Source organism: Akebia trifoliata, chromosome 3 (assembly GCF_017979445.1).
Source record: "Akebia trifoliata isolate Shusen 1 chromosome 3, ASM1797944v1, whole genome shotgun sequence".
Classification (NCBI taxonomy): Eukaryota; Viridiplantae; Streptophyta; class Magnoliopsida; order Ranunculales; family Lardizabalaceae; genus Akebia; species Akebia trifoliata.
In genome coordinates, this window is record NC_141377.1 from 10373423 (window position 1) to 10442887 (window position 69465).

Below are 69465 nucleotides of genomic sequence, written 5' to 3' on the forward strand. Positions count from 1 at the left end.
TAAATGAGAATCAAATTCTAAGAGAAAAACTCGATGAATCTAATATAAATTTGATCTTACTCTTGTTCATATGCATACAAGTTTCATATCTAAACAAATTTATTCTTTTATTGCTTTTTTGAGCTTAGACTCTAATTTTACTATAATCTACAACAGTTTGGGAAAACTCTTCCAAGATTTCAACTCTCTCTTTTTTCTTTAAAATTTTCTAGGATCCTAGAGAGTAAATCCAGGATTCTTCTTAAATCCTTCTTTTTCTCCAGGATCCCCTTTAGAAAACTCTCTAGAGGAAGATGAATCTCTCTCCTTAGCAATTCAAAAAAAAATGATTTACCCCCACTTTAGGATCTACTCCCTCTATTTATATAATTATAGAGGAAGACAATTTACACAACAGATTTTGGACAGAACCAGATTTTGGATCGCTATATTTAGTATAACGATCTAAAATCGTTATTGAAAGAGCCCTCTATCTGCGGGGTGTGCGGATCCGCTTTTGATTTTTGAAGTTTGGGAGTCACCACCTAGTTATTACTGTCTAGGAACCGAGCATTGACTCTAACAGATAAAAACAACTAATCTACGAAAGAAATTAGATCCGGGGATCACGTTACGGGGTTGGAAGGTGTTAGGCACCAATCCCGCCCGACAAACGTCGGTCTTTACTATTTTTCAAAAAGGGGTTACATTGCTAATAGACCTAAAATAAATAGAATAAAAAATATACCTATACGACGATCGCAACGATTTGTTCTCTCAGAATTGGTAGAATGGCTTCTCGTAAAATATTCTTCACTTTGTTTCCGTCACTCAATCTGCTTCGGATCTCCAAGATGAAATACCTCTTTCTTAGATCTGAGTATTTCCTAAATTTTTTAAACAGATTTCTGGATATTTTTTGGAGAATTTTTGGACGTTTTTCTTCATAACCTAGGATTTGGATGATAAGTAGAGAGTTAGGGCTTCAAAATCAAGGTTTGGGGAAAGCTAGGGGGACTTTTTGACCTACTTTTTCTAGGATTTATTTTGACCTGCGAAATTAGGTTGTGGAGGCTCTATATTTATAGAGTTTTTTTTTAAAGAATTAGGGTTTGAGTAGGTTTCCTTTTAGATAAGGTGAATTGGGGTTTTAACTTAAGTCTTATTTGATTGACTAGGTTTCTTTAGATTAGGGTTTTAATTAGGGTTTTGACTTAAGTCAAATGAGATTGACTTGGTCTTTTAAATTAGATTTTTAAATCTTGCATACCATAAAAGAATATACTTTAGAGTTTTGTGGGTTACCCCCTAATTATATATTTAATTATTTGGACCCCAGATGGAAGGGTCTTTTAATAAATATCAGAGGGCTCCACGTAAATAAGTAGACAACCATCAACAATTTTGCCTGAGAGCTTGATTGATTAAATTTCTTGGCTTAGATTTTTAAATTAATTTTATTAAGATTTTACTTTACATTAATTAATGATTTATTTATTAATTTTGAAATTTTAAATTGTTAAAATTAAAAAATTACTATTTTGCCCCCAAAGAGAACTTTTGCGTTTCAAGTCATTTTTTGATGTTCCAAAATATTTTGAAATCGGTTTTTTGTAAAGAATTCAATGGTATTATGGGTTTGTGTCATTTATGGATTTTGGATGTGAAATGATCGTGGACCCTATGAAGGACATTTTTATAATTTTGTCGAATTTGGTAAAAATTGGCGGAATGATTTATTTAGTTTCACTTTGTTATTTTATGTGTTCGAAAGAGTTTTCCTAAGCATAAGGGGGGCTTTAAGGATGTTTTGATGTTAAGAGTATTTTGGTAATTTGGTCATTTTTAGTGATTTTTATCGTAAAGCTTCTTTTTATCTAAAAAACGATGATTTCTATGTTTTTTGGGTCATGTTTTTCTAGCGTATCGTGGTTTCTATAGTTTTATTGATTTGAGATACCTTATCCAAATTTCTAAAATATATCTAGTAACAAAATAAAGCATTGGAATAATCATCCATCATTAGGAACCGTTGCAATCGGGTTGACGAGTTGATTAATCAGGTGAATAAAAAAATGGGATGTTTACAATTATCTACTCAAGTCGTTATGTGGATAGCAACTTGAGATCATTATAAATATGAAAATTGTTATTTTGTTATTTTGCTTCCTCTGACTTTTGAGTGTTCATCCCTTCTGACAATCACTTATTCTTCCAATTCTCTTGATTCTTGGCCCTACCACCTTTAAATCTGTCAAATTTGCACACTTTTGGACTCATAAAGCTCTAATCAACTACATTGATGTCTGATTTTCAATCAGAATACTTGTATCAAGGCTTGAATTATAAGTAGGCCCATTATGAGGTATAACAATAAAGTCCCTGTGATGCTTGCCTACCAAAAGAACTCAAAGGCAAGCATCACCCGAAATCAATCCAAGCCAAAAGAAACTAAAGTAATGAAAACTCTGATGGATAATGGCTAGGGAGAATGAAACCTAACAATAAAGCCCAACGGGCAAAACAACCATAATAAGGAGGACCGCACATATCAATTAACCACCATGTGAGATGTATCTCGACGAAATTATAAGATATAATATATAAGTGAGTCATGGTCAAATCGTTAAAAGCACATTATGTTCTCATTCGTGCATCCTTTCCTATTCAAATGGGAGCATCTCAGTTCAAAACAAAGAATTGTCGCATTTGGAGAAGAAAGTCTAATAATTCTTAGAAAAACTTGCTCAATCATTGTCACGAAGATCAAGATAATAGGTATGAGCCATTCCTTCAAATCAAAATATCATTTTTTTTTTTCGCTTCCCCTCTACTATTAATGTCGTTTGATTTCGCCTTCGATTTACATAATGAACATTTCTTTCAAGTATTCTTCTCTCAAATTTGTAACACTTTGAACAATCATTTTAGAGTGGAAAAGAAGAAACATATAAAATGGGAAAAATTAATAGTGAAAACCCAAAACCCATATATTGAGAAAAGCTAAAGAACATAGAGATATAAATAGGGTTTCAGAGGCATTCAAAGAATCGAAACTAATATAGAGGGATTAGAAATAGCAAACAACACCAAAGGGCAAAAATTTAGATTAGAGAACGAGGATGGGATGGAAGAAAACATCCCAAGAAAATAACAATTTGAAATTGCTATCAATGAAACAATAACACCTCGAAAACAATTTAGTATTTGCTAAAAAACGATCGTGAAATCACTATAGCTCTAAGTGAAATTTTTGCAAAAATAGCGATTTTGAACAACCCAGTAGCAATATGAACTCAAAGCGATATGAGGTGTGACATCGACATAAATAAAGTAATTTAGAGGACAATATCGATATTGGAAAGGATTTTTCAGTGAAGAATTCATGAAAAATAACAATTTAGAAAGAACAAATTTAGGGGACTTGGGAGAGAACCAAATTTGCGCAATACCCATTCAATAAGATCAGCAATCATGTCTAAAATATCGTGAAGTCAGTTAACAAATAGTGATTATCATGGCCAAGTACTGAAAAGTACCCTAACGGTAATAGTGATATAGGAGGCAAATCATCATAGCGATATGTGCAGAATAACGATTTGCTACAATCATGACTAAAGTCTTTTTGTTGACAACAAATACACAAAGATCCACACTACCCATAACATAATTATGCTTCTCATGAAGACATTTGCAAAACCCCTCACAATATGGTGTTAACTCTATAAAGCATAACCACTAAACTCATGCCATTAACATGTAAAAAATTCAAGAAACACAGGGATTATACAACAATGTAATGTAGTACTTGCAGAAGAACCAAAGGGACCAAGTCCAGATGAACAACACTCTATGGTACCACATATAGAGAATGAGGCCGAATCTCCAAAATGCGTAGAGGACCATGAGATATACTATGAGAATTGGCCCAAGGATACAACAACCAGATCTATTATCCATTCCAATCCAAGAGTCGATATAACCACGATTCAGTTTACATTATTGTCCAAAGATAGCACAACTGATCAAGCATGGAGAAAACCTCTCTATTTCTCAAGTCATGAAGAAGGCAATGGCTTCATCCTAGATATATACTTTATTGGTCATTGGGAACCTGTGGCCTGGGTAAAGTGGATAAAAAGGGTACCCAAACATGATAGTATGAGAAAGAGATTTGAAAGACTTGGCCTCCTAACCGCAGTGAAAATTTTGATGTTAGAGCTTCTTCCCAATAGACCTTTATTCCTAGCATTGACAAAATTGTGGAACCCAAGGACCCACACTTTCATTACCCCCACTCATGCATGCACATTCACTATTGAAGATGCAGTAAAATCGGCTCGGCTTTCAGTTGGTTGTGAAATCACCTACATCCCAAAGGCAAATCTACAAGAGCCTGTAGTAAACAAGATGTTACAGATCAAGGCCATAAGAAGCGTAATTGGTAATCCAATAAAGATAAGAGGAATGATCTATTTGTGTAATTTGTGTGAAAAGTTTAACAACTTCTATTGCGAAGAAACACATTTGGCCGCATTTTTAATATATTTCTTTTCTGCGTTCAACACACCCGCAACATTTCCACGGTGTGTCAGAACCACTATTTTTTCTATTATTGCAAGAATTTTAATTAGTTGAAATGTATGTTTAGCTAGTTTGTTAGTAGCGTAGCTATATCAAGAGTTGGATAACTTTCATCAAGAAATTACTACTTGAAAAAAAGTAAAGTTACAAGGAAATGCAGAGCTTACAAAGCCAACAGTCAGACTGTTTTGGGTTCTATAATCATGGGCCTACCAACACTATCAAACCATTGTTCCGGAAAGAACAATATCGAACCACATTTATCGAGCATGTTGCTACGATGTAAATAGGCAAGTAGTAATTGATATGCAACATGTCTCGAAACACTTTGCACTGAGAACAACTTTCTATTGAGACCCTATCAAACGAATGAATAGAAGTTAGAGCATGTTATGAAAGATGAATGGGACAATTGATGGGACTATTGTTGTCCTTCCCATAGAAATCAATATATGTAACTTTCCTTGACTTGTAGGGTAGGTAAGGGATTGAACCCAAGAGAAAAGGGGTAGAATTAAGGTAAGAAAATGAAATCGAATCTAACCAATTCTATTAAAACTGTTTTTGTATTTTTTTGAAATTACTAAAAAAATAAAAGTTGCTTGAAAGTTAAACTAATGGAAATGAAATTAAGGCAAAAACCATGAAAGGAAATACCGTTGGAAAGGGGTCCACCTAGAGCAAATTATTAAGCCAAATTCTAGTTTTTAACCTCTTTGATAACTCAATCATAAGGGCTTGGTGTTAGCTCCTTAGATCGGAAAATTTAATAAGATAAAATTAAATTAAAGAACACTAGAGTAGAGTTTTTTCACTATCTAATATATGAATCTCTTACTACCAAATATCTAAATTAAACTGCTAAATCTTGATCTAATCTAATAATGAACCATCTAAATTAATCATAAAAGACATAAAAGTTCATCTGTATCCTTAATCCATTGGAGTGGACAAGCCTTGGAGAGAACTCATAAACATTAAAGGAATTAAGAGGTAAACAAACTAAAAACAACAAAATAATCTTACTCTAGGCTTCTCCACTTTCAAATGGAGGAAAAATTAGCCTAAGATTATTGCAAGTGATAGAGAAAAATAAATGAAGATGAATAAACCTTACTTCATTAGACAAATGTAATTACAATCTTACTTCACTCTTTCACTTATAAGAAATTATAACCATTAATAAAAAGCCTAAGCTAAAAATATAAAATACAAGAGAAAAGGCTAAGGGCTTTAGGTTAAAGGAAGAGAGGCAATAAGCCAAAAAGGGGGGATTTTCTCCATTAGAAAAGAGGCTATTTATAGAAATCCTCGATTTTGGAAGGATCCATTCTTAGTTGCCTTCACTATGGCGTATGAGATCACGTGTGGAGCACACTCGAGAAATTTTAGGGTGTTCCAATGTGTAGACACCCCATTTTCACACTCGTCTGATTAATTAACTCGTCAATCCGATTGTGACGGTTTCAAATGATGGATGAATATTCCAATGTTTTTTTACTTGTTACTAGATATATTTCAGAAATTTAGATGAGATATCTCAAGCAAACAAAACTTTAGAAACCACGCTACTCTAAGAAAATATGACCCAAAAATATAGAAATCATCACTTTCAGACAAAAAGAAGTTTTACATGAAAATTACTAAAAAATGACTAAATTACCAAAATACCTTTAACATCAAAACATCCCTAGAGCCTACGTTATGCTTAGAAAAACATTTGCGGACACATAAAATAACGAATTAAAACCCAATAAACCATTTCACCAATTTTCACCAAATTTGACAAAATGACGAAAATACCCCTCATATAGTCCACGATCATTTCACGTCGAAAAATCCATAAATGACGCAAATCAATACTCCCATTGAATTTATTACGAAAAATCAATTTCAAAACATTCAAAAATGATTTCAAAATGCAAAAGCCCTCTTTTAAGGTAAAATGGTAATTTTCCAACCCTAAAAATATAAAATTTTGAAATTAATAATTAAAATATTAATGAACATAAAGTGAAACCTTAAAAAATTAAATTTAAAATTTTAAACAAATAAAATCAATTAATCACTTATTCAAGTGAGAGCTCACCTGATATTTATTAGAAGGCCCTTCCATTTGGGGTCCCAAAGAATTAAAAAATAATCACGGGGGTTCTAAAAAAACTAAAAAATATTTTTGCATTGTACGTAATAATGGAAATCGTAATTCAAAACCCTAATTAACCTTATCTTAAAGAGATTTAGTCAAACTAAAAAGCTTCCAAAAAATTCTATAAAAGGAGCCTCCACAACCCAATCTCGTAGGTCAAGAGAAACTAGGGGTGCAACTTAATTTGGTTCAAACCGAGAACCGAACCAAAACGTGAAATTTGGATTGGTTTAGTTCGATTTAGATTGCTTTCGGTTCAGTTTCGGATTTAAAAAATAAAACAATGATGAATTCGATTCTATTATCGGTTCAGATAATATAAAAAATCGAACCAAATAGAAAACTGAACCATTATATTTAATGCTCACATCTCTCTCTACGACCTGCTGCGAATGACTGCCAGAAAGTGTTAGGATGTCGATAGATCGATTGTCGATTTTTGGGAAAATCATTTCTCGTCTCTCGTCTCTCTCTGATCTCTCTTTGCGACCTCCTACGAACGACTGCCGAAAATATTCAGGATGTTGATCGATCTATTGTCAATTTTCAGGAAAATCGTCTATCTTTTTCTCTTTCTCTTCTCTTTTTGCAACCTGCTGCCAGTAGCTGCCGGAAAATTTCAAATGCCGATCGATAAATAGTTAGTTGCTGGGAAAATTACGTACGTAACAGGTGTCGGAGGCTGATCTCTCTCTGGTTGCAACCTGTGGTTGCGACTTACAACCAAACCCTAATCGGTTGGCAGAAATGAGGGATTTCTTGGCAACCCATGGAACCGAACCGAACCAAACCGAATTATGGTCGGTTTGGGTTGGTTCGATTTTAAAACAATTCGGTTCGGTTCTGGTTCTCATATAATGAAATCGGTCTTGATTGGTTCGGTTCTGATTTTGCCGTAACCCGAACCAAGTTGTAGCCCTAAGAGAAACCCTAGGAAAGATAGGTCAAAAACTCTTCCCAACCTTCCGAAAATCCTAAATTTGGAGTCTTAAGTCCCTATCTAACACCCAAAACCCCTTTTCTACTCAAAAACACCAAACACTCCTTAAAAAACACCTATAAACCTTCAAAACACTAGAACATCCAACAAATACTAAGATCTAAAAGGAGAATACCTCATCTCAAAGATCAAAAACTGATTCAATGATGGAGACAAAAGTAGGAAGACTCATACGAGAAACGCACTCCGTCAGTACTGAGTAAATCGACCGTCACAATCACCTAGGTTAATTTTTATTTTATTTTATTATTTATGTCTTTTTTTAGCAATATAATTTTTGGAAAAGTAGAGACCGACATTTGTCGGGTGGGATTGATGCTTAACACTTTTCAATCCCGTAACATGATCCCTGGACCCGTTCTTGTTGTAGATCAATGTTTTTTATCCGTTTAGAGTTATGATCCGGTTCCTAGACTGTAAAACTAAGTGGTGACTCCCCAAAACTTAAAAAAATGAATCCGCAACCTGCGAATTGAGGACGCTTTCAATAGCAACTCCACTGAGGATATTTTCTATCCATCGGCCTCCATTCTCAAAATCATTAGGCGAAGGTGATAAAATATATTTTTCTTTCCTCAAAATGTCTTCGACCGATTGAACCCTCAAAGGAATTGTTTCATGGTGTGAAATCGTAATGCAGCAAACGTTAACTCAATTTGGGGATATTATTTGAATGAGAAAATTTGGGATTTGAAATCTGCTGTTAAGCTATTTGGGTTTTTGGGATAAAAACTAGTAGATCGGATGAGAAATGATAGTTGAATAAGTTTTTTTTTTACTGATAAACACAGTGGTTATTTGGTTGTTTTCTCTTTGAGTTGCTATTGTCACACTGATTTTTACATATAGTACATCATCAGAGTATTGGTATTGTTTTCAAACTTATAAATTGGTGTGGCAATAGATTTTTTTTTGGAAAGTTTTTTTAGTAATAGTTTTTTTTTTTAAAGAAAAAAAATCAATTTGTTCAATTTGCTTAATAATTTGTTTAGCTATAGTTAATAATAGGTTTCTTCAATTTCTTTTCTTTATATATATATATATATATATATATATAATTATAAAAAAAGAATTTCTTTTCTACAAAAAATCAATTTGTTTTTTTTTTAAAGAGAGTCGTCGCTCATTGTCTCAATAATTATCGTGTTATCCCCAATTCCATATTTTTTGAAAATTCTGAATCATTTTGGGTTACCCAAAGTGATCCTTGATTGGACCATAAATAAAATAAAAAAAAGTCTTTTTGTTTTAGTTTTTTTTTAAATTAAAAAAAAAATTTATTCTTGTGATTAAGCCAATGATTGATTATTCTTATGTTATAATTCTTGCCCATCTAATATGCTATGATCTTGATATATATATTTTTGATGTACATGCCTTGATGTCGATCTTGATGTTGTGGATATGTTTTGTTTCTTAATCAATACTTATTTGATATCCATATGTTGATGGTTTGATCTGGCCCATTGGGCCATTTATCTAAAAATGCCCCGGGTACACCCCACCCTGTTTTGCACACACCACTAGTACATTTACTCTATTGCATTGCATGTTCCTTATAGCCAATGTGGCACTAGTGCGTGGTTCAGTCTTCTCGTGAGGCACGACGTCATTCATGAAAGCTACAACTCCAGTCACGTACCTTTATGGTTTATAAAACTGGTGCATCAGTACCGTTTGATCAGATGGCTCTGAAAGGTATATCGATGCACTCATGTTGGGGCGGCCTGAGTCTTTTGTCCTATTGTAAGTCGCACAGTTACATGTTCTGATTGCCAACCTAGTACTAGTACATGGTCGATACCCTCAAGGGATGCTAAACCATTTATGAAAGTTATAACCTTAGACTCGTACTAATACAGTATATCAAAGTTAATCTAAGTTCACCAATTACACTTCTTGGTCAAAATCAATGCCTAAGCGAGATCTTGCCCCACCGTATTTCGTGTACTGGACGGCATCTATTCTAGACGAGAGGTGACTTACGAATGCCCTTTTCTCAGCATCATGCACCACCTCTCAATTGAGGATTAAACTGGTTGCTTTTGACTTCAGATATTTGAGTTAGAATCTTAGATTATCATCTATACGGTATATCAAACAAAGTCACTACATACCATCTGATTAAGTACGTTCGAGAGGTATATAGCGACACTTGGGAAATGGTGGCCAGATAAATTGCATTACACGTAATAAACCTAAAGTCTAGAAACTTTCCTATAGGTCACGACTCCAACTTATCGTGGATGTTACCGGGTTGTTTTTTTTTTTTTTGAAATGGACTTTACAAATGTTGAAATCAGGAAGTTATAATTTTATCCTCAAAATGACCAAATTTTTTGTTTAATATGATTCAAGACTATCATATCACTGGGTGCACCAACCCAATAAAGAATCCATTTTAAATGTGGCAATGATTCATAATCACTCAGTCTATATCAATCTAATAATCACGATGGGTCGGACCATTCAAACAAAATGGTATTCGAACATTTTTCTAATTCGGGTCCCAACCCATTTCAAAAGAAGAAAAATATTTTTCCAAAGGAAAAGAAAATGATTTTTACACAAGATCTATTTTTTGTATGAACCTTGGAAAATTGTTGAAATATGTTTTTCTAAAAAAAATGACTTGCAGAAAATAATTTAAATCAGATTTGTTGAAAGTTGTCATTCAATAAAAATATTATTTGTCAATTATTTTCAATAATTCAATAAAATTATTTTTCATTTTGAATAAGCATGAATGAATTGTTTAATGGATTGATGCACATAATTCAACAAAATCTTAGGATTCATTAAAATGTTATCAAGGGGGTAACATTGAAACTGGTTAAATTCACCTTCAATAGGATTTAAAGTGAATCATTGTACCTAAGCTCAATCGTCCATCGTCTAGTTAGGGTTGTAAATCCGATCAGTTAGAACAAACGTCAGTACTAAGTCAATAGTCAGAAATGGTCTCCGAATTTCTCAACATCGCCTAGTTGTTCCCTGAAAATCACAGTGCCTCAATCCTACTGGTTGTAAGCAATATCTCAAGTGTACAGTCCGTTATCAAGCCCATTATGGGTACTTATCTTAAGTTTTCATGAGTCATTTGGGTTAGCTCGAGTTTAATTTTTTTATTAATTCAACAAAGTCAGATTTTTTCAAGTGTCGAAATTTTTTTGAATACCTCGAGCGCATTAACGAATTAACTAATAATCTGATAGATTTCTCTTTTGAACAAGAAAATAAGAATCAGGCTCAACCTTTAATCGAAAAAGTAATGGTCATTGCCTCGAAACAAAAAAATAATTCCTAAGAAATTCAAATAGAAACCATCCTATTTCTAGAGGAACACGAGGAGATAATGAATTTACTTAGAAATTTCAAAAGAATTGTTCACGTGATCTTATGAGGATACGTTAAGTTTAAGCTTGGGTGTTGTTCAATACGGAGTAGATACTCGTTCGATGAAATGAAAATATCGATAAAGATGTTACAAAATGTATCAGCACTATCCTCACTGCATCTTGAGTTGTAAAGTTCATTTAAGGATATATTATTAGTTGATATGGGGTACCTTTTGAGCTGATATCTGATAATGGGTAATACATCAAAGCTTAGGTCATTACTCTGTATTCAAAGTTCAGGATCCGATATCACAAATCATCTCCCTACGTTCTTAGACTAATGGAAAAGTTGAAGCAGCTAATAAAAAATCTCAAAACAATCATCAAGAAAATGTATCAATCACACCTAGATTAGTTAGAGAAATTACCATTCACACTGAGGGCACGTCGTACTTCAATACAGTCTTCCATTGGAGTCACTTCCTATTCTTAGTGTATGATATGGAAGCAGTCTTACCAATTGAAATGGAAATCCCGTATCTCAAGGTCTTGATGGAAAATCAATTGTTAGAAATAGAGTGGGTTCGTCTTCGGCACGAAGAACTAAACTTGATTGAAGAAAAATAACTTAGAGTTTTGTACCACGTCCAAACTTATCAGAGAATAGTCATTCGCACGTTTGACAAGATAGTCAAAGTTCGCCACTTACAAGTCAAGGATTTAACCATCAGACTTCAAAGAAAATTGACCACCCCTCCTCGACCATAGGAGGAAGTCTGAAGTTAATTGGAAATATTCATTCATCAGCAAGGAAACACTACTTTGGAAAACCATCAGATTTTAAAGAGAATCGAGTATTTATTTTTAACCCTAGAGGAAGTTCAAACCTAATTGGGGAGGTTCGTTCATCATCAAAGAAATATTATTCGAAAAAATTATTAAACTTCAAAACCATGATGGAATCAAACTACTAAAACCAACCAACCTTGACCAGATCAAACGGTACTACATTTAAGGACAATCTTTGGCCCAATCAATTTTCCTACTACCCATTTCAAAATCTCATATCTTAGCCCTTTGCATCATTTAAAAAAAATATTTTTTTCTTTCTTAGCCCGATCACCTAGTCTTGGGAAAGGAAAATTCGAACTACGTTTTGGTCTGATCCCAAAATTCTAAGATATGTATCCAACTTGAGAAGTAACTTCAGGCCCGACCACATCAAAATAAAAAATAGATCCCCCCTCAAAGAAAGAAAATTCAAAAGAAAAAAAATCCAAAGAAAAAAGGGTATCTTCAAAATGGGGAAGAAAATTCCAAGGAAAAGAAAATAATTTAAAAGAAATGCAACACAAAAGGCATTCGGGTTTTTGAGCCTCAAAATTCTTTTATTTTTATACATAGTCCTAAGCTCACCCATAAAAGTCCTCTTAAGTACCGTGTGAAAAATTCAAGGAAGGTAGCAAAACATGATTAGGCCATAACTCCAAAAGTTCAAAAAGGAAGAAAAAGAAAAATGAAGCCTGCTAGGTTGAAAACCCGAAAGGGCGACTATGACAAAAATTAAGGCAAGTTCGCAAAGTTAAAAATTTTAAAGGACGGCCTTGACAACAATCCTAACAAATAAATTTTTTTTTGAGTTCGTTAGATCAAAAATTCTAAAAAGACGATTTAGGCGAAAGCTAGAGCATGCTCGCTAGATTGAAAATCTGAAAAGGCAATCTAGGCAAAAGTTAGAGCAACAAAATAAAAATCAAAAAATCAAAAGAAAATCTCTATTGAGTTGAAAAGTTAAAAAAATAGTCCGAGTTAAAACATCAGAAGTCCGAATGACCAAGTTTCAATACCCAACTTAAATCAGGCAAAGACTCAGAAGCCACTAGTATCTTGTCTACGACTGATTTAAATTTTTTTACTTCCCTAAGTAAACCAAAGAGGAGAAGGGTAATTTCTACGATGAATTTCAAAAGGAAATATTTTATTTTTTGAGCCTAACTCAACATCTTCAATATATAAAAAGTTAAAATTAAAAGTTGAATCTTTATAGCGCTTGTGGTAATCAAATATTTCAAACCTTCATAACAAGAGGCGTGTTTTTAGCATATATTTTTCCCCTTTACACTAAGGGCATTTGTCTTTTCAAATTGTGTTCAATTATTTTCAGTGCAATGTTTCCTGTTAAACTAGGAGCATTTTATTTTCAAGGTTGATCAATGTTAATCTTAAATGATAATGGGAACCCCGAATTTAAGGTTACCCCCTTGATAGCAATTTTTTTTAAAAACCCCTAAGGTTCAAAGGAAGTTTAAAAATTCATAATTTTTTTGAAAAACCTTAAGGTTCAAACAAAAGTGTTTCTGATCTCATATTTGATTTTGCCTAGAGAATAACTTATTACCCTTTCAACTAGAACAATAGGTAGGACATTATTTCTTTCCTAAATTCATTCATTCATTCCCAGATTAATTCATTTCATTCTTCCCCAGATTAATTCACTTCATTCTTTCCCAGATTAATTTATTTTTTCCCAGATTAATTCTTTCTTTCCTAAATTCATTAATTTTTTCCCAGGTTTATTCATTCTTTCCTAGATTTATTTTTTCTTTGCAAGATGCATTCATTCTTTCCCAAATTTATTCTTTCTCAAAGTAATCCATTCTTTATTAAATTCATACCGCCGAGGGTTTTCTCGAATTTTACTCAGCCAGTTACTGTCGAGGATTTTCTCTGATTATACTTAGTCAGATACCGCCGAAGGTTTTCTCGAATTATGCTTAGCTAGATGTCGCTGAGAGTTTTCACGGATTATGCTTAGCCAGTTACCGCCAAGGGTTTTCTCGAATTATGCCCAGCTAGATGTCGTCAAGAGTTTTCTCTGATTATGCTTAGCCAATTATCACCAAGGGTTTTCTCCGATTATGCTCAAATTTCACTCAGTTTTTGTTCAAATTTTACTCAGTTTTCACTTAGGTCATCTGAGATTTATCTCAGATTTCAAGTACACACACTTGCACATTTGTTCTACTAGTCAAGGAGAATTTCCTGAAATTCAAGGATCTGATACCGTCAGTAAGAGCTCTTGCTTGAGGACTTAACAAATTTTTAGATTTGGGAAGAGTCTTACCCTCACGGATCCAAACGTTCTTACGAATTATTAAATCAAGCTGTAAAATGAACTGTCACTAGCTTTGACATTCAGATATCGCACTATTTACCAAAATATATTTTCTATCTAGTTTGCTTCAACCCTCTATCAAAGAGGGGTATCTGTAGACACCTCATTTTCGCACTCGTATGATATATCAACTCGTCAACTCGATTGTGACGGTTTCCAATGATGAATGAATATTCCAATATTTTTTTATTTATTACTAGATATGTTTCAAAAATTCAAATGAGGCAGCTCAAGCAAAGAAAACTTTAGAAACCACGCTATGCTAGGAAAATATGACCCAAAAACATAGAAATCATTACTTTGAGACAAAAAAAAAAGTTTTACATGAAAATTCACTAAAAATGATCAAATTACCAAAATACTCTTAACATCAAAACATTCATAGAGCCTATGTTATGCGTAAGAAAACTTTTGTGAATACATAAAATAACGAATTAAAACTAGATAAATTATTTTGCCAACTTTCACCAAATTTGACAAAATTACAAAAATACCCCTCATAAGATCCACGATCATTTCATGCCAAAAAATCTATAAATGATACAAACCGATACCCCCATTGAATTCCTTACGAAAAATCAATTTCAAAACATCCCAAAACATCGAAAAACGATTTCGAAACACAAAAATCCTCTTTGAGGGCAAAATGATAATTTTCCAACCCTAAAAATATAAAATTTTGAAATTAATAATTAAAATTTTAATGAACGTAACACGAAATCTTAATAAATTAAATTTAAAATTTTAAATAAATAAAATCAATTAATTAAGCCCACGAGCTAAATTTTAAGTGGTGGTCCACTTATTTAAGTGAGGCCCACCTAATATTTATTAGAATGCCACTTTATTTGGGGTCTCAAAGAATTAAAATATAATCAGGGGGGTTTTCCAAAAAAAATTAAAAAATATTCTTTCATTATACGTAAAAATAGAAATCGTAATTCAAAATCCTAATTAACCTTATCTTAAAGAGACTTTGTCAAACTAAAAAACTTTCAAAAAACTCTATGAAAAGGAGCCTCCACAACCCAATCTCGCAGGTCAAGAGAAATCCTAGGAAAGAGAAGCCAAAAACTCTACCCAACTTTCCCAAAATCCTAAATCTGAAGTCTTAAGTATTTATTTAACACCTAAACCTCCTTTTCTACTAAAAAAAATATTAAAAAATCCTCAAAAAAATTCAAAATCCCTCAAAATACCTAGAACATCCAACAAATACCCAAATCTAGGAGGAGAATATCACATCTCAAAGATCGAAAGATGATCTAATGACGGAGACAAAAACAAGAAGACTCATATGAAGAACGCACTCTACTAGTACTGAGGGAATCGATCGTCACACTCACCCAGGTACATTTTTATTTTATTTTATTGTTTAGGTTTTTTTTAGCAATGTAATTTTTTAAAAAGTAGAGACCGACATTTGTCGGACGGGATTGGTGTCTAACACCTTCCAATCCCATAACATGATTCCCGGACCCGTTCTTCTTGTAGATCAATATTTTTTATCCGTTTAAAGTCATGATTCGATTCATAAATCATAAAACTAGGTGGTGACTCTCCAAAACCCAAAAAAGTGGATCCACAACCTAGAGATTGAAGGCCCTTTCACAATGGAAGTTCACCACACCGAGATTGAGTTAAAAGTTTTGGTCTCGAAATTTGGTCAGGATACTTGTTTGGTCTTCCAAGTAAAATGCAATGTCTATTTTCTAATTTCAGGACCCAATTTGATGGTTTAATATTTGATCTATACAATGAACATGCGTAATTAGGATTTTTCGACAAATATAATTATTTATGTACAATTAAACCTAATTAGCATACAAGAATATACAACGTGATATTTCAAAGCTTAACATGATTATTAACTTAATATGGAAAAAAAGAGACAAAAATTGAGATAAATGTTCGGTAAAAATGTGGATAAAGCAGTGTTTGAGACACTAATCAACAATATTATGATATTCAACTGAATAGGTATATATATTTAGGGTGACCATGCCAGGCTACTTTTTGGGCATGCCAACATGCCCCCTAGTTGGAAGGAAAGATAAAAATGACCCTTCTACTCAACTGGTTGTATACAACCCACATAGGGTGGCTCAAAAATTAGGCTATGATTATGACGTACTTCGAAAGTGGACGTCAGAAGAATTCAATTCTGTCGAAGCAACCATGAACTATTTCTTTAGAAACTTAAGCAAAAAATAGAGAGTGGCATTGAATGGTCACTAAGGTCTGACGACGGAAGGCTAAAGAAGATATTGATTATAATTACTATTTATTTTTTTTAAAAGAAAGATAGACATACAACACCGTAATAAAATAGCAACTATGATTATCATATTTTGTGCGAACGCAATTTTCTTGTATGTTAGAAGTTGAAGATCACTTCAAAGACAACCAATTTTAAATTGAGATTACGAAAGAATCAATATATTGAGAAGATTATATTATGAGAGTGACATAAATTATCATGAAAATCTTTGAACTAATTGGATGACATTTCGTAGATTATGTAAACATTTGAAGGAACTTAGGATTAAATGATGGAAAGTGGATGAAAAATGCCAGAATAGATTGTCATTTTTCTTATTATTATTGGGCATGATATGAAAAATAAGCGTACAAAATTTAGTTTCATTAGATCTGGGAAATAGTAAATCGATACTTTTATAATGTTCTTAGAATAGTTATTAATATATACAAGGATGTTATGAAATTTGTTAATTATGATTATTCACCCTGATATACTAATAGAGATTAGTCGTATTACTTTGAAGTAAATTATAGTCAATTTAATCTTATGAATTTTATTTTAAATTCAAGCTCTCATAAATTCTTATACTAATAAGTTTTCACTTAACATAGGATGTTGTGAGTGCTATTGATGATACTTATATATATCATGGTTTCTTTAGAAGATCAAGCTAGGTACTACAATAGAAAATGAGATATTTGTCAAAATATACTAGTAGCTTGTCATTTGATATGAAGTTTACATATGTACTTACTGGTTGGGAGGGTTCGACACATAATGGTAAACTGTTGAGAGATGCAATAAAGATTAATCGAATGGACAAATTTATTGTACCATTTGGTATGTTAAATGATATATTATATGATATATAACTATCTAATATTATTTTTGGTAAAATTAAAATAGTTTATTTTTTTCATATAGTAACTACTATTTTGTAGATGTAGGATTTACAAATATTCTAGGATTTCTAATATCATATTGTTGTATAAAATATCATTTAAATGATCATTAGGGACGTGTCCTATCTAATGTTAAATAGATTTACAACTATCGTTATTCTTCATTACGTAATGTAGTTGAACTACATTAAGATTAAGATGAATCAAATGAGGAAGAGTAGGACAAGATGTTAATTGAAGAAGAATGAATCATTATTTTAACATTTCCTACATGGATTGCAAAAAGAAATGTCATCAACAGTTATAATATTTTTATTTCTTGTTGATTGGTAGATATTATTATGAAAGTGTGTGAATTACATATTTTTAAATATAAAGTCAATGTGTTTAATTTTATATTTGATGTGAATTTTTTTTGAGTTGATCATTGTATTTATTTGAATATAGTGATTAATTTTTGTTGATTTAACTATTATATATTTAATATATTGGTATTTATATTTATATTCATAAAATTATATAGGATGAATAAGTCATCGCAAAATGCAACTGTTCAAAACAAAATAAATAATGGAATAAAGAACATTGATGATAATGATAAAAAAACTCAAATAAGATGAAATCCTAAGATGAATCACATATTTATTGATATCTCACTTAGAGCAACTTAGTGTTGGAGAAAATAATACGAATAATGGAGGGACTCGTGAAGACTTACGTCATACAAGTAATGTTGTTACAATGGGAGCTGGTAAAATAATGTATTATAAAAATATTCATAATAGACTTAAAACATTTATGAAATTGTACCTTGGTGCAATAAGTGTTATAAATCAAAGTGAATTTGGACAAGATCCTGAAACCAATAAAGTAATAATAAACAAGATAACGTGAAATTTTTTTATCGAGATATGAGAATCCTACATCTACATATTATTTAATTTATATCATTTTTATTTAATATTTATATTTTAAACTTACTTAATCATTTTTTTCTTAATTAGAAACATCCTGGGATAATAGAATACAAGTCAAAACGCATCCCATATTATGATGATCTTGCAAAATTAATTATAAATGATTAAACAGTTGGTGATTATAGTATGACACCGTTAGAATTAGATGATGAGACATATCCGTTATCTATCTCGTAGGGTAGCAAATCTGCGCTAGGTAATTCTCTTTTTAAAAATTCCTTTATGTGTTCGAAAACTAACCTTTTCATGGTATTTTCGCTTTTATCCTCGGTTAATAATTAAGAAGTCGATGAGTGAGAGTTCTTTTTCTCGTCGATTTATTCCTTTTTTGAGTTCCTTTGCTTCAGTTTGTATCTCTATTAGTACCGAGAGTATTGCCACTTTGCTTGAGTTTGACATTGGTCGCCTTATAGAGTAGGGCCGCCCTCTATAAGCTGATTCTGTTCCTTCGTGAACTGAACCATACTTAGCCACTTCCCATCTATCTGACAGATTCTGAATCCACTGGTTCAACGAGACCAACTGAAAGCAGATCTACGCTTCGAGCTGCAACCAGAACAAGGGTACAAGCTGCCCCATACGCTTCAAAGAAGCAACAAGCTACATATTTCTTTGTTCCATGACGCAAGAACACTGGTTGTATGCTAGGTGAACTTGTACGATTTTCTCCCCCTTTTTTGTATATGGACTGTTTTGGATTCTTCCTAACATGCATTCTCATAGTGCAGTAACAATTCGTTCTTATTATACTTATTCACACATATCGATTTATTATATTAGAAAATCATAATACATTTCAAAATGATGAAAGTTTGTATGATACTGTTGAAAATGTCACTTATAATATTATCAAGCATGTTAATCCTTATGTGTCCGAGTGAGTATATCTTCAGATCGAAAAAGTCGTTGTATTAGTAATAAAGATAAAATTTTATAGAACTTGATTAATGCGGTTGAATGGATAACCGTTGCGTTGGACTCTAATAATGTACCAGATACAGTTGTTATATAAGATGAATTGCGAAAGATGTTTGATATTTCTATTGATATTCTTTTAAATGTAATAAATTACCTTGGAGACAACTTAATTGTTGGTATAACATTTTTAAGGTTAGATGGAGCGTTAAAAATATTGTGATTGCTTTGTCGTCTATCTCGTGAAGACCGTTGAGATAATTGTTACAACTTCTTATAGCTAGTTTATAGTTGCATGAACAATGTTATTTTTTTATGGATTGAACGATCGTTATTGATATATAGATTTTTAGTTTCACCAAACAAAACAATTTATGTTAGTCGATTTGTTATTATTCATTGAATTTGTTGGTTGAATTTTTGGTTTGCTATTGTTCATTGAATGTGTTGGTTGACTTATTGATTTTATTAATATTATTATTGCATAAATATTGTGTTTTTAGGCACCCTCAATTTTTGTCTGTTAAAAAGAATTTTTTAATTCAATTTTATAAAATGCGATTTGTTTTTCAAAATTTTCAAAAAAAAAAAAATCATGACTTTTTGAATGATTTATATACAATTATAAAACATATCAAATTAAAATAAATTTTTTTGTTACTTTTTTATGCCACTTAAACAACCAAAAAAAAAATTTCGCAAAAATTTTCATGATGTGCACAAATAGTGGAAAATGATCTGCCTGGCAAATAATTTTTCAAGTAATATTTTCTCTGCAATCAAACACGCCCTTACTGATAATTTTTCCATTAAAGATATAAATTAACTATTTATTTTTTCAAAAACTAAAAGTTATCTTATTTACACATAATTTTTTAGAAGAAATGACCTATTTTAGACTTTTATGCATGGTTTATATAGAAAATTGAAGAGCTTTATATATAAATCCAGATACTCTAATTGGTTACAATAAAAAGGGAATCAAAATTGAGATTTTTTGATTTTGAATAATGAGTACCATTAACTTCCCTAGCATGCACAGATATCTTATTGGGAATGTATATATACAATACTCTCAATTTCAGAGATCATTAATGCTAATGATCCTAGGATCCGGAATGCCATGTGGTATATTTTCGAGAGAAGTCAATGATTTTTTGTCCACGATTTAATGGGCCTATATTTAATTATCATTTATATTTTTGTGTATGGGCTCACGAGTCCAACTTTGAAGAACCTTCCTTGCATCATGATACGTTACTTTTATTTATTTATTTCAAGTCTTTATTTTTTATAAATATTTAAGATACCTCCATGGAAACAATATGTGACTGTTCGTTTGAGCTTCATAAGCTAAGGGGCTATTCGTTTCAGTTTCAGAAGCGAGCTCTTTTTGCGTCTTTAGGCCCTGTTTGATTCAGCTGCCTGAATTTGCTGTCAGCTTCTGCTGTCAGAATCTACTGTCTAATCTGCTGTCAGAATCTGAAACACTGAAAAGCTTGTTTGTTACAGCTTCGTAAAAGTGCTGTGCTATTGACCAGAATCTGGTAATTATTGTTTGATACAGCTTCTAGAAGCTGCTGTTTAGGGTAAAATGACCAGAATACCCTTAAAGTTGATAGAACACTCAAAATGCATAAAAATTTACCAGAATACCCTTATAAATATATAATTACACTAAATATATATAAATATAATAAAATTATATAAAAAATTTTAAAAATAATTGTATTATTTTTAAAATATTTATAATTCAAAAAAAATTATAGAAAATTTTATAATTCTACAGAAATTTCGGCAGCATCTCCTCTTAAAAATGTACATATGAAATTTTCCTGATAAACAAAATACCTGCATAATACGCAATTGAACATTCACATTACATCATATATACATAACATATCCACATCACATCATATATACATAACACATCCACATAACTTCTAATTTACATTCTGACATCATTTAAACATAATAATCATAGTTAATATAATAAGTAAAATTGAAATAAATAAAAACATGAAAAATATACATCCAACAAATGCATACAAAATATATTTTTCATTCTTCTTATTTGACTCCGTTACTTTATCTTAAGGAACATTATCATTGATAATGTCAACTTCATCTGCCCACACAGAAGACCTTGCATGTCTCTATAAAGTAAAATAACACATGAATTAATATCAGTCTCACCAAATATAAATATGCACCCAACATTAATATCAATATCATATTACCTACCAAGATAGACACCTATAAAACATCCTCCCATAATTTTTTTTTGTTTTAGCTGTGATTAATGTCATCACTCGACCACATGAACAACATGGTGGATTACGTATAATTTGCCATCAATGCTATTCATCATACACAAAGAACATAAATAAATAAGCATAGAATCTTCAAAATATAATTAAAAACAGTATAATCTTTATTCCAACATCGAATAACAGTATTTATAATAATAATACAAAGTAAAAAAAATTAATATGAAAATGCATCAATTATTGCCAGTAAAAATGGCATCAGCTATTGAATCCCTATGCATTTTTATTGTTTGTTGACTCTGACGACCTACTGATGGGGGAACTGAATACTCTTGATCAATGATCCCGTCTTCTTCCTCTTTCATTGCCCCTTCTTCCTCGAATCGAATAAATTCTTCATCGGCAATCGTATGTTTTCTGATAAAATTGTGTAATGCCATGCAGGCCACAATAATGTTTCGTTGTTTGTCCAAATTATAGGAACGCATTATCTTCAAGATAGGCCATTTTGCCTTCAAAATCTCAAAGGTTCATTCGATCACATTCCGAAGTGAAGAATGTAAATGATTGAACATTTCTTGTCGACCATTTGCCCGTGACTTCCGATAGTCTTGTAGATGGTATCGAACACCTCGGTAAAGTGCGGGATAACCTTCCATGAGCGGGTACCCAACATCTACCAGATAGTATTTACCTATTATCCAAAATAAATTTATATTGCCTAATCTTGAATATAAATATATATAATTGACAAACTTTTAAATACAGACCTGGTGGAGGATATGGAAAATTTAAATTGGGAGTATTCAATGTCTCAAGGAAGACCCGTGAATCATTAGTCGATCCTTCCCAACCAACCACCATATGAGTGAACAACATGTCAAACGAACATGTTGCCATTATATTTTGCGTGAGTCTCTTATGTCCTCGATATTGCATTTGGTCTGCTATTAGTACAAATGCACTAACATGTGTTCCGTCTATCGCTCCAATACAACCCTACATATTTTTTAATTATATTAATCTATAAACATTAATAAAATAAATATATTTAAAGTGTATGTATATGAAAAATTACCTTAAAATATGACAAAAAACGAGGATTGTTACAGATGTGCGGAGAGACTTTATTGAGGTCGGGAGGTACAATCAAGGACATTGACAAGTTCACAATCTCCAAAAGAATTATGTTGAAGTACTTGCTAACCGTTTCAAGTGAATGAACAAAACGATCTGCAATTACTCTCTGTCCTTGATTATGTCCTATTATCAATAGGAATATCGCTACTTGTTCCTGAATAGTAATATATCGTTGCATCTTTAGCAGACCCCGTTCCTCCAAAATGGAACATAGATTCACAAATACATGACTTTCCATTCTAAACAGTGAGTGGCACGTCGTATTATCATTCAGTGTTTTCCGCATAAAATCAATCCCCTTGAACGGACAATTACTATGTTCCTCCCTATCTAAGACATTCTCACAATAAAATAAAAAACCTAGGATGACTCCTCTCGTGCCTATATTTAAAATACTTGACCCAACAGTATTATTGGTATCATCATTTGAATCCATGGTATCAGTCGTATCAACAGTATTTGTACTATCAACATCTGAATCCATTTGACCTGTTTATTGATCCATATTAGTTGTATATACACCTAACTTACAATACACAATAATATGATATCCAAAACATACAACAAAACTCATTATCCACAATATTAATCACAATAAACATCCAATAGTGCAAATAATATCCATCTATAGGAAAATATAATATATGTCTAACAAAAATTAACATATCCATCTAATAGAGTATATTACATCATATTAGTGCAAAAAGTAACCAATGTATATTGCACCCTATAGGTGCATCATCAAACCAACATAAATATAAAAGTAACCAAGTATATTGCACCCTATAGGTGCATCCCAAAACCAACATAATATAAAAATAACATAAAAAAATGTCTAACAATCTCTCCCAGCCAGATAATCAGTCATCTCGCTCTCCAACCACCTAAGACGAATATCTGTTGATCGTAACCCACAAAAAATCTCTCTAAATTGCTTGTTTTTCATAAACATCTTCAACGCAAAATGATAGAGATCACTGTTGGGGGTTATATCTATTAGCTGGTCTAAGAGGTCGATTGACTCTTGAATAGTGCCTTTCTTAACAGATGTCTGATTGATAGAAGCAGATGTCTGATTGTTAACTGCATCTACGAGCTTCTCCAATGATTGGCCAATTAGCATAGCATGAGTCATCTTTTGCCTATGACCCTGAGGTTGTAGAATATCGCCACTTCTGCGTCGAACATGATCTGTGGGTGGGGGTACAGTAGTGGTAGCATCATCCCCTAACTCATCAGCATCATCAGAAGTAAAGTCTAGAGGCGTCTGAGACTCCGGGGGCAAGGTTTCCATGACATCTTTAGATCATCCCCAAGATTATCTGGTTGGTTCACTGATGTAGATGACATTGTACCAGATGCAGGCGACCACATCCGGCTACCAGTAGCATATGTGCCTCCAAAGATTACATCTAATTGTTTCGCAAACATTAAAGGCTTCGATCGAAATATTACATCTTTTGGATGATGCTTTAAAAAATAAAAATTCTAAATTATATATAAAAGAAATAAAAAAAATTTAAATAAATGAAATAAAGAAGTAAAAAAAAAATATACCTCTAATCACCCATCCCACCAATCCTCACTTGCATCTAATATACCCATCTCAACATTATAATAGACGCCAGTATTTATGCAAATCTTATTCCAACGTCCCCAAAGTCCTTTTGGTCTATCTCACTTATTTTTCATTTGCCTTCTATCATAGTATACGCCAATTATCCTTTTAAACTCCTTCACCAATGTTTCATATCCGATCTTATCAAGTACTTTATGTGGTCTCCTCCCCTTTTTAACTAATTCATAGCATATCTTGACCCAAACTTCATGTTGTTTAGGTGTCCAATCTACTTTCGCACTTTTTGAATTGTTATCTTCCATCTGCCAATGGTAATAATAACAGTAGTGCATGGAACAAAATATGTCATATTCTACAGATATATATTTTGATTTTTGCATAATGTATAATCAAAGAGAGAAACCAGGAGGCAATGTCAGGCTATCTTATAAATAGCCGGAAGAACGCACAGTTCTCAGTCCCACGGTGAGGGATCCTTGTGTTCTCAATCTTTGACTGTACAGAGTACATTAATTGATGTGTGTGTGTGTGCATGTGTAAGATAAAGAAAATCATTCATGATTCAAATATTCAAACTTTAAACTCAATTAACGACAACCACCACCAAACACAAACATCAAACAAACATGATTCAATTCAAACTTTAAAAAAAAAAACCATCACAATTCCACAACATCCAACAAACATGATTCAAATATTCAAACTTTAAAACTTAGTGCGATTGTCAGTAAAGACTCTTTTGTTAAAATCCAGTCCTTACTCGAGCAAACCTTACATTATGAATCATGCTACCATTATGAATCCAGCCTTTACTGGAATTTCAGCAAGAAATACATATTGAGTATCTTATTTTACAAATATATTAAATGAGTTCGGATTCTTTAATTCTGAGAGTTGGTTAGCTAATTTACAAATAGAAAATATTTCCTAAAGATTGATCTAAAAATATTATCTTGTGCATTTGGTGAAAAAAGATATAAAATCATATTATCTTGTCCATTCATTAAGCAGAAATCAATCCGATCCGAATACATGCCTTATTTTCTAATTATTAATGTTAAAAAAATATAAAATCATATAAATTTTTTTTAAAAATCTACTTTCCAACTAAATATAGAGGAAAATCAAAAAGACAAAACGTTTTATTTATATGTACGTACATGAAATTAAGAATAATAAAAAAGTATTAAAATATGTTCGGATTGGATTTGTTTGGGAATGGATTGGGGTAGATCTGAATCTGATCTGAAATTGTTTCCGATTTAAGATTCCAATCCGAAAATCCGATTTTTCATGTTTTTTGGATCAAATCGGTTCGAACATCGAATGTATTTCGGATCTACGTCAAACATGTCGTTTATTATCAACCAACTTGCTATTGTCAACCAATTTACAAACATAAAAATTCCATGTGAGTAACATCCACATCATCCACATCATCCAATTTACAAACCAAAAAACAAAATAAAACCAATTTAAATTGCCACTGTCAGTTCTCTTTGAACCACTCACCATATCAACTCTAAAAATTCATCCAGGCAGACCAAAAATGCACTAAGTCAGACTTACAAAATTAATCCACAGTCATACTTATATAAAAAAAAACATTCATCATTTCAACTTATTTACATAAATAAAGATGAAAATTTTAACCTGATTTGATTGAATCCAGAGATTTTACATTTCAGAAAAAAAAATCATCATTTAAAAGAAAAAATCACAGATCAGAGGAAGGTTGTATTTGATTGTACCTGCTGTTAGATCTTGTAGTAGATTGTGAGAGAGATCGGACAGAAATCGCAGTTGGTGTTTGAAGCTTGTGAGAGATCGGAGATGGAATGAATCAGATCTGTAATTTTGGTGTTGCTACCGTACAGATCAATCGAGAGAGAAGAGAGGTAGGGATCGATTGAGAAATAAATGGGTTTCGTTTGGTTGGGAAGGGGTTGCTTTGTGTGAGATCGAGAGGGAGAATGAAAAGAGGTGTGATGGTATCGTCGATGGCGTCAATCGGAGATGCGTGCTGTCGTCATGGCGATCTACAGGTGGTTTCGGTTGAACGAAGAACAGCTGCGTGCTGTTGAGAAGAAGAAAGAGATGAAGAAGAGAAGAACCGAGCGAGGTTTTTTCGAGAAGAAGAGATGAAGAAGAGAAGAGCCGTGCGGTTCTGTCGCAGGAGCTGCTGTTCGAGTTTGTCGCAGAGAATGGAAGAAGAGAAGTGGAGAAGAGATTGATGGATCGAGGGGGTATTTCGATCTTTCTAAGCAAATCGTTTTTCGGTGTTAAAAACTCCCGCAAACGCGAATGTGAAAAGCGCCTATTCTCAGCTTTTCCTAACAGCGTTTAGAAACGCAGATTTTTAACGCAATATTTATTACCAAACGGTAATTTATGGGTGAAACACAGATTCACACCTCAAAAGCGCAAAAAAACGCGTTTTGAAGCGAAAACAAACAGCCGCTTAGGGCCTGTTTGGATACCAGGAGCAGAACTACTCTTCCAAAGAACAGGAGCTGAAGTACTCTATGGAGGAGCTGGAAAAGTAATTCTGTGTAGAAAGGGCGTTTGGCAATCAACTCTGTGAAGTACTGGCAGAAGTATTTGTGCTGGAAGTCTGTTTGGGAACCATACTGACTTCTCATGACTTCTAGAAAAAAAGACCAGAATACCCTTATATTATACCAGTTACTGTTTTTTATCTTTTAGTGTCATAATATGCTTTCAAACTATACTGTTTTTGACATTTTAACTATAAATATTAATATAATATAATAGATAAATATGAATATAATAATATAATATTTTTTAAATATTAAATATTAATATAATATGTTTAAATCCATTATACTCAAAATTAAAAAAAAAAATTGACAGACTGTTTTTGACATAATATGACATAATATTAAAAAAAAAATTGACAGACTGTCTTTTAGTGTCATAATATGCCTTCAAACTATACTGTTTTTGACATTTTAACTATAAATATAATATAATATAATATAATATTTTAAATATTAAATATTAATATAATGTGTTTAAATCCATTATACTCAAAATTAAAAAAAAAAAAAATGATAGATTGTCTTTTAATGTCATAATATGCCTTCAAACTATATTGTTTTGGACATTTTAACTATAAATATTAATATAAGATATATAATAATATTAATATAATATAATAAAATTTTAAATATTAAATATTAATATAATGTGTTTAACTATAAAGATTAATATAATATAATATAATAAATACTAATATAATATAATATAATATAATATTTTAAATATTAAATATTAATATAATGTGTTTAAATCCATTATACTCAAAATTAAATTTTTTTTTATATATTAATAAATGTTTCTTTCATTTGATTTAAGGGCAAATGATTAGGAATATTTTCATAGAAAATTAATAAGCTAAGGGTATTTTGGTAAAACGAACCGTTAGATTTTGACTCCCCGCAAGATGAGTTTTGAGAAATAGGTTTTCTCGACTTCTTCACAAAGAGTAATTTCTTGCTCTTGCGCGGAGTAACTCTTCAAAGGAGTTGTTCATCAAAACGCATCCAAACGACTTCTAACTCCCCGCAAGAGTCAGAAGTAGCCAAGGAGTCCTATCCAAACGCCTACTTAGCTTTTGAGCCAAAAAAACTAGTTGAACATCGTTCGTTTGAGTTTTTTCGACTCCCACGAAAATCAACAAAAGTCCAAAAGTAGCTTTTATTTAGAGTCGTGTAAAGTGGGCTTCGTTATTTTGCTTATGCTCAAAGCCCGTTACTGAAAGCGGTTTAAGTATAATGACCAATATATCCTCCATCTTTATTTCAAATTGCAACGAAAGTAAAACCTAAACCCTCTTTCGTCATCGACTTTCAACGAATGTAAACCCCTTCTGCGTCTCTCTCGTTGCAGTCCCTACCTCTCTGTGATCTCTTCTTCTTCCCCAAGCCTTCTAGGTTTTATAACCGAGAGATACGAAGCTCTGTGCACTTAACGAAATCGGAAGACCTTTCGTCGTCATCCACCATTGAAGCTCTCACTCCACAAACCCTATAACCAGAGAGGCTGTTCGTTTGTGCTTCAGAAGCCGGTATTTTCACAAAAACTACAGGTATGCCACACGCACAGCTCGACATTTCGATCTTTCTCTCGTTCCTTCTTGTGTTTTGGTTTTGATTTTGGTTTTGTTATTTTTCCTTTATTTGATGTTAATTTATAGAAACCTTCTCCATTTTACTTCTCTTTGATGAATTTTCAATTATGGATTTCTTCTCCTCTGGTTTTTTTTGGGTATTTAACTAGAGTTCTCTTCTCTGTTTTGTTGTTTCTGCGTCCTCAAGTCTATGATTGGTACAAGGATAAAGAAAATCAAACTTAAAAATAAAAAACCTTGTAAGAAAATTGCTGTAGAGATTTGGGAAGAGCTGGACACAACCTTTATAGGAAAGTTATGGAATCATTGTAGTTGGTTTTGATTGTGGGGTTCTAACCCAATTTTATATGAGGGGAATTTGTAGAGGAATTACAATAATTCTTTTGGGTTACATGAAGGGTGTCACTAGCCTATGACATTAATAGGTCATTAATGGCAGTTGTTATTGATCCAACAAGAACAGTATCTGCTGGAAAAAGTAGAAATTGGAGCATTTTGGACTTACCCTGAGGGGTATAAGCCTTCTGATGAGCCTGTTTCGGAGTATCAGACTATCCCTCTCTATAAGATTGAAGACTTTGGTGTACATTGCAAACATGTCATTCTTCTTCATAGATTAGTTATCCTGAAATATAAGCATGGTTTTAAAATTCGGTTTGACGTCTCATCTTGTTTGTGGACGAGACTAAGTTGTCTCGAACGAGATAAACCAATAAACTCGGTTTACAATTATTTATTCATATACATATGTTTGTATGAAAATAATTATAATTTTTTTATAAAATTTGTTGATTAGAAAATGTTTAGACATAAGATCATATTTATTTAGATACTATGTATTTAAATTCTAAAAAAATGATTGTTTTAATTAAAATATAGAAATTCCGGGTTGACTCATCTGAGTTCTATTTGCTTGGACGAGATTTTGAAAATCTCTTGCAAGTCATCTCATTTATCTCGCGAGATTCCACACTGTAGAGACTTGAGATGCCACATCTATCCATCTCATTCGCTCGAGTCATCTCGGTCTCGAACGAGATTGGAAACCATGAATATAAGCCATTGGTTCTTTTGGCCATTGTAGTAATATCCTTGTTTTATTATAGTATTATGCATTGGATATCACATATTTCAATTCTTCACTCGATAGCCACCTATTGGATCTTTTATAGAATAAGTATTGGGTAAATGCACTTTTTTCATCTCCACTGTTGGGAAATAGAGACTATTTTGCTAGACAAATTTCAGATCTTGGTGAGCCAAATACTTTAGTGGTTTATATGAAAAATGGTTTGTAAATGAACCTCGCTTGTTTTGAATCGGAATAAAAGCAATAGGTTCTACTCTTATCTCTTCGACATTAAATAATTTTGCTTAGCCTTGTACAGCGGAAAAGCTGGAGCAAGTGAATAATCAACTTCATTCACGGTTGGGATCTTTTATTTTACCCCTACATAGAAAGAAATAGGTTAGTGTAAATATGTTTAAATTGTACCACATCCATTGGTGATGCACAACTTACAATTATAATAGTTTGATCTTGCACTAAAATGTTGCATCTCACTAGTGTTGTTATTAGTCATCTTTGTATATGCCAAACCATCTCAGTTGATTATCTTATTTTATTTCCTATTGGAGGCATTCCTAAATTTCCTTAAATATATTCATTTTTTATTTGTTTTTCTTAGTACTTTTCCCAACTCATTCATCTGAATATTCTCATTTTTGCTATCCTTATGTAAAATTTTAGTTGATATAATACTATCTCTAGCTTATCAATTGTTCTCAAATATAACTATCTTGGAAAATACGTGGGTTCGCTATCTCCCGGTATTTAATTCCTAAATTAAAGATCAAGATAATGCCTATGGTGGTATGACAATGCTTGTTTATGATAGAACTTGATCTATTTTGGATTTGTTATTAATGAAAATTATTTTTCTCTGTTTGTATAACATTGTAACACTTTTGATTTCTGTATAATATGTATTTGTTTGAATGTTAATGTGTATGGAGATGTTATGTGGATATTAGATTGTGTATGGGATGTTATGTGGATGTTGGATTTGTATATAAGATGTTATGTAGATATCAGATTGTATATTATGCAGGTATTTTCTTTATCAGGAAAATTTCATATGTCCATTTTTAAGAGGAGATACTATCGAAATTTCGATAAAATCATAAAATTTATATATTTATTTACATTGAAAATAATTATTTTAATAATTTTTTAATATATATATATATATATAATCTATATATATATATATATATATATATATATATTAGTTTAATTATATATTTATTATATTCTAGTTATTTTTTGTGCATTCTGGGTGCATTATCAACATGAAGGGTATTCTGATCATTTTACTAGAATCCAGCAATAAAAAACTGTAAAACGAACAGGCTTTTCTGACTTCTGTGCTTCTGTAACGAACAAGCTTCTGCTGAATATGACTTTTCAGACTCCTGGCTTCTACTTCTTCAAGAAGCCAGCTTCTGGAGCTAGAGTTGGCTTCTGTAAAGAACATACCCTAACTCTTTTTACTCCTTTAACTTTTAAGTCAAAAAAGTCGGATGAACGATGTTTGTTTGGGATTTTTTGACTTCCACGAATTTCAACAAAAGCCCCAAAACAACTCTGAACTAAAATCGTTTAAAGGGGGTTCTCAATTTGGCTAAAACGACTTAAGTATAATGACCAAAATACCCTTCTTCTTTATTTGAATTTCCAAGGAAAATGTAAACCTAAACCCTATTTCGTTTTATCGATTTTCAGCAGACGTTCGGCTTTCTCGTTGTAGCTCCCAACCTCAGTCAACTACTCTTAGTAATCTCTTCTTCTTCCCCAAGCCTTCTAGGTTTTATACCTGAGAGATTAACCAAGCCTGCTCCGTGCGCTTAACAAAATCGGAAGAGCTTTCGTAAGAATCCACCATTGAAGCTCTCACTCCACAAACCCTAGAACCAGAACTTCTTCTTCTATTAGTACAAGAAGGTCTAATAGCATCTTCTAGACGGGATTTTCGCAAAAAATATAGGTATGCCACACGCACAGTTCGACATTTTGATCTCTCTCTTGCTTCTTCCTGTGTTTTGATTTTGATTTTATTTTTTCTTCTTGAAATAAAACGCAACTGTTTTTGCTTTTCTTGAAGGAAAGCTAGAATCATCGTCAACTCTTCTTCCTCTACTTCGATCGAAGACTCGGTTGCAAGAGACAATCGAGAAGGATTCGGAGAAATCAAGAATCGATTAATTGTGTAGAGCTCACGTTCAATCGAGTATTCGATCTTGGATTTCTTCTTGATAAGGTAAAAGCCTTTTACTTTTAGGAACTTATGAATTTTAATGGCCTCTACTTCTGTTCTAAGTTCTACAGACAGATATAGAAAGAGTTTTGCCCCAATTAACACTCGATTATCTTATTTTCGATTCTCTGACTACTTTTTAATTCTAGTTTTTTTTAATCTTTCAAATGAATTTGAATCATAGACAGGTGTAGGACATCAAAAGTAGGTCTGAGGAAAATGGGGTTTTCGGGTTGTCCTACCTTTTGTTGGATTTGATTTATGAAAGATCGATTATTTGTGGATTTTGAACTTTTTGGGTGATGGGTTTTGTTGATTTGTTTGATTTATCTATTAATAGATAATGGGATTTTGAACTTTTTGGGTTTCGACCCTTCTTACAAATTTTATTATATTTTTTGAAGTTGGGTTCGACTGCAATTGCGTTTAAACTCACTATTGCTGATTTATTTTTTGAAGTTGGGTTCGATTTTAATTGGGTTTAAACTCACTATTGCTAGTTTTTTTTTTTTTTTTAAGTTGGGTTCGATTGTAATTGGGTTTAAAGAGGGTATAGTTCTTGTAGTCGAGAAGCATATCAATCCATTGCTGGTTTATTTCTCCAACTTTATGTCCAAAATATTAATCTTTAATTGTTTTTCTTTTATCATTATTATTTTTTTTCAATTGGAATTTTTATGTGAAATATGCAAATTAATTTAGATGTGACAGTAAGACCTCTTTCATGAAGAGATGCTGTAATATTAATGATAGAATTGCTTAAATTGTTTTTAAGAATAATAATTGATCAAGAAATGTTAAATGGGGTGTTCATGTAAAGAAGGAAATGCTAAGTGGGTAACTTTTTTTCCCCCAACCATAGCGTTAGTCATAGCTAAATCAAGTAATTTAGGCTATGCTAGAATTTCTTATGAAATTTATATAAATTTAATAATTTAATAGAAATTATTAATTGTGTGTATCACAAAATATTTAATTTGTTGCTAGAAATTGGTGAGAATCACATGTTCCTTTATCTGACATTTGATTTTATATCGATATTCTTTGAACTGCTCTTGTTCGCGGTAAGAAAGTTGACTCACCATTGTTTGAATTGCTAATTTTTATGTTGGTTGTTTTCACGATTGTTACTCCAAGCATATTTATACTTCAATGTTATGTCACTTTAGGTGGAACTGCATATTTCCATGATTGCTACTTTTTAATTATATTTTTTTTAATCTTTCAAATGAATTTGAGTTACTGACAAGGTCGAAGACATCAAAAGTAGGTTTGAGGATAATGGGGTTTTCGGGTTGTCCTACCTTTTGTTGGATTTGATTTCTGAAAGTTCGATCATTTGGGGATTTTGAACTTTTTTGGTGATGGGTTTTGTTGATTTGTTTGATTTATCTATTAATAGATAATGGGATTTTGAACTTTCTAGGTATCGACCCTTCTTACAAATTTTATTATATTTTTTGAAGTGAGCTGACCGCTTCAAAGTTTTTTCTTGGCCTCACATGGATTGTCTATCATGGAAGTTGTATGTATGAAGCTCTCATTATTGGAGATTATTAATGCCAGATGCTCCAATGACTTAAAGTACAATATGACATATTTTCCCTAACTAAACCTGTAATTTATGTGCTAAGATTTTATAGGATTGTATACTAAGAATTAGTTTGATCCATACAAATTTATAGTCATATGATAATTGGTATGTGAATTAAATGTGTTGGCGTTAGTAAAAGTTGGTGTGGCAATAATAACTCTATTTTATTTTATAATTATAATTGTAGTCTTCTTCTAATTCTCTAGGGGTTTTCCATGAAATCTAGAAGACCATGGGTTTTGATTGCTATTTGATAATCCATATAGGCCCAACGACCCATAGTAAGATTTAAAATTTCTGGCATGCCACAAAGTACTTAGTAAGATTTAAGATGCCTCCTAAGCTAGCTACCAACTCATATGCTCCACTCCAAGATAAAAAGGGTGTAAGACATAAAATACTCCCTAGTAAAATTGGTAATATTAGTTATACACGCTTACAAAATACAAGATTATGTTCACCCCTTGAGGCCTTGACTGTAAGTCAAAATTGTATTTTTTTTTTTTGGAATTATTTAAGAGTGAAATTTTGACCTTTTCAAAATTTTGATTTAATAATTTAAGTATTTAAAGAACGTTAGAAAGTCTTGGTCATATGTTTTTATTTTTAAAATCCTATATATGTTTCACAAAAATTCCAGATTGTAATTTGACTTATGATAGTTATCAAATTCTAATAGAATAACAATCTGATTTTGGATAGCAATTAAATTTCAGACAATATTTGAATTCAATTTGCAATCGGATTCAAATTGGATATCCGATAATATCGGACCGGATTCAAATTCATATTTGGATATCACTAATTTTTGTTCGGATTCAAATTCGGATATAGGCATATCCATTTTGAAAACTATCCATTGACAACCCTAACTTAGCATACCTTGGAGTGGATCCTAGCCGCATCAATTTGTGTTATCCAAAAATATGATCTGATGCCAAAATGTTAGAAAGGACGACTCAAAGGATTTTGTTTTGCTTTAAATTTTATTTTTTTGGATCTTAGTTTTTTTCCATGAAATCTAGAAGATTGGTTTTGGATATGCCAATTTGATAATCCATGTAGGCCCAACGACATTTAGTAAGATTTGAAATCTTACTAAGTTAGTCATGCTAGCCTAATTTTATAAAGTATGGTTTGTTTAGGTAACAAAATTGCTAAAGCAAAGGGTGTTTTCAAAAAAAATAAAATTGCAAGAGACTGTCTTGTCTGGTTAATTTCTCTAGGTAAATTTATTGGTGTGTAATAACAAACAATTGGTGTGATAATAAATATTTTCAATATTAGGTCGATTGCCGCACTATCAGTATCTGCACCAACGCTTTACATACTTTTACGCATTCTCTCATCCTGTGCTCACATCTCAAAATTCCATCAATGGAAATCAAGGCAGCAGTACCTCCAAACCCTAACCTTAACCCAAATCAATCTCCTCTTTGTAACGAGTGCGGCTTAAATCCATCAAAATACAGATGCCCAGGTTGCTCTATTCGCTCTTGCAGCCTTCCTTGTGTCAAATCTCACAAACAACGCACTTCTTGTACGGGCAAGAGACTTCGAACTCAATTCGTCCCTCTCTCTCAATTTGACGACAATCTCCTCATCTCTGGTAACTACATATCTCCCTCTCTCTTTCTCTCTCTCTATCACTCGATTTTTCTCACTTTTTTTTTTGGATTTATGGGTAGATTACAATTTACTTGAGGAAGCAAAGAGGGTAACTGAATCTGCTCAAAGATTACGAGATGATGGGTTGTTCGGTAATCCTCATTTTTTGCCTCATAAGCTAAGGAGCCTTAAGGGTGCTGCTGGACGCAGAAAGATACATCTTCTTCTTCTCCCTAAAGGAATGTCAAAGAGAGAGAAAAACCAGTCGAGATACAACCCAAGGTTTGTTCTTTTTTATAATTTCCTTTCATATTGTTACTTGTGGTGATCAATCAAAGAAGATATAGATATGTTTAGGTTTAGTTATGATCAATAGTTTGGTTTAATAATTGATACTATGTGTTTTGATGTTATAATTCTTGAAATTGAGGAGAGAAATGTGGTTAGAGTAGCTCCAATGGGCAACAAAATAAGAGAAAGTCGGTTGAGATGGTTTGGTCATGTGGAATGGAGGACCATGATTATCCGACCCTAAATCTTTTCAAAGATTTATATTGGTGTCTGAACTAGGGTTTCAAAAGATGGAGAGGTGATGGTTAGGGGCCTTCAGTTGATCAAATGGGAGGGAAAATATCTTTTCAAAGTTTTATATCGGGCAATTCAATGATTCAGCAAATTAACTTGCAGACCCCTTGTTTGCCTAAAAATTCTGCAAATTTGACAAAAGGGTCAAATTTTGTGACATAGTTGTGGGGTAGTTGATGATCATCAACATCATCAGCTGCAAGAAGATGGAGGCTGTTGTTAGGCAGTTGATGACGTTGAAATTAATACGGGAAACTCAATTTATGTGTTTAAAGGATAAGAAAAAAGAAGAATAAAAGGGAAAAGTACGACGAATGTTTCTTAGTAAATGTAGTTACAAATAAAAATAAGAAGTGAGTCTTATCTAATTCTTTTGGAAAACTAAGAATGGACATTATGGTTTCTACTAAAGAAGTTTCTTTAATCTAGCAGTCACATTTTATGCATTTGTTATCTCCTAACAATATCTCATTTTCCAGGAAGAATTCCATTTTTTGGACAATTGAGTGGCAGTTTCATTCAACAGACGTAGTTCTAATCGACAATGGGTGAGTTCTGATACCAATCCTCTTCTCAAGAAATATTTCTGTTTAATAGAATATTTACTTTTTAACATTCTATTTGTGTTTCATTTCTAATTGATTTAGTAGTGGCGCTTTAAACATTGCTAAGGCCCCCCTTGAGTGACAAGGCAACGATCAAGTAATACATAGAATTGACTTGGATAGTGTTGTTGCAGAGTCGATGAAAACATGATCCTCTCCCCAGTAATCGAGAAGCATCTGAAGGTTGGACAAAGGAATCATAAACTGAAGCCATTTTTTGAGGAGCAGTTTGATCGTCTGAAGTTCTTCATCTGCAAAAGCCCCAAGGTGTTTTTGGGTTTACAGATCAACCCATTTTTTAAAAATATTTTTGGCTTAAGCATCCCCCCCGCCGCTTTGTAGATATCCTGTATTTTGCTTTTGTTTTGAATGACTAATGTCTTTGCAGGGTCCCAAGTTACTTTTCCGTGAGTTGGACGTAAAGGCCCCGATAAGCCAACAATTAGCGAAAATAACTATCATTGAGTATCCCATAATTCATGTTGTCTTGCCTTCATCCAACTATGACTTTGAAGTTGTTAAGGATGCAAACCCATTCCATCAGGAGCCAACATTGAAAGAGCCTTCTAGTGAGAATCTTCCAAGCCCAAAAGGTGTTCTCTTCAGGGAGGAGGAAATAGCAGAAGAAGAAGAAGAAGATGTTGTCTCCTCAGATTCACATATTTCAGATATTTTGAAGCTTATGAATCCTGAACTTGCAGATAATTTCCGATTACCCAATGTCGTTAGACCCCTGTTGAAAGACAATGATGCTTGTTGTGGTTCCAATATGGATGAAATGAGAGTTTTCAAAGACACTGCTTTTGATTTTGAGCAAGATCTGAGAGATGCTTACTCGGGTCTTATAGGGCAAGTTAATCCTGATGGCTTTCTTGATCTTGAAGAAGGTGGGTTTGTCGGGGAAGGAAGAATGTCAGATGAAGAGTTGGAGGAAGGAGAGATTCGAGGATTCTGAAAAATCGACTGAATCCATGTGGTTACATAGACTCTTGATTCCGCAATTAGATTTTATTTGATTGTCTACGCTATTTTTCCAACAATGATGTCATCCGAAAGCTCAATTATATTGTTTGTTGGTCCTTGTTATTGAATTTTTTACACTGGGAATCTCAACAAAGCAAAGTGTATTTTGTTCCCATTCGAATATAGATTTATAGTATTTATGGTTACTAATGCTTGTTGTTGATGATAGTGAACTTTGTAAAATTGAAGAAATAGAAATTGTTATGTTGAGGTTGGTGAATTTAGTAGAACTAAAGTATTAGAAACTGTTATGGTGAGAATTTTGAAGGAATTGGTTGTCTCTCATTTTATGGTACTTGAGTTTTGAAATTATAGTGCTTTGGAATGATTATCTATTTATTGAATTTCACTCAGACATTGACCCATTGTGTAGTGGATCATCCAAACTAAGTATTTTAGTTCCGAGTTCGATGCCCACCTGAATCCAGAACTATTGATCATGTCAGATTCTTTTAGAATTCAAGTGTGATTATTGTAGTATTTTATGGGGAAGATAGATTCTATGTGGCATTTGACATGTTTTTATTTGCAGGGCAGGATTCACACTTAGATGACATTAGATACATACACCCCATGTATGGTAGATACATTGTGATGATCCACAAAGCCCTATTCATGCAATAATTTGGTTGTAAAAAATGTTTGATTCTGGTGGTTACAAGTCGCCATTTATTGGTGCCTTGGGAGAAAAGTTTGTAACGTACAACATGTATGGGTATTTTCTACCTTATTTTATAGAAAAAGATCAGTTTATTTTTATTTTTCTTTTTTCCTTTTTTTTTTTTTTTTTGGGGTGTTGGTCTTCCTTAGGACTTAATTTGGATTAATATTGTTGTCTTGAAGCATCATCAACTTTTAGGTTTTTTACAACCCCAAAAGGTTGGTGAGATGGCCAAAGATCACGCCTCGGGAAGTGGAGGTCTTGAGTTCAAATCACCCCCTAGGGGCTACCCTCAGGTATTGATCCCAGAAATTACACGATGCATGTGGAGGGATGCCCGCATGTGCCCCATGGATTAGTCTGGTTCTCTAAGTGGCGATACCTCGGTTTTCAAAAAAAAAAAAAAAAAAAACCAACCTTATTAGGTTTTTTATTTTGATTATAAATGTTATGATGTTCTTTATACAAGGATGGCCTTCGGATTTGGATGCTTATGGCTTTATATGCATATATGAGGAATGCTATTGACACACACTGGAAAATTGGAACAACCTGCTCTTTCGGTTTTCTTGAATGGGGCAGTAAAAGGTGTTCTAGATTGCCGAAATATCGTTGCATGTGTTCATGCTCGACGAAGTGGGAGATTGCGCTTGCTTTGTCACTTGCGCCAATGGAGCTAGTCTTCCAAAACTTTTTGCTATTTTGTTACAATAGTTGTATTTCAGTGGACTTCTTAGGGGGGTTGACCCAAGTACCCAACTCCCTTCATAGTTCACACTGTTTCTGGTTGTGGGGTCTACTTCTTTGTTTCTCCTTTTACCCTCTGAAGAAGGGTGTGTTGTAACACTACTTGATGGCAGAAAGTATCAAATACATTTATTTACTTATTATGGAGTCTAGTTTCTTGCTAAAAATAGCCACAGGATTGAATGCTTAAAATTCTTCAAGTGTCCACTCAACCAGTGCTTGAGATAGAGATAGAAGATAACTGCACAATCTGATTGCTTCAGTTTTATGTTAGCTTAAATGGAAATACAAGAATGCCCAATGTCTACAAGGTTATGCTTTTCAGATCATAACTGTGCATGTCATTGAAAACATCTTTGAGTGGATGTGTTCGTAGGATTCATGGCAAGTGATTCACTTCTTCCTGCAATTCACCAGTACATGTAAGATGTAATCATGGATAGTAACAACCATAGAATCCTCGTTGACATTATCATGGTAAATTCCAAGATAACACATTAGGACTTTCTCTGTGGACCATGGCCACGGCATGCACACTGTGTATCAATCTAATGCGGAAAATGATGGGGAAACAACATGTGAATACACATCTTTCAGATGCAAAATAGCATAATTGAATCACGCTAATATTAAAAAATCAATTATAACAGAAGTAAAATGCATTATGAGCCAATGGACTACTCACCATTTTGGAAAGAAAGTTTCATTGTATGGCCACAGATTTTGACACTTAATTAGCTTTTTATTGATTTTTTTTCCCTTTTAATTGGAACTGGGAATTGATATATTTGGTAAATTAATGATGGTGACCTTATCAAAAAAAAAAAATAATAATGATGGTGATTATCACTCTTCGTTGTTCCAACTGATCGACATCTAATTTTGGCACATATTGTTTGCTGATTTTATACAATAGGTTGGACGGTTTGGATTCTAGGTACCAACATCTTCTGGTGTGGGTGGGCTGAACATATGCAGATTCAACATCAAGTGATTGAATAGTGCCGGTCATCAAGGGATTCAACATTGAGACAAATTCCTTCAGTTGTGGAATTAACTTTTTGTCATATCATGTATTCTTGCAGTATGGGTTGATCCTTTGTTTTTTTGCCTTCCTGTCATCAATCATGAATCCGATTTTCTTGGTATAGACTGGAATTTAGCAATCCCAACTACAACATCGCGGACTACTACCGTTGATGTTTTTTCTGTTATTCACATGGCTTTCCAGTTCGGCACGGCATATTTTGTCCCTTCGTCTTGAGTTTTTGGTTGAGGTGAACTTGTGATAGATCCTGCAAAGATAGCCAAATGGTACTTGCGATGGTACTTTATCATAGATGTTTTTGCAGTGCTACCCTTATGGCCTTACCACAGGTATGGAAACTTGTACTATGATATTTTTCTCTTTACATTATGTGCTACCTATTTGTGTTCGTAATGTTGGTGTACGCTTCCCTTTATATGGAACTTGTATAGCCTGAAAAATCGAAAAATCTTTATGATTCTATGGATAGAAATTTGGGGGGTGTTTGGTAAAAATCAGAAATGGTCTTCACATCGTTTATCAACAACAAGTTGCTTGTAGCGTTTTTGCGGTAATCGATGAAACACCGTGTAACATCCATTTGGTCGTGGGTTCAAGTTTGTCTTCCTATAAAAAGAGGTGAAAATATATATATATATATATAATATATATATATATATATATATTATATATATATATAAAGATTTCCTCTCTTTGTATTCCTTCATCGCCAGATTGCCTTCATCCAAACCTTGTCTTTCCTCTTCTTCCATGATCATCTTGGTCAACTACTTCTTTAACATGTTATGGTTTCTCTTTTTTTGTTGCTTAACAACATGTAAAAACCCAATTGATTTTTCTTCCAAAACCAGTCATCTACATGCTGTTCAACCTCCATTTCCAATTCATCACTTTTAATCTCATCTTTAATCATTGTTTTTTTAAACTAAAATACAGTAGAAATCCTTGATTTTTCAAACCTAAATCTCTTGATTTTTCTTCCCAAAATCAGTACTCATATTCGAGGTCTTCAACTCTTTATGCAATCCATCCCTTTGCCAAAACCTTGAAGAATGAAGAGGTCTGCTGTTGATCATTGACTGTTGTGAAACCTAATGGATGGATAAGAACAAGTTTATCCTCCATATGTTCTCTAGTGGGCTGTCAAGTCTTTAATACTTTTGTCCTATCCACTTTCTTGGATGTGTTGGTGGCAATTGGTTCACATTTTTATTCTGAAAAAATTATAGCTTCTGATGATGTTTTAAGCACATCAAATGTAGGATTGAGATGAGAAAATGCTCCCTAGGGATTTCTTCCATATGAAATTGCTACCCAATAATCGAAAAAAAAAAAATTGCTACCCAATGCTTGAAGAGGATGTTAATAACAATTTTCTATGCTTGAAGTTTATTGAATATCTTGATTCTGTTTCAATCTAAGTTAATTTGTTTTGATTGTTTGTGAATGAATAATGATGTTATTTTGGTTATAGTTTGTTAATTCCTAATCTAATTTTAATATAACTTCTTTTTCGTTTTTTATATTATTAATTCATTGTTTTATGCAATATTTTATCCCATTATTTGTAAAAATAAGAGAGATTTTTCTGTATAATCATGTTTTAGAAACAGTGTTAGCGAAACAAGATCTTGATTATGAATTGTAAAATCAGATTTGAAAAGCTGTTCAGCCAAACGACATGAGATTCTGGATTCTTAAAAATAGTTTCTAGAATCTGATTCTAACAATCCAGAATCAGAAATCAAGTTCAACTATCTGAACCAAACGGCCCCGGTTTGTGTTATTTAGATATTGTGTTTGTGCTGGCCGAAAGGGACAGTCTCTTATTGACTTATTATTTCTTTTTATCCCCGTTGGGGTTATGCCTAGTTAACTGATGTGCTCATTTTATATGGCCTAGTATTTTCCAATTTTCTCCTCACCCCACTCTACATTCTCATGCTTGCTACTCTTTCTGTGAAAATGTAGTTTCTTGATTCCTCTCCATATTGCTTCATGGCTCATGTCCGGCATTATTATTGTCTTGTAAAATTTCTTTTAATTTGGGATACGTAATTGTTGAAATGAGCATAGGATGTATTATATTATGGTGCTCTTGGCTGCACCATAGTATACTCTTATTTCTTATTTAATATAAATAATAAAGGGAGTAATGTTCGCGGTGAATAGCTGCGTGAACAGTGATCATTATTCCTTTCTTATTTTCTCTTATTTTTTCTTTCTTCTTTCTTCTTTACTTCTATATGCTGAAAATCCTGCAGTAATGATCAATTTACACTCTATGAAGTACATCTTCACTTTAGCCGCTCAACAAAAATTCCATGGCTGACATGCTCTTCAAAATATGTATAGCCTTGGCACTAATGTAGTTTATGGAGACTTAAACCCATGACCTCCCACAAGGAGTGGGTATCCATTGTACTAGTTAATGGAAATGGTCACGTTGGTTTTCTTCTTCTTTTTTTCCAATATTTTCTCATGTGTTTAACTTGGAGGTGGGATTTTGATCCCAGGTCTGTGGTATTACCGCTCATAGACTTTGTGGGGCATTCTTTTTCCCATCAATCTTAACTAATATCTCCTATTGTGTGTTGTTACGCATGTTGCGCTCCATATACTCTATCTTGTTTTACAATCCTTGTTTTCTGAGCTATGCCTTCAAAATTACAGTTTTTTATTTACTGGTCCCATCAACCAATGTTGCATCATTTGCAAATAAGTACAACATACACAAGGAATCTTCCCTTGATATGAGCGTATAATTCATCCATAAGGTCATAACTACTGCAAAAAGGACACTGGCTCAAGGTCGAACCCTTGTGTAGACACTATAACCAACTCATTTTCTCATTGCCAACTGATCTTAAACTACTTTTGCTCATTCATGTTTTTAATAATGCAAATCAGGTTAATTTTTGTATGTAGGTCCACGAAAGGATGAGCCAAACCATCAATGGGGTCAGCGGGCCCGAAAAAGTGTGCCACATGGCACGTATTCTGTGGCACTGAGTTTAAGGCAACATTGTCTTCTATATGGATGCACTCTATATAGGCCAAGGTTCTTTTAAAGAAACATGTTATGTTGCAGGCTTCTTTTATCTGTCAAGTAGTTAAAAACTGATATAAAAAGATATGTTTTCTATTACTACAAGAACCATGGTGATTTATATCGAAAGATTCCCATAATTTTGGGTTTTTATTTTATTTCATACCACTGTTTCATTTCCATGGGCCTTCTATTGTTGGTTGCTGGAAGTTAGGCTTGGGAAGGAAGTTTTGTTGATTGCCTTTTTATTTATACAGGTTGTAGTTTGGAGATTTTTACAGCGACCAAAGGGTTCAGATGTACTGGCTGCAAAACAAATAGTGTTTTTCATTGTCTTGCTTCAATATATCCCCAGGTTTTTCCCTTAATTGCCGAACTGAAAAGAACTGGTGGAGTCTTTGCTGAATCTGCTTTTGCTGGTACTGCATACTATTTGCTGTGGTACATGCTTGCTAGTCATGTAAGTACCAGTATGATTTGTATTGGTATGTTATTTAATTTGTATTCTATGTTGGTTGGAACTTTGCACTCGTAGTGCAGCATCACTTCATTTTGCTTCTTTTTTAGATTGTTTTATTGATACTATATGTAATTAAGTCTTTTTTGGCTGTCAGTTTAGACTTAAAACTTCCTGTGATGAACGCTATCTTTACTCTGTACCTCTTTTGGGTTTCTTTTAGATTTTTGTTGTATTAATTATGCAGTCTAAATGAATGTTGTAAATCAGATGGTTAATTTCATCTGATTTAGGTTCAGTTTTAACATAGCTGATTTACTGGGCATGCTTCAGTGGAAGTTAGATGTTAGTTCGTAGTAACACTCCATTTATGTTCATTGCCTATGTTGACATGCCATAGTTCTCCATTCTATGACTTTACGCCACACGGGCACATGTCTTCCTTGCTAAGAATAATCCATAAGTGGTAGAGTTGTTCAACGTGAGTATCTAACTATTTTTTGATGGGTAATCTATTGCCAGGTAGGCACCAAGGTGTCAGGCACATGATTAGGTGAGATTTATATCCCGGGTGATATATTTAGTTCAGTATTTACGGTTAATTGTTTTTCAGTTTTCTTATGTATTAATTGTGTTGATTTACAAGTTTGCTTAGTAGTTGATTACTTATTTACATTATTTTTTTGCTATTTTTTTTTATGACTTTTACTACATATAAAAATTGAAACATTAATTTTTTTTGTCTCTTAGACCCTCCTGCCACCAAGACCCTGAGGTGGTGCACGCTTAGGCCCCATGTAACGCTTTTAACAACCTTGAGTAGCCACATGATGGAGCGAAATTGAAGATATGCAAGGATGCACACGCTGATATATTTAGTTCCTATATTAAGCTTGATTACATACATGCTTTGCAAATTATCAACTGTTTTTTTTTAGATAGGTATAAATTTTTAATAAAAGAGAAAGAACGAGAGGTTTAGGTAGCCCCATACAACAACGAAACAGAAAACAGGGAAAAAAAAACCCTTCAACAACGACCCCAAAAGTAGCTATATACTACAAAGGGATTCTTACTTGAAGACAAAGTCCTCAAAAAAGACACCCTCAAAATCTTTACAAAGCTTGCTCCAAAGAAATAAGAAACCCATAATGTCCAAAATCACATCCTCCGGAGGCTTCTCCTCACTCTAGAAGGCCCTTTTGTTTCTCTCTTTCCACAAATCCCAACACTACAAAATGAAGAATAGCTCACAAATATCTTTTCCTATTGGAGAAAACGTTTATGACCACCCGAGGAAAAGAGCAAAAACTGCTTTAGCATTGTAATAATGAATTTTGGTTTAATCTTAGCATTGTAATTAAACTATTAAGCCTGATTTATCTTAAAATAAAATTATATATAAAAACTAAGGCAAATGCTGAAGTCACTGCACAAGGACACTACGTTCAACACCGAGCAGAGATGGAGGTGTGCACGAAACCATAGATGCTTCTCCTCGACATATGAGTGAAAAACATCTATGGTTCTGTGCACACCTCCACATCAGCTCAGTGTTAACGCAATGTCCTGCGCAGTCACTCTAGCATGACTCAAATACTAAATAAAATATTCAAAGTGCCCACAATATAGGTTGGCATGGTCACTAGGTGGCCACCTAGGAATGCTTTGTCTCGCCTAGGTGTTTTGACAACCTTGGTACATAGAAGAAATATTCTAACATCAATTTTTTTCTACTTTTTTTGAGTCCTGTCAACAAAATAGATGCGCATGACACACAAATGACGTATATGGGATGGAATTTTCTCAGATTGTTTGAGCTTTCTGGTCTTATTAGCCGTGGAGTGTAATAATGCATACTGGCAGAAAGATTGTATCACTAGTGAAAAATGTGATACAAGTTATTTGTATTGTGCAAATTGCCATATGGAGGTTATGCTACCTGGCACAGCATCAGTGAGGTTGTTTTTAACAAGGAGTGCTCTGTAGATGATGACAATCCACCTTTTAATTTTGGAATCTACAAACAAGCTCTGTCATCTGGCATTGTTGCATCCAGGAAGTTTTTGTCTAAATGCTGCTATTGTTTGTAGTGGGGCCTGCAAAATTTGAGGTAGAGTTATACCAATTTTGTTATTTTCCTTGTTAATGATGCTTTATACTTCTGTTCCACTTGGATTGATAACTGCAGTTTAGGTATGTTTCTGTGCACTTTAGCATAATCATTGGGGTGCTTTATATATGATTTTAGTCATTTATAGTGATGAGTTCTTATTTCGGGATTCTTTATCTTTTCTTTGAATCATTGGGTTTAGACATTACTTCGGCGATCCTTAAAATAGAGCTTAGTCGCAAATTTTAACCTTGGCTCGATTAACTGAAACGAAGGAGAAGCATAAGCGGTAAGATGAAAGAGATATGACACGGAGATCAAAGGAAGGAATATCGCCCCCCACCCACAAAAAAAAAAAAAAAAAATCCAACGGGATGGTGGTAACTGCACTATTCGAATTCCTTTTGATGAAGAAGACAGAAAAAGTCCTGAAAAAAATAGTCAATCCTGAGAAAAAAATATATATGTTATTACATCAGATTAGGTCCATTTTTTGTGTGGTGTACATATTCTATGTATGAGGATCAATTGATTGATGAGTCGTAACCCCTGAATGATGGATACTGTTAACGTTTCTGTGTTGGGTATCTTAGATGTCCTTTACAGTTACGTTCTTTGAATTTCCATGTGTCCCTGCTTATATTTCTATTAAAAGTCAGTCAATTGGTGCGTATATCATTTCCTTCATTATCTAGCTTTCATTGCCTGTTCATGTTTGAAGGCCAAACACATTTAAAATGATATTCTGATAGTACAATTATGATCTTCAAGTAATTAGCAACTTTTTTTTTTGACGAGTATAAATTTCATAAATATCAAACAAGGGGTTCAAAGAATGATCGGTTGAGTTGACCAATCAAAACATGAAAATTAACTATTACGCAGGGAGTCCCACCAAAAAACAAACTCCTCGAAGAACACCACTTTAAAGTCTGGGTTCAATTTACACAAAAAAAATAACAGCCCTAAAACGTCAAAAACAATATCTCTAATAGAGGAAGCATCCCCTTTGAATATCCTCTTGTTTCTTTCCAATCAAAATCCCCAAGTCATTGCAAAAGGGAGCAAATTCCTAAGGATTTCCTTTCTCCCCGAAAACAGACTTGATTCCCAACCTTGGAACATTGACAAAGGCGATTTAGGAGTGACCCAACACACTTTGAAAAGTTGAAGAAAATGGGACCAAATGAGGGAAGAGATTTTACAATGAAGCAAGATATGGTCAACTGATTTTCCGCTCGAATAACACATGAAATAACAGTTGGGGGTCACAAAACCTCTCCTGCTAAGAAAGTCTAGAGTCGGTAATCTGTTATGAGATGCAACCCAAGTGAAGAAATGAACCTTTGAGGGGGCTTTTGAACCCCAAATGAACTTGAGAGCAAAATGCAATGTGTGGTCAGACGGAATGTTCATACCTGAGGCAAAGGAGCTCACAGTGAAGATGGAGACTTTAATACGGATCCACTCCCTTGCATTGTCTTCCGTATTCACCCAACTTAGAAGATCAAGCTGAGTAGTCAGTTCTTGCAGGTCCTGCATCTCCCAATCACTGAAATCCCTCCCAAAGCCCAAGTCTCACGCAGTTTCGTTTTCTTCGGGGTTCAAGAAAGTAACACATGGCATCCTTGTTTTTAATGACAAGTTGTATAGGCGGGAGAAGCGGTAATAGAGTGCTGAGTCTCCACACCACCAATTCTCCCAGAATCTGACTCTATCGCCCTTACCTACTCTAAATCGCACCCACTTCTTGAAATCCAACCCAGCTTTCATTATCCCATTCCACTCACTGCACCTGTACGAAGATTTCACCTCCTTACTTTCCCACCCGTTCCAACTTTCACTATACTTGGCCCTAATTATCTTCCTCCAAAGGCTATTGATTTCCACCCCGAGTCTCCACAGCCACTTTCCTAACAAAGCCCTATTCGAGATCTTAAAACCCGCATACCTCTTAGCGTTGCACACCATCTTCCATTTCACCAAACCAGTACACTTGGTCAGGGGTCTCCAAACGAGGGTCTTAACTACATCGGTCTTTTACTTTCTCCAGTGCACTTGGTCAGGGCCTCGAAACTAATACCTATCCTGGAGAGGTCATCTTTTCCATAGCGCTTGCCATTTTTGGACTCATACTTTTCGCACTTCTGATTGGCAATATGCAGGTAAATATATAGCCTTTTTTGTCCCTTTTTCCCTTTTTATTTATTTATTTAAATTTCTTCTCTTTGGAGCGGCATTGAAATTGAGTTTTTTGGTAGAAAATTCATTTGTTTGCTAGAATGTGTGAACACGTGGTCGTGTGTCAATCTTCATGAACTTATTGCATGTAGGACATTATATAGCCTCCTTTGTTTTTTTTTTTTCTTTTCCAGTAGGACATTATTTAGCCTGAATTTTGTTGGGGAGATTGGGAGCTTACTGTGAAAACTAAATATTGGCAAATTCTTCCCTCTTTTAAGTACACCAGTACATGGGGCATGAAATGCAAAAAAAATTGACTCTTAAAATGTCATCTTATTGACATTAGACCAATGTTTTCAAATCTGTATCAGTCTTCTATGTGTGATAAATAGAATCAAGGATATAATCAGCAATTCAATATTCATGTTTAAATGGTGACAAATTCAATGCGCATTCGCATTTTTTACTGAAAGCATCAATATATTTTCTATTCCTCAATCTTGTTGAATTAAGGGGTGTAAAAATGCTCGCTAGTTATCTTCCGTTGGATGGTACATGTCTAGCATTTACAAGAGAAGAAAAAGAATTGGTAGTTAAGTAGTGTTTTTGAATGCTGAGGTTTAGGTGTTTTGCCATTGTTGCAGACCTATCTTCAGTCTCTTTCTATTTGGCTGGAAGAGATGATAATCCAAAGGCATGATTCAGAGCAGTGGATGCATCATCTCTTGCTTCCACAAGAACTCAGAGAGCGAGTAAGACGATACAATCAATACAAGTGGTTAGAAACACGTGGGGTGGATGAAGGAAACTTGGTTCAAAGCCTACCAAAGTATCTCAGGAGGGATATCAAGCGACATCTCTATTTGACTTTGGTAAGACTTTGCTTTATTTTATTGCGGCATTTTTCTCCGTTTCTCATACTCATTCTCTCTGTCTTGCCAGGTTCCTCTGTTTGTGAATATGGATGAACAGTTACTTGATGTAATATGCGAACGACTAAAACCAAGTTTATACACGGAAAACACATACATAGTTCGAGGAGGTGACCTGTGGACGAGACGCTCTTCATTATATGTGGTCGCCTAGAAAGTGTGACCACCGATGGTGGTAGGATTAGTTTTTTCAATCGAAGTCTACTGAAAGACGGGGATTTCTGTGGAGAGAAGCTTCTGACATGAGCATTGGATCCCAAATCGGGTTCTAACCTCCTGTCATCTACTAGAACGGTCAAGGCATGGACAGAAGTGGAGGCTTTTGCCTTAATAGCAGAAGAATTGAGGTTCATTGCTAGTCAGTTTAGGCGCCTTCATAGTAGACAGGTTCAGCACACATTTCGATTCTACTCGCAACAATGGAGGACATGGGCTGCGTGCTTTATCCAAGCTACATGGCGAAGGTACTCTAGGAGGAAGATTACGAAGCTTCGTTGTCAGGAAGAAGAAGAAGATGAAGAAGAGTTGGGTGTGAGGATGATGATGGTTCTGGGGGTAATTTGTTGAGTCTCAGTGCAACTATGTATGCTTCGTGATTTGCAGCCGATGCCCTTCATGGTTTTCAAAGGCTTCGGAATATGGAGAGTTTGAGGGAATTGATGAAACTGCAGAAGCCTTCAGAGCCTGATTTCACTGCTGAAGAAGTTGATTAATATGGGATCTCTGTTCAATCATTGAAGACGACGACGATGGATGACAATATTTGGTTCCTCTCCTCTCGTGGGCTGAGAACAATTTATAAGGTGGACACCATCCAACTTGATGTTGCTTTTGATGTAAGGCATGATACATTCAACAATCAGTACATCCCAAATTTTTTGAATTAGGTTTTGATGATGGAGAGGAATTTTTAATCAAAACTGAAGCTAATGTTGCATCTAATCTTATCTTTTCGCTGGATTTGAAATTACAACAGTATGTGAACGAGACATATTGCTTGCCCAAAATCCCAAAAGTCGAATGTGGATTGAGAGGTTCTACAGCCGATATATTTCTCCACATGCAGCTCATAGGGAATTCGAGGTCTCAACATGGGATGAAGAGAGCGCCGCCATTGTAATGGTCAGTAAAACAAAAAAAAATTAAAGCAAATTTTTATTAGACACTCATTGGCTTGTCTTTCTCATAAGTTCATGGGCCTCTCCACTCATTGCCAATTGGTTTTGAGTTGGACTCCAAAACTTATCATGGTATTAGAGTGGGCCTTTCTCTCTTCCACGTCACCCAGTTCATATCTCCATGTGCTTTGGCCCAATCCGAACCACATGTGCGGGGGGCGGCGGCGTGTTGAGCTTAGTTCCACATGACACTCATTGCCTTGTCTTTCTCCTTCAACCCCCACATGTGCTGGGGTGTGGTGAGTTTAGTCCCACATCGGACACTCATTGCTTTGTCTCTCTCCTTATAAGCTCCTTGGCCTCTCCACTCATTGCCAAATCCTAATTAAAGATGGTCCAAAGTCAGATGACTCGTGAAAAAACATGAAATCTTGACCATTAAAACACGACATCTCGAAGATATGTCAAGTATTCCCAGGATAAATCCCAACCATTGGATTTTGTATTTTGTCATGAGTCAGCCAACCAATAAAATAATATTTACCCTGACCCTAATGGAAAGATGTTTTGATACATCAAACTACACTTTATTACAATGCATCATATCTAATACTTTCTATTAAGTAATAAGTGGTGGTGTAATGCAAACAGCCATGTCGACCAGGCTACCTTCCATTATGTTTTGAGCGGTCAGTACACCAAAAATCACAATTACGAACAATTATTAACTATTCTTAATGCATCTGGAACGGTTATAAACAGTTTTCAAATGGGGTGTTCCTAATATTTAGGAACATTTAGTAACTGTTACTCATTGCGGTTTAAAACCTTCCTAAATTTATTGTGGTAAGGTTTCCAACCTGTTTTAAAATATATTAAGCAAACAATTTCATGTCATTCTTGATTTAAAAATAATCCTGTAAAAGATCGACAAGAGAAAACACTAAAATACTGATACAAAAGAAACTAAAATATTTAACAATAACCACGAAAAATATTCATGGACTTCCGTCACAACATCTATGATTTCGTCCATCGTAAAAAAAAAAACAATCTAGTCAACACTTAAACAAGTAAATGACAAATCATAAACTAATTGACGAACGCAAAGGTTTGAGGCCATCTAACATATGATCCTATTCCAAGTTCCAATTTCCAACTTCCCCTAAAGTTGAATGATATCCATCTGGTTCAAGTAGTTCAACATCACCTTTTTCAGCAACATCAATGACAACCTTGTATGCATCTTGCGAAAGAGGTTTTTCACGAATCATTTGAGGCTCACCCTCGAGGTCCTAGAACCACACCCAGTTGTAATACAAAGCAAACCAGTTGATGCCAATAATAATTAAATCAACAATGACCAGATGTATAATGAAAGTTGTGCATTATTAGTCATATGAGCACTAATAAAAAATAAAAATAAAAACCATATAAATGTGTAAAGCTGAGGTTGAACAAAAAGAATGATACTTAAATAAATAATTACTAGCCTTTGGAAATCTGACAATAGGACTTGCAGTCAAAATCATTCTCTGCAGTGATATCATAAATACCTTAGCCGTGTTAGGCACGTATCGACACTTGACACACCATCTCATACATCCTAAGATGCAAGGTAGTGTTACCCTTTATTTTAATAATTTTTCATTAAAAGAATTACTTGTATTATATAGGGTCTCTTAGACATCCACATTCCAGTCCCTGTAGAATTTGCACATATAGCTTATGAATTTAGCATACCTTCATTTTGACTCCCTTAGCTCACTGAGATCTTCATCTGAAACAGGGGGCATCAGTGTTCATGTAAGTGGGTTTATATCATGTCATGCCACACAGAATAACCAAGAGAAGCTAGTATTGGAGATAAAGGGCGGACTAGAACCTGTTAATTTTACTTGGGTGGTGATGTTTATGCTAGCAATAACAATGTTTGCCCCAATTATGATTGGGACACTCAATTAAAATCTTCAACAATACCCACTATTCATGAGGATATATCATATGGTAGAAAACCACAAACAAAGAACAGAGCTCTCCACAACTTAATTCTTTAATGGTATCAAAGTAGCTGAAGTTTCTATGAATAAAGCTCCTCTCTGTCTCCTTTTTCAAACTAGTTCCTCCTTGTAGAATCCAGTAGAAGTGAAGCATTACAAGACTACCCACAAAGAAAAATAAACATAAACAAAGCAAAACCCATTAGAAGAACTTCAACAAAAAATGGGAAAAAATGATTCACACTAAAAAAAAAGAGGTATATTTTGTTTACTTGACACGGTCATGAAAGATGTTCCTCAACCATGAGAATGCAATGTTCTTGTTCATTTGTATAGTAAGTTTGACTTGTTCTCTGATAATGTCTTCAGCTTGAGGACACGTGTCTTCATTATCTACAAAAGCAAGATGGAGAGCCACCACTGAGAAGGAAAAGAGCAAAGAAGAAAGCTTTAGATGAACCCATCCTTCTCTCAAAGAATCTGTGTTCTTGCTTTCCTTCACTCTACTTGGGTTCTTAAATAATGCAAGAAGAGGCTAATAAGTAGATATAAAAATAAAAGAGGAATTAAAGATGCTTGCTCTTATAGCTGTTTCGACTTTGGACTGGCATTTACTGCTATCACAGCCAGTTTGCTTGAAACTGTTGTTTTTAAGTTTAAAACAAGTACGCTTCTTCATGGGTACCAATCCTCCAATAACTTATAAATGGATGATTATTCTTTGTGAGAACTAGTATGAGCTGCTTGGAAAATGTTAATATGTTTGAAGCAAAAATAAATGGATATTGATATTTGTTTCTTTGTGGAAGAAGTTAATAAGGCTCTCTAGAGCTGAAGCTGGAGCTGGAGCTGGGTCATTATGTGTACTTCAATTCCCTATCTTGACCTTTTTTGTAACTTGAGATTATTGCTTGGTAAACCACATTCAAGCGATGCTATTTGCATGGATAACAGAGAAGGAGGGAATTCTCTCGGTTGCCAATGAAACTTTCTGAACTCTTGCCTACCCTCGTCAAGGGAGGATATGTTACACTCAGACAACCTCAGCCATAAGCAGGAAACACGTTCGGGTATGATCCCATCACCCACTGCGAGTTCCACATGGGAGCTGCTGATCATCCTACAGGCAGGTGCTGGTAGTTGAGGAACGTATTTCAAGCCCTTGTAAACTGCAAGCTTATAGTCCTGGACCCAGAACCTGCGCAACAAAACATCAACTATAACACTTTTCCAACTCAAAGGGAATGGTGTGGGGCCGACTAAAATAGCAAACATGATCTCTGAAGAGGAAATGGATTTTGACCCGTCACAGTTAATTATACCTTTGGGCTAAAGGTCAGAGTTCACCTTAAACCTAATCTCCTAGATACCCTAGTCAACACTTGCCTCCCTCAAAATCAAAGTTGCACTCCTATCCATATTGCCGCTCAATTTGGTACCATTACTCTGAATCCGATGCCTTTCTCTCCCAATCCATCACCCCTCATCCTTGCCCAAGACGCAGTCGCTCCACCTACCCTTCCAACTCTTATCATCCGCACACACACTTCATCCATACCAACCACACAACCACCACCCCTAGTCCTTCATGGCCAGCCAAAACTCCCCCGATTCGCCTTCCAAGACCCCAGAACCTTTCCCTTATCTCTCCGACAAGGCAATGCCTTGGAGTTATGAAACAGATTTAGTTTTCCGAAATTGAGGGAAAAAGGCCGAGGAGCCAAAAATGGTCAAGAAACCAGAAAATGTTGAGAAGTCTATGGATGCGAGCCACATCACCAGATCGGGTAGAATGGTCAAAACAACAGAGAAGGCAACAACGGTATGGAAAGTGAGAAAAAGATTGAGAAGGGAAAAGGAAAACATATCATAATTGAGGTGGGGCAAAGTAGTAAGGCAGAACAGGTAACAGAGGCATATGAGGTAGTCAGAGCAAAGATGTCAGTTGAGTTCGAACAAGCAATGGGTACAGTAGAGGTTGAGAAAGTAGTCGGTATAAAGGTAGTAACAGATGCAAACCAAGCATCAGAACATAGGAGTCAATTGAAGTAGAACAAGAACAAATAGTGGAGATAGTATAGTTAGAGATATAAAAAGAAAAGGAAATGACAGAAACAATAGAAGAGAGGAAGAATGACAACAGAAAAGGAAAAGTGGTGGAGGTTACCTCACCAAAGTAGCTGGGTAAGATAGTGGGGTTGATCGTAGCACCTAATGTTATCACATCCACAGAGGATGAACTCATCCTGGAGGGCTGTGGCCATATAAAGCCACTCCATATTGTTGTGATGTGTTAGGGTATGATCGTAGCTTGTATGCTACTTGACAACGGTTCTACTTTGAATGTTTGTCCACTGACTATGTTGAAACAGCTCGGTGTAGACATGACTCTCCTTAGACCTAACAAAACGTTAAATTTGAGCTTTCGATAGCTTGAGGAGAGAGTCAATGGGTGAAATTGATTTACCGATCGCTATTGGACCTTATACTTTTCAAATCAATTTTGAGGTAGTAAGTATGCCGAGCAAATTCAACTTTCTCCTAGGAAGGCCGTGGATTCACTCAATTGGGGCAGTACCATCATCTCTTCATCAGTGTGTTAAGTTCATCATCAATCAGGACCAAGTGATAGTGAAATCAGAAAATCTATTACTAGTAGATAGGTCTTCAAACATACCTTATATGGACATTGAAGGATCGAGTGACCAACTCATGTATCACTCCTTCCAATTTGAACCAGTCAATCACATTTCGGAAGGATAGAAAATTGATAAGGCTAATTTGTCACTGACGGTCATGATGACAGGAAGAGTGATGAAGCAGTCAAGGTTTCGATCAAGAAGAGGGTCAGGGAAGAAAAATCAAGGTAGAGCTAGGCTTATTTCAACTTTGAAAGTAATGTTGTGGTTCGGCCTTGGGTTCAAGCCCATCTGGAGAGACATACAAGAAATGGACACAAAGAAGCAAGAATTAAAGTTGGCAAGAATCGAGCGCATAGAGCCTAAGATCTAGGATCTTGTGAAAGTCCCCCATATCAAGGAGACCTTTCCCATTCCATCTTACATCGAAGGAAGCGACGACAGCCTATATGACGATTTATTAGAGCCATAGCTTCAAGAAGGTCAACAAGAACTTGAGGTCCTTATCGAATCCCATTCATTTTTTGAGAATGGAGTTGGCAACTTATTCAGGGAGGATTTTGGGGAAATAGATCCTGTGCAAGTGGATGACGTCATCAATGGCTGTTTAATACCTACATCTGGTTTTTACTGGGACTCAATTGTATCCTCACTTCTGTTCGAGGTGTAACTATTTGATGATCATTACGATTTAGTGATAGTTGTCACTGCTGACTCGGGAGAGGCTTCCTCCCCATCTACAATCTACCAAGTTAAAGAAGCAAATGCTCTTTGCAACTGGGACATCGTCCCAATTACCCTTGAGGTCGCTTTTGTCTCCGAATTTTTTTTGTTAAATTCTCATGTTCTCCCCGAGAATCCTAATGGACCTTCGTCCTCAGGAGAATTTGTTTTAGAAGGTCCAACACCTTTATTAACAAAAATTCAAAAAACATTTAGAAAATCAAAAGTTTGCAAAAATACCTGAGTTAGAAGGAACGGAACGTAATCAGAATTTCAATCTCGAACCTAACTTCGATCTTATGGAGATTGAGAGAGTGTTTGAGTTTGAAGACGTAAAAGTACCAAAAGAGCTCAAGAAGTTGGTAAATCTTCATGAGGAGGGTGGTCATCTGAATGTTGAGGATGCAGATGCAACTAATCTCGGGTCTAAAGAAGACCCAAAAATTCTCAAAATCGGAGTGCCCTTTTATCATCTGACTAGAAACATAGAATGATTGAATTCTTACGGTAGTACCAAGATGTGTTCGCATGATTTTACCAAGACATGCTAGGGTTTGACATAGATCTAATTGTTTACCATTTACTAACCTTTCTTGATTTAAGGTTCATCAAACAAAAGCTTCGTCGATTAAACTAGAGTGGACTATCAAAGGGAAAGATGAGGTTATAAGGTACTTTCAAGTCGATTTTCTAGTAGTGTCTATGTATCCAGAATGGCTCTCATACATAGTGCATGTACCAAAGAAATATGGCAAAATTAGAATGTGTGTTGACTAAAGAGACATGAACAAGATAGTCCAAAAGATGATTTCCCTCTTCCACATATCGATATTCTCATTGATAACACAACAGAACATGACACGTTCTTGTTCATGGATGTATTTTTTGAATACAATGAAATCAAAATGGCAGAAAAAGATTAGGAGAAAACAACCTTCATCACACCATTGGAAACTTTCCATTACATGGTAATGCCTTCTGGTCTCAAGAATGCCGGGATAACGTATCGGTGAGCCATGACAACGCTATAATACACAAAGAAATTGAAGTTTACATAGATAATATGATTGCAAAATCCAACTTGGAAGAAGACCACCTCGTCAATCTACGCTAGATTTTTGAGCAACTGAGGAAGTATAACTTGAGGCTTAATCCCTTGAAATGTGTTTTTGGAGCAACCTCTAAAAAATTACTAGGTTTCATTATCAGTAGAAGAGGAATTGAGGTAGATTCAGCCAAAGTAAAATCAATCATTGGGATGCCAACACCTAGAACAACGAAGGAGATAAGAGGTTTTCTTGGAAATATTCAATACATCTGTAAGTTCATCGCACAACTTACAACCACCTGTGAACTTGTCTTCAAGCTTCTCGAAAATAATAAGGATATAGAATGGAATAGAAGCGATCGACAAATTAAGAAATATCTTCTAAATCCTCTAGTCTTAGTTCCTCCAACCCCAGGTAAACCTTTGTGGATATATCTCTCGATACTGGAAATGTCGATGGGTTGTGTATTAAGACAACATAATGAAACTGGCGATAAAGAAAAGGTGATATATTATCTCAATAAGAAGTTCATCGAATACGAGGCAAAATATTCCCCTCTCGAGAAGACATGTTGCACCCTAGTTTGGGTATCTCAAAGGTTACAATACTATTTACTTAGTTACAAGGTGTTGCTCATCGCTAGAATGGATCCACTGAAGTATTTGTTAAAAAATCCCACTCTCACTGGTCGCACTGCCAAGTGGAAATTATTACTATTAGAGTTCGACATTGAGTATGTCGCTCAGAAAACGATCAAGGGGAAGGCCATTGTAGATCACATAGCGGAGCACCCGTTTCTAGATTACGAGTTGTTTAGAATAAATTTACTAGATGAAGTTATACTATTTGCAGAAGTCGAAGATGAATAATCAGAACCAAGTTGGAAACTATACTTTGATGGTGAAATGAATTAGAAAGATAACAGAATTGGGGTAGTCCTAATTAAGCTAAATGGTTCTCATGTGCCCATAGCATTCATGCTACGTTTCCAGTGCACAAACAATGAAGTAGAATATGAGGCATGCATAATAGGTCTCAAAGATACAATAGAAATGAAAGTTGACGAGATAGATGTGTTCAGGGATTCAAGCTTAGTTCTCTATCGGATTATCGATGAATGGCAAACACGAGAACAAAAATTAATATCGTATCATGAATACATCGAATAATGAAACATGAACTACTCTCACATCACTTTTAACTACATGCCAAGGGCCAATAACAAATTTGCGGTCGCACTTACAACTCTAGCATCTATGATCAACATTTATGAGGAGACAACTATTGATCCCTTAGAAATAAGGATTCAAAATGAGCCAACCTACTGCTTACCTATGGAAGTAGAGAACAAAGAAGAGACCCCATTGTTCCTTGATATTAAAGTTTATCTCGAAAATAGAACCTTACCTCAGAAGCTATTTGGACAAAAAAGAAGACTATTCAAATATTAGTTGGATAGTTTTTTCTAAGTAATACGACACTCTACAAAAAGTCACACCACGAGGTTCGCTTTCAATGTGTAGCAAAAGCGGAAACAGAAGCCAAACGCCTTATAGATGTTGTCTACGAAAGAATTTGCAGTCCTTACATGAATGGACACATGCTGGGTAGGGAGATCATGCGTATAGGTTACTATTGGCCAACAATGGAGAGTGATTGTTTTAAGTATGTTAAGAAATGTCATCTCTATCAGATTTATGCCAACAAGATCAATGCAATATCAAACAAACTCCACAACATGACATCACCATGACTTTTTTCACTTTGGGGCATAGATGTCATCAGCCCGATCAATCCGATGACATTAAACAATCATAGATTTATGCTGATTGTGATCAATTACTTCACTAAGTGATGTAATCAATTTCATCAAAATAAATATTATATATCGATATGGCCTACATGGCGGCATCATATCTGATAATGCGCTCAATATGAAGAACAAGGACATGAAAAAGATTTGTGAAGACTTTCAGATCACACAACATAGGCCTATAGACCGAAAATGAATGGAACCATGAAATGAGCAAACAAGAAAGTTAAAATGATCATTGAAAAGATGACAGTAATATACAAGGATTGGCACGAGATGTTGTGATTCACTATCCATGCCTGGTTTATGGAATGGAAGCAGTTTTTCTAGTAGAAGTTGAGATTCCTTTTCTTAGAGTCTTCATAGAAGTATAATTGTAAGAAGTAGAGTGAGTTAGAACATGGTTTGATCAACTAAACCTAATAAAAAAAAAGAGACTCGTAATTATCCATCATAGTCATCTTTATTAGAAATGGATAGAACAAGCCTATAATAAGAAGGTCAGACCAAAAGAGTTTCAATCAAGTGATCTGGTGTTGAAGAAGATCTTGTCGATACAAGAAGATCAGAGGGGCAGGTTCAGGCCAAACTACGAAGGTCTTTTCGTAGTAAAGAAAGTAATGATAAGAGATGTACTAATCCTAATCGAGATGAAAGACAACGTATTTCCTGAGCCAATAAATGTTGACACGATAAAAAAGTATTATGCATAAAGTTTGATACTTGAAAGGACAAGAGGCCGTCTTTCTGCTTCCCATAAAACTATTATACCCTTAGTCAACCCTTTTTAAGCCTAAATATTTTCCATTGACCACCTAGGACTAGGGTATGTCTCAAAATACATTGGGGGAAATTCAACCAAAATGGATAGTTTTAAGGTCATTCAACCAAAAAAAAAAAAAAAAGAGAAAAAAACAAAACAAAAAAACTCATTACTCCTAGCTTGTATGAGGATAAACTGTGAATGGCTAAAAATACAAAAATAATCAAAAAGTCATAAAAATATACTTCTCAATCCTAGGCTCAACTCGCATCTCAAACTTCTAGAAAGTTGAGAAGATAACTTAATTGATTATTCTGAACAAAAATGATAAATTAGGAAAAATAATTAGGACATGCTCTAGTTCCACCTAGTTCATCTTGGTTTGTTTCGAGCTTTTATTCCCTTTCTTTCTTAACCCTAACCACGACATGCATTTCATCCCACAATAAAGACCTCTCTGATTAGGTAAAGGATTGAAAGTTATCAATTCAACAGTCAGTTGGTCGATGATAACGGAATTCAAGTAAATGCTTGGTGGCAACAAAAAAAAGATATGTAGAAGCAACATGGATACATTGATCTTGTGTCTCACCTTGAACCCAAGTCAAAAGAGTCGTTATAAGGCACGAGAGGGGAAACCAGATCGAATATTACAAAGTAGATGCAATTACTTAAGAAGAAAAACATGGTCGAAATACTAAGAGAGTACCTGCGAAGTAGTCTCTAATTTGTTAACTCAACTTGAATCACCATACCACTAAAGTCATTGAGATTTCGAACGAGTTTGAGTCATGTATCCTTTTTATTTTGTAATTTTGCAAAAATGAAGCATAGTATGAAAGGGCACAGTGAAAATTTGAAAAGGGTACTATGAGTGAAAATATCAAACTATGGCAAAATAAAAACTATCGACATGATGAAAATCCCAAAAAGGCGTCGATATGCAAAAAATGATAGAAAATCAGATCTATTGAAAACTGTAACTAACACCAGAGAAAAATGGTAGAATAAAAATAAATAAATAAAAAATAGACAAAGTTTCCCAAGTTCCTAATCCTACCGGTACACCTTGTCATTCATCGTAAACTTGGCTGAAACTCTCCTGCCATTATAAACCTAACTTCTTTTTACTATGGACGGGTCTAAATGACCTAGAGAGAGACTGAATGATGAGTCCAAATTATTTGACTGATATATCACATTTAGACCCCTATTGATCGTCCAGAGGAGCTTATGTGTTCACACTTTGAATTTTCAGCCTGGGCACTCCTCGCAAACTTTTCAAAATACCAAAAAAATATTTCCTCCTTGTTTTAAATTTTTTTTGTCTTATCATATTTTCAAAAATACCAAACAGATTTCTTATGAACATTTCAAAAATACAATATATATATAACACAAAATTATTATTTTTGGCCTGTGAAGAAAGATCTAGGATTCTGACTAAAAATAATAGTTTTTGAACAAAATTTCCATGCATCTGGGGCCAGTAATATTAAAAAAACTAGTTTCCTCATGCATTACATTAATTTTACACCATTCATTTAACTGTGGAGGAAAAGTCACGAGAGAAGAAAAATAAAGATTACGTGAAAACCAATACACCTTGGAACATGTTGAAATTACTGCAAAGCACATATCATCATCAGGGAGTATGCTCTTACAAAAGGAGGTTGATGCGAAAAGCTCACACCTCCAAATGGGCAACACTTAGATTCTATAAAAATTGCTCAATGCATAAATCATGTCTGGGGAGAACGCAGGAGTGATCCATATATAGATGAATAGTACCAGTGGCGTCTAGGATGAAGTCGGGAAGTGACCGGAGTCGGGCAGCAATGTTCCCACTTCCAGGAAGACCTACATCTGAGAGGGGAGTGGCAGAAAGAGGTGCTTGTTCCCCTTTCTACAGTGCAACACAATCCTAAACTACATGTCACTCCCCAATATGAGTATAAACTATTATATATATATAATAGAGATACAAAGAGAAAGAGAGAAAATAATAATCTTTTTGCAAGAAAGCACGGTCGAAAAGTGGCACAATTCTTGAGTTAACCCCAATTCTGCAAGTTTTCACATTCTCAAACAAACGATAATTTGGTTTCGTCAAAAGTGTACACAGATTGAAGTTATTTTTCATTTACATCCTATCTCAATTTCAGAGCCCTACATCGTGTTGAGAAACTTGTTTTGAAAGCTTCAAAGAGCCAAACATCAAGCCCGAAGCCTAAAACTTCAGGTCTAATCCCTATCAAGTATACAAACTCGAGCTCGATCCATCAAAAGAAGTTTCAAGTCTAGATCTTCATAATTCGTTGCAGGCAAAAGAGGGGAAGGTGTAGACAACCCATTTTTGTCTTGATCAAACCCAAGAGATTAAGAAATATGTTGAAGAGGGATTTGGTTCAAGAGTGTGCAACACATAAGACTTATGAGCCTTGTCAAGAAGTCCATATTCCTAAATTAAGCCCAATCCATCCATAAACCCATCCATATTCATATCCCAAAATCCAAGTCCAATCTTAAAGCGCAAATCCAATCATAAAACCCAAATCCAAATCCTAACCCAATTACTAATTCCATATACACTAAGGTGGACATATGTCACCACCACAATTAATCTACCTATACCTCAACCCATCACCCCATAGTCTTTATGTCCCCCACATTCTCATAAATAACACACATATTCTTTACCCCATCATCTTATGTCTCTCATGCTTCTCATCTCCCCATTAAAATAATTCAAATTCCATTCTCTATCACCTTATGTCCCTCGTGCTTCCCATTTTTCATTAAAATACCTCAATATTCTTTATCCCATCACTCAATGTTCCCCATGCTTCTTATCTTCTTATTATAATAATCTAAAATCCATCCTCATCTCACACATTCATGTCTCTCTTCAACATGTCACCACTACAATTAACCTCCTAAAATCCTAAGAAATTTTTTTTTTTATAACCTCATATAATTGAAAAAATTCAAAATAAAATAAAATAAAATAAATATCATTTCTATTTGTTTTTAGGATTGGATCATTTTACCCCCAAAATTCATTTGCCAACTCTATATAAACTCCATATTTCTGCAACTCAACTCATGCTATCAAGGCCCCCTCTCAACCTAAAGCTACCAAATTTTTTACTTATCCCACTATCTCCTCCCTTCTCCAAAAAATTCTAACATAAGTGCATTATAAAGAACAAGAAAATTAACAAAAAAAAAAAAAAAAAACAAAGAATAAAATCAAGGAAGAAGAGGTTAAGATCCAAGGTGAGCTAGATTATGAATTATGTAGTTAGTTTCCCTTCTTCCCCCCTCCCCCCTTTTATCTCCCTCTTCTATCCTCTTCCCTTTATTAAGTTTACCCTTATTTTTGTCAAAAATGTAATCTTAAGGCGAGATTTAGGGGTTTCCATCTTTCAATGTGGTGACCCCCATGATCTAGGCTGAAATCAAAGTTCATCTATTTAAGCGTACAATAAATATTTTTGTTTTCTTAAATTTTATTTCTTTTTTTAAAACAAAATTGTCATATTTCTCAAGTTACCACCTAAGGTAGAGAGGGAAGGGTTCCTAACACCTTCCCCAACTTATAACCAAATCCCTTACCTAGATCTCTAGGTAGATTGGTTTCCTTATCCAATTTTAAGAGTCATTTAAAATCAAAATCAATCGTTTTTCTAAAAATAACTAACCGAGTGACTGGTCACACCATTTTCTAAAAAAGAATGGTGGTAACTCCAAAATCAGCGTAAAATTTGAGGATCATTCAGTAAAAATTTCATGTATATAACCATGTCAAACACGATTCAACATAGTGTCTGACATTTTTGCATAGTGTCCAGCACAATACTATATATATTTCAATAACTTTTTTTCTTTTTTACTTTTCCATTTACTTTAAGTTCTTTAATGAAAATGAGGGAATACTTCCAATTTAGAAATAATAAAAATAATTTCAAAATCAAAATTCTAAAGAATCAAAATCTAATTTTTGGGTCTAAAAGTGATTAGAGGGTACTATCATTATTTTGTATTTTTGATAGAAAAATCTTTATATATTTACTCCAAAAATACTATTTTTGTTTATTAGAAAAAGATTATAGAAAATTTGCAAAGAGTGATGCGTTGCCATATTTCTAGAAGCGATGAGTTAATCTAGGATAATAATTGATGTCATACCTTCTTTGTAGTATAGGATATCTTAGAGAATAGTATGACTTTTGAAATCCAACAAGTTCTCATCTTTTTTCTTAGGAGATATTTTTGTATAAAGGCAGTCTTTATATAATATAGATATAGTTGAGGTTCATATGTATTGCCTCTTGATAAGCTTAGACAATAGGAGTTCGCTCCTAGGTTAGTTAATGACCACTAAGAGTCTGTAGTCGTCAAGCGATCGCTCATCGATAGTTGAACTTAGTATTGGGTTCTTGGTCAACTACTAGTCTGAACCAGATAAATGGTTACCTAACTATAGTATGCTAGTCTGGAGGTTAAGTATTGAAATATTGATTTTCCATAGTCGAGGTGGTTATATCGGTGTGTTCTTCAACTATCTTAATGACTACAACGCCATGTTTGTATTATGTATTTTTCTTTATTTTGTGGTGATAGATAGATGTTTTGTTTTTTTACTTTAGAAGCATGATAGATTATTTTCATAATAGAAATGGTAGATTGATGATTATTACAAATGTTTACTGCTTTTATTTAATTATTATTTAAATGCTATGTTACGATAAAACTTGTATTATTTAATTATTCATTATCATTATTCGTTTCATGTGTGACTAGATGTTAGAATGATATATATCCTGTTGAGTAACTCCCCGTTATTCACTCATCATTTACTATTTTAGATTATGCGGATATTGAGGAGTATATTTATGATGAGTTAACAAGGAGGTTCTTGAAAAGGAATATGTTGTGAATTGCAACTTTAGTTGACTTGATGATAGTTTGAGTTTAATAGTTGTCTATACTTTCTATTTTCAGGGACTTGTATTTTCTTAGAGACATTGTATTTTTATGAGATTGAGGATTATGATTCATATTTAGATTTAATGTTAGCTTCCGCATACTTTGAATATTGGTTATAAGTTATATTTTCATTGTGTTTTATTTGTTATACATAAGCTATTGTGTATATTTTTATGATATCATGGGGTGGATTAGATTATCATGCGTTGAAATCTAATAGAGGAATCATTGGGATTCATGTTGGATTTTGGGGGTGTGACAAACATGCACAAGCATACACTTGAAATTGCATTTTTCAGAGAAAATCAGTTTCCTATTATTTTCCAAGTGCAATCAAGCAAACACTTTAAGCTTCCTCAGAGTTTCCTATTTAGTAGCATTATAACATATATATATATATAAGAGCCAAAGTGTTGTCTTATATGGGCTAAAAGTTTTGGAATGGGCTGTTTTTTTTTTTGTGAGGAGATCATCCTCACCAAAAATCATCCCAATTCGAAACTTCTAACCAGATCAAAAGTGATTTACAACATGGAAAGTCAACAATTCTTCAACTTGTAAACATGGAGCTAAAAGTTTCGGAATGGCTGATATTTGGTCAAGATGATCTCCTCACCGTAGAGATCATCCTCATGAAAAAATCAGCCCATTTTGAAACTTCTAACCTATATAAAACAAAACACTTTGGCTAATTTTTGGCCATTGGATGCTACTCATATATATATATATATATATATTAAGAATTGAAATAAAATCAAAATCCAACTATAATCTAAGCATAATATGTTTGTAGATTAATAATGTTTGACATTATATTTGATTTCGTGTTGCTATAATAGATAGTTTATTTTAAAAGGGTTGGGTTCTAGTGACTCATGAAGACTGACTCGTGAGAAAACACATGATCCCAATAGTGTAACCATGAAATCCAACAGTCGGAATTTAAACAAATCCTGATAACATGAATCTCAAGGATACCTATTTCGAGGAAAATCTCAATCATTGAATTTTATGTTTACATGGGTGGGATCATGTGTTTTTCCATGAGTCACTCTTCACACGCAATAGATCCCAACCCATTTTAAAATAGGGGAATGCTAAAGTCGAAAAGTAGATGGGACGTTAGCATTGTCCTACTATTTTTATTAGCAAAAAATACCCTTTTAATTATTTTTGTAGATATCAAATTTCCTTAAGAAACCTTCACATTATTTAAGGTTTGGATTTGCCACCATTCAGTTGTTTTAAGGGGTGAATAGTTACCCGATATTAGAGATCATCCTCAGTAAAAATCAGTCTATTCCAAAACTTCTAATCCTATCAACACTAGTTTACAAATTAGCACTAGAAATTGATGGTTCATGATTCTTAAACTTGTAAACTGGAGTTAAAAGTGTCATAATGGATTGATTTTTGGTGAGGATCATCCTCACAAAAAATCATCCATTTAGAAACTTCTAGCCCATATTTAAAAAAAAAAACTTTGGCTATCTTGTTGCCCGTTGAACCCGACCCATATATATATTGGAAAACTATTTTTTAAACAAAGGTGACTCCAATTGTCAAACTAATTAAGATTTATATCAGGGGATTTGATTGAAGAGTGGGGAAGGTGTTAGGCACCCCTCTTTCCCCATCATTAAGGTGGTTATCTATTGATTTAGCCATTTGAGAAACCTTTATAAACATGAGATGAAGAAAGAAGGGTTGAAATTGAGGTAAAATAAAAGTTTTAAACTAGAATCATATGAATTATAACTAAAAAGAGAAATTAAACTAAATAACTAGGTTTTACTCAGAAATTGATTATTGTAAATGGACTGATTACATGCTTAAATATGCTCAAAACTCAATTACTTGACTCAATTGACTGTTATTATTTAGCTTGACTGCTGACTTACTCAGTAGATTTCTATAGATTAGCTTGACTAATAACAAATATTAACTAAAACATAAATAAAAGACTAAGCGTGTGTTTGGTAATTCTTCTGAATTCTGAATGGAGGTGGTCCACCATTAAAATTCAGACTTCAGAAGTTTGAAACATATTTGTTTAGGTTTAAACTTCAGAACAAGAAGAAGATTTCAGACAAATAAAATCAGTAATGAAAAGTCGCTGGATGGAACTTTTGAAATCTAGAAAAATAAATTATTCCTAAAATACTCACTTCAAAAGCTATTTCTATTAGTCATCCCTTCGTTATAAAAATCCTTAAACCCTTATCTCTCCTTTTTCTCCTACCTCTCCTTCCTGCCTAATTCTGTTGGCAAGATCTGCCTAGGTACTACTTGTAGAATGTGAATGTGAATGTGACTTTTTTGTCTCATATCTTTAATGGTGGAAGAGATTGAAAATTATTTTATATATGAATAGACTAAAGTTGTACCTTGAATGAAATTTTTTTGTTTCATTTTTTTTTATGGTAAAGGAGATTGAAATTTTTTTTAATATTATTTTATATATGAATGAGACTAAATGGTTTGTTGTTGTACCTTGAATGAGACTTTTTTATCTCATGTTTTTTTATGGTGGAATGGATTGCGATTTTTTATATTATTTTATATATAAGATTGAAATTATTAATATACCATTTTAGGTAACATGTTATTAATTTTAACTTGTTGTTTTATTGGGTTTAAAAGAAAAACTTGGGTTTAAAGCTAATAACAAGTTGTCAACCCACTCTAAGTATGTTTCTTTCATTCATTTTTATCCATTGTAACAAAGATTACATTTATATAGGTGGATTAATTAGTTGTTGGATGTGTTTTGTCTCCAAGTTTATATATTAAGAGTTTGAGATCTTAAATTTTGATTGATAAACATATGATAGATCTAAAGGTATCAATTCTTTTGGTATGTATTAATACATTGGCTCTAGGGGTTATTAATGTAACAAAAAAAGAATATTATAAAATGATGCTAATTTGTATCAATTTTGATTTTAAACAATTATTAGTTACATAATTATTAGATCAAATACATAAAATAAGAGGGAAAATGAGTTGGTTTAATAAAAAATTAACATTCTTAGCACTTTATAAATACGATAATTTTGAGATATATTGTTATGATTTTGATTTGATTAATACTCCCAGATTGTTGGAGGTCATGAACAATCCACTTTCAGGCTTTTAATTTCTTTGTATGGTCAGGTTTTTCTTCAACTTCTTTTTGATTTCATGTAGAATAGCACACACTGTTATATAGAAATTGTTTCATACACACACACACAACTATATACACATATGCACATATGTGAACATTATTCAAAATGTTCAAACTGTACCATTGATCCATTAGGACCCGAGGGTTTTCCTACATTATTCACTGATCATCCTTCAAAAGATAAATTACACGTAATGGCTCCATGCGATTAATATTTTCATTTCATTGTTAATTATAAATATGACTTCCAAGAATAAGGATAAAGAAAAGAGTGTTGATAAAATAGATTTTTCTACGGATCACTTGAAAAGAAAACACTTTCTTGAGTTGTGCTTAAACGAGGTGAACAAGGAAGGGTATAGAGGAGTATCTCTTACCAGTACTTCATGGAAAAGACTAAAATTTGAATTCAATAAGGTATAGGGGGGGTGAACTTTAGTCATAAAGTGTTCAAAAATCAATATGATTACTTGAGGACTGATTACAATATATGACAGAAACTTGTTTGATTATTCGGGTATGGGCTTAGTGTGAATATCAATACTATAAATTGACCTCCGTAGAAGTGGGATGATATCTTAGAGGTAAGTCTCTAACCTTACGTACATATTTTTAACTTGATTAAGTAGCTTAGTCTAATTATTTTTATATTATTGTTTGAAATAAAGAATTTTCGAAGTAAGATGTTTAGGAACATACTTTTCATAAATGCTAAATTGATAATGGGTATTTTTGAAAGTACTCTTTTAGATGGCAATAAAGTATGGAGCCTCTTCTCATCGATTCTACGTCCCACTATTGATAGAGATGTGAATGGTCTTGAAGCTGTGAAGCACACAAATTTGGATGATGAAGACACTTATGCTGATCTATTTTCAAAGGAAATAGATACATACTTTCAAGGTGTAAGTGTGGAAATCATCCCTAATACCCCAAGAATGAATAGTGACATCAGTGCCATCCCACTTGAGGATAACACATCACAATGTTTAATGAAGAAAAAGCATAGGAATTAGAATTGTGGTGACACCATTGAAAAACTTGGAGAGGCTTATTAATGTCATTGAAGATAAATTAATAAAGAAAATACTAACAAAGGACCTTGTTTCAAAGATGTGAATGCAGTTATGAAGGATTTGAAGAACTTAGGGATGATAAGCATTCATACTTTTCATATTGCTATATTAAAATTTGCACAACTACCGAAATTAAAACACGTATTTATGGACTTAGATAATGAAGTAGAGAGGGTTCAATTCTTAGAGTTTATTGTAAATAATTAGTTGAAGTCAAATAATTTTTTTTTAATAAAAATCAATGATGTATTGATTATTTTGATATTTTTGGATAATTACTATAGATGATTTTTTTTTTTGGATTGTTATCATGGATGATATTATAAAAATTTTGATTGTTTAATTAGAATAATTATCTTATTAATTACTCAAATAAGCATGTTTTAACTTACTAGAGAAATTGCATGTTTGAAGAATCCTCTTTTATAGCTTAAATTAGTACCAACTTTTATACTTTTTCATTGTGTTTTAGTGATAATAACGTCAAAGTAATGGTTATTAGTGAGATTGGTAACATTCATTTTTATGTTTAAACTTAAAAATCGTATGAATGTTCAAAAAAATTATGCACCTTATCATTTTCTAGCAAGGTATATGTGTGAAAACTTTTGGAAGGATCTTCAACACAAATGTATGAGATATTTAGGATGGAGAAAAATATTTTTGTACAATTATGTAAATATTTTTTTTATATAAAATTGGCTAAGTGATAGTAAGTTTATAGACGTAGAAGAAACAACGATAATGTTTTTTATGACAATATGTCATAATTGTCATAATCGATTAGTAAAATATTGATTTCAACATTCTAGAAAAATTATAAGTAGGTATTTTTATGAAATATTGGATGAATTATACAGTTTGCACGAGAGATAATAGTCCTCCAAGCATATAAATGGTCAATGGGAGAAATTCGATCTCTTGTACATCTGATAGAAGGGTTGTTTAAAGGTGCTATCGGTGCATTAGATGGCACACTTATTGATGTGCACATTTTGCTTGATCAACAAGTCCTATTCAGAGGAAGGAGACAGGAAAAATATTTTCAAAACGTCATGGCGGTGTGTTATTTTGATGTGAAGTTCATATATGAGATGACTAGATGGGAATAAATTGTATATGACTCGAGGTATTAAATGAGATACTATGTAATTTGACTAACAATTTTTCAATGCCTCATTTAGGTATGTATTTTCAAATTATATTTTAAAATTAATCTTACAATTAATAGCACAAATTTTACATATTTTTTATATTTGTTGAAGATATATATTATTTGTATGACACTACATACACATACACTAGGGGTTTTATGACTCCATATTTTAACATGCGGTATTGGTTAAAAAACATATCGAGGAACGCGTGCAATGAATAGAGAGGAGAAATTTAATCATGCACATGCTCCATTAAGGAATGTCATTGAGAGGACCTTTGGTGTATGAAAAAAAGATTTTCAATTTTGAACAGAATGCCTTCATATCATTATCACACCCAACGAGACATTATTATTGCATGTATGGCAATACACAACTTCTTCCGTCTTGTTTCTCTCCATGATGAGTTGTTTCAACAATATGAAGTTGATGTTGACGAAAAGAATAATTCTTTAATAGACTCCGAACCGTCACAAGATCCACCATATTATAATGACATATTCAAATCACAAACACAAGTTGATATGATCATTTTACGTGATCAAATTGCAATTCAATTAGAAAATGAATGATTGTTTATTGTTTGATTATTACTTTATTGGAATATAATTTTTCAAGT

The 69465-nt window shown here is 33.7% G+C and overlaps 1 protein-coding gene, 1 long non-coding RNA gene and 1 pseudogene across 9 annotated transcripts; 2 read left to right on the top strand and 1 right to left on the bottom strand.

The window, feature by feature from the left end:
* The first annotated feature begins 28116 nt into the window (after window positions 1–28116).
* LOC147405960 (HIT-type Zinc finger family protein) lies at window positions 28117–37441 on the top strand. 5 transcript variants are annotated; one of them, XM_086433866.1, is made up of 8 exons: window positions 28117–28382; window positions 31210–31471; window positions 31589–31744; window positions 34623–34944; window positions 35024–35225; window positions 36008–36076; window positions 36268–36400; window positions 36522–37441. In XM_086433866.1, the coding sequence occupies exons 4-8, from the start codon at window positions 34713–34715 to the stop codon at window positions 37086–37088; spliced, it is 1203 nt and encodes a 400-aa protein (XP_086289992.1). In that variant the 5' UTR covers window positions 28117–28382; window positions 31210–31471; window positions 31589–31744; window positions 34623–34712; the 3' UTR covers window positions 37089–37441. The 5 variants fall into 5 exon arrangements, with proteins under 5 accessions (XP_086289992.1, XP_086289994.1, XP_086289993.1 ...); XM_086433868.1 differs by having other exon boundaries at window positions 31594–31744; XM_086433867.1 differs by having other exon boundaries at window positions 31213–31471.
* Window positions 37442–39244: 1803 nt separating this feature from the next.
* LOC147405961 (putative cyclic nucleotide-gated ion channel 6) lies at window positions 39245–49277 on the top strand (annotated as a pseudogene). Its single transcript, XR_015175712.1, has 5 exons — window positions 39245–39927; window positions 42913–43121; window positions 47262–47396; window positions 48060–48293; window positions 48355–49277. The product of XR_015175712.1 is annotated as a putative cyclic nucleotide-gated ion channel 6 (transcript).
* Window positions 49278–49852: 575 nt separating this feature from the next.
* On the bottom strand, window positions 49853–55141 carry LOC147405962 (uncharacterized). 3 transcript variants are annotated; one of them, XR_015176212.1, is made up of 3 exons: window positions 54143–55141; window positions 51738–52663; window positions 49853–51626 (listed from the first exon to the last, which is right to left on the bottom strand). It is a non-coding gene; the product is annotated as an uncharacterized LOC147405962 (long non-coding RNA). The 3 variants fall into 3 exon arrangements; XR_015176213.1 differs by lacking the exon at window positions 54143–55141 and adding an exon at window positions 53633–54132; XR_015176211.1 differs by lacking the exon at window positions 54143–55141 and adding an exon at window positions 52788–54132.
* Between the last annotated feature and the right edge of the window lie 14324 nt (window positions 55142–69465).

What these genes read in the sequence shown, in the direction of transcription:
- LOC147405960 (XM_086433866.1), top strand. Translation starts at nt 34,713, where the DNA reads ATGGAAATCAAGGCAGCAGTACCTCCAAACCCTAACCTTAACCCAAAT. An exon ending in CAGTCGAGATACAACCCAAG is followed by an intron (nt 35,226 to 36,007) that starts GTTTGTTCTTTT and finishes CTCATTTTCCAG; the next exon opens with GAAGAATTCCATTTTTTGGA. An exon ending in GTAGTTCTAATCGACAATGG is followed by an intron (nt 36,077 to 36,267) that starts GTGAGTTCTGAT and finishes GTGTTGTTGCAG; the next exon opens with AGTCGATGAAAACATGATCC.